Source organism: Phacochoerus africanus, chromosome 2, assembly GCF_016906955.1.
Source record: "Phacochoerus africanus isolate WHEZ1 chromosome 2, ROS_Pafr_v1, whole genome shotgun sequence".
Lineage (NCBI taxonomy): Eukaryota > Metazoa > Chordata > Mammalia > Artiodactyla > Suidae > Phacochoerus > Phacochoerus africanus.
This window is the reverse complement of record NC_062545.1, coordinates 13,644,831-13,716,919: the sequence shown is the minus strand read 5'-3', so window position 1 is coordinate 13,716,919 and position 72,089 is coordinate 13,644,831. Positions and strand designations below refer to the sequence as shown.

General features: G+C 39.6%; 1 protein-coding gene across 1 annotated transcript; it reads left to right on the top strand.

The window, feature by feature from the left end:
* The first annotated feature begins 45,243 nt into the window (after positions 1-45,243).
* On the top strand, positions 45,244-60,912 carry MYCT1 (MYC target 1). The gene is made up of 2 exons (XM_047769919.1): positions 45,244-45,427; positions 58,915-60,912. Exons 1-2 carry the CDS (start codon positions 45,376-45,378, stop codon positions 59,394-59,396), a joined length of 534 nt encoding a protein of 177 aa, XP_047625875.1. The 5' UTR covers positions 45,244-45,375; the 3' UTR covers positions 59,397-60,912.
* The last annotated feature ends 11,177 nt before the right edge of the window (positions 60,913-72,089 follow it).

Here is a 72,089-nt window from a genome sequence, read left to right as displayed (position 1 = left end):
AAGGGAACACCGTCTCTGCTTTGCTTTGCAACAGGCTGATTGGCCTAAATCACCAGTTTCTGAGAACAGCAAAATATAACCCTGGGGCCACCACAGATTGAGGTGGACAGCAACCCGATTTCCTCCTCCACGGAGCCCGTGGCCTGTCCCCTCACTGGTCTGCTCTTCATCCTGTCTCAGTTGACACAGAATCCTAGGCCTGTACACCACGGCAGCCAGGCCCCCAATACCTCCTTTCGGCTTTAGTAGGAGGTGGCGAAGAGCAGGCAAATATTGCCCAGTGGTTTCACCTCAGCTTTAGACCAATGCCTGGATGGTCGTGTTCCACGTATTTGTAGAACAGCTCACAGTGCCCACATGAACTCAGCAGATATGAGTTCATATGTCTATCCTTTCTCTTATGTAACTGTGTTAACATTATGGCAACATTTTATCACGATTAAAATATGGTCCGGTTACCAAAAGTAGCAGCCCAGAGGTGCATCTTTACAGGGATGAGCACAAGTGCGATTCCACAAAGGGGTCTCTGGAAGTTCCCCTGTGGTGCAGCGGGTTAAAGATCCAGCATTGCCACAGCTGTGCTGCAGGTTGCAACTGCAGTGCAGGTTTGATCACTGACCGGGGAACTTCCACATGCAGAAAAATAAAGGGGGGGGTGGTTCTTTTTCTACTTCCTTCCATTAGCCTTAAGTCTGTTCAGAACAAACTTCTATGCACAGTGGGGGGAAACTCGAAACGAAACGACCCTTGCTTTTTGAAGGTAAAGGGGCTTCGCATCCTCGAGGTCTTGACGCCCTCAGTGAGGGTCTGGTCGGGTTAGGCAGCCCCTTACTAGGCAGTTGTCTTCCTAGGTGGTTGTCCTTCCAGTCCACTAATGAGAGAGGAAGGACAGACAGGGAAGGAGGGGCTTCCCTCTCCCGGCAAGGAAGCCTCAGGAGGATTTGGGGTTCAAAGAACGAGGATTCAACCAAATCCTCCCAAATGCCCCTTTTGCAGTTCTCAATAAGGATCCTACCCTTCACATGAGAGGCCTAGCAAGGCTTTGAATTCATCTTAATTATAAATTTACAAGCTGCAGGCTGATGTTTGGAACTGCGAAGGTGAAAGTCCTAGATGATCGCTGGGTCTCTGGCCACGCCTTGATCCAAGACTTGTCACCTGAACCAATGAGCCTGTCATTTTCTTGGATTTATTGTCTTCATTGTCAGAAGTAGCGGACACACCCCATAGTTCTTCTAGTTTTCTTTCCTACCGTAAGATGCCACTTCAATAGCCAAACTGGTGTCTCCAGCAGGCCCTTAATTTCAGGTGTTGATTTCTTGGCCACTACATGCCATGTCTCTTCAGAATTCCATTGTACATTGGAATCGTATCATCACTATATGTGACCCCAACCAGTTCAACTAACCCAGACGAGATTCTCATCTTTGAAGATCTGAACCCAGTCTTCACATGAGATATTGTGTCAGGATTCACTAAAGAAAAATACAAACAATGTGAGGGTTTGAAAGAGGATGTAGGTGTTCATAGTTGTGCTAGATAGGTGACCATTCAGTATGGCTGCCTTTAGCTTTCAGGTAACACCGTTGCAGGTGCAGTTCAGAACTCAGCAACTCACTGATGCCACCTAGAGGTCAAGACAGTGCACCAAATGGCCGGCCACGTCACAGCTGCCTCAGCTCTGACTCCCTGTGATGCTTAGGACTATGTCATTGCTTCTGGAGGGACAACTTTTCCATGTCCCATTTGCCTTCCAAATATCATCTAAGGAGTTCCCATCGTGGTGCAGCAGAAACGAATCTGACTAGGAACCATGAAGTTGCAAGTTCGATCCCTGGCCTCACTCAGCAGGTTAAGGATCTGGCGTTGCCATGAGCTGGGGTGCAGGTCGCAGACATGGCTCTGGTCTGGCATTGCTGTGGCTGTGGTGTAGGCCGGTAGCTACAGCTCCGATTACACCCCTAGCCTGGGAACCTCCATATGTGGCAGATGAGGCCCTAAAAAAACAAAAGACAAAAACCAAACCAAACCAAAACAAAACAACTATCGTCTAAGAGCATTGGAAGAATGCAAATTTCATCCACCTCCACACCCTAGGAGAGTGAGCCTGAGAAATGTAATCCCCAGACTTCCCTGAGATATAGGAGAGAGCAGAGAACTGACTGTTGGTGAAAATTGTTTGCCAACCCACGATATTCAGTTTAAACACAGACTTGGGGTGAAAAGGATAAGGCAAGCTTATATTTAAGTTAAAACCCATAGAAATTCCAGTTTAAAACACTGAATCTTCTTATTTCTATTTTTATTTTTTTTCTTTTGAGGGTTGCACTTGTGGCATATGGAAGTTCCCAGGCTAGGGGTCAAATCAGAGCTATAGCTGCCAGCCTATGCCACAGTCACAGCAATGCCAGAACCAAGCTGCATCTGCAGCCTACACCACAGCTCACAGCAATGCCAGATCCCCAACCCACTGAGCAAGTTCAGGGATCGAACCCTCATTTTCATGAATAACAGATTCTTTTCCACTGTGCCACAATGGAAAGACCCATCACTGAGTCTTTTTAATCTATTTTAACTCTCATATTGGTATAATCTTAGATTTTAAAAGTTAGGATTTTAAGACTGTTTTTGTTTGTTTGTTTGTTTTTCTTTTGTCCTTTTAGGGCCGCACCTACGGCATGTAGAGGTTCCCAGGCTAGAGGGCTAATCAGAGCTATAGCTGCCGGCCTATACCACAGCCACAGCAATGCCGGATCCTTAATCCACTGAGCGAGGCCTGGGATCGAACCCACAACTTCATGGTTCCTAGTCGGATTCATTTCCACTGCACCACAACGGGAACTCCAAGACTGTATTTTAAAAGAATACCAAAAAATGGCATTGCTGTTGAATTTTAAGATGACATTATTAACTACCTAGTGTAATCTTGTCACTTTCTTCCCCACAATTCCTTCAGAAGCAGTTCCTGTTCTTCTTAAACCAGTATTATCTCTCCCCTACTTTAGTCGTCTACTTTAGTGGTCTGCTCCCATTATCATGGTCTTGACCTTGTCATTGTAAATGATGGCAATTTATTTGGTAATGATAATCTCAATTGTTAATACTCCACTCTGACTACTTCCCCTTTTTGTTTCAAACCCACTCCTTCTTTTGCTTCAATTCCAATAATCCCTCACCTGAACAGAACCTTATATATACTGATAGGGCCACAGCCAGCTTTTAAGATGCTTCAATTCCTTCTTTTGGATACTCTCATAATAGACCATTTTTGAAGAAGTAAAATGATCACTGTTTGCAGATGATACAATACTATAGATAAATATCCTAAAGACACTACCAAAAAATTACTAGAACCCAGCAGTAAATTCAGTAAAGTTTTAGGATACAAAATTAATGTGCAGAAATCTGTTGTGTGTCTAGGCACCACCAACAAACTATTAGAGAAATTAAGGAAAGCATCCCATTTACCACTGCATCAAAAAGAATAAATACCTGGGAATAATTCTAAGCAAGAAGATAAAAGACCTATACTCAGAAAACTATAAGACACTGATAAAAGAAACTGAAGGTGACACCAACAGATAGAAAGATATACTCTGATCATAGATTGGAAGAATTAATATTTTTACAATGACCATACTACCCAAGGCAACCCACAGATTCCATGCAATTCCTATCAAAATGGCAATGGCATTTTTAACAGAACTAGAACAAATATTTCTACAATTTGTATGACAATACAAAAGACCCTGAAGAGCTAAAACAGTCTTGAAGAACAAAACTAGAGCTATCACACTCCTTGATTTCAAACTCTATTACAAAACTACAGTAATCAAAACAATGGTACTGAAACAAAAATAAACACATATGTTAATGAAACAATATAGAGAGCCTAGAAACAAATGCACACTTGTGTGTTCAGTTTATCTGTGAGAAAAGAGGCAGCCATAGACAACTGGGAAAAGACAGCCTCTTCAATAAATGGTTTGGGGAAAACTTTTGATGCAAAAGAGTCAAACTGGGCTACTTTCTCTCAGAATGTACGAAAATAAAGACTTAAATGTAAGACCTGAAACCATAAAACTCTTGAGGGAAAACACAAGCAGTAAGCTCTTTGACATTGGCCTTAGCAATATTTGGGGGGCGGTGTCTTCTCAGGCAAGAGAAACAAAAGCAAAAATAGACAAATGGGGCTATATCAAACTAAAAAGCTTTCGCACAGAGAAGGAAACGAAATTAAAAGGCTGTCTACTGAATGGGAGGAGATATGTGCTGTATTCTTTACAAAAGATAAGCTATGGAAGCAACTTAGTGCCTGTGGATAGATTAATGGGTAAAAAAGATGTGGTACCTACACACACACACACACACACACACACACACACACACACACACACACTCAATTGGCTGAACCACATACCATGTTAAATTCAACTCTGCCTATTGGTGCCTGTACTCACAGTGCTGAGCTTGGCTGAAGAGAAATCCAATCATGTTCTCTGGGCTTTGCATTCATGCTCACTCAATCAAACGCCCCAAATACTCTGTTTCTCTAACCAATACACTCTCCCACTTCCCTGAACAAATTTCATACATTTCTCTTTCCACAAATTTCCAACATTTTCCCCCATATCTACATTTTCAACTGCCAACCTTTCTTCCTATTTCTCTGGAACTTTTTAAGCAATCCAAAGAGAATTTCCATAAGCTTCCACCTGCCTCTGTACTTTGTGCATCTGTGCTATATATAATATTCAAATGTGTCTTCTATTGCTACAAATGAACTCTTCAAGCTCCTCACTAAGGCTAAGTCCTCCACTTATGTGCTCAATCTATCCTTCCTGATGACAGTATTTTTCTCTTTCCAGACTCATTCATTTCTTTTCTTTTTACTAGTTCATTCCCATTAGTATGGAAACATGCTGCTACTTATCTCATATTAAAAAAAAAAAAAAAAAAAACCTTCTCTTGATCACCATCCAAACTCCAAATGCTGACCATTTCTTTCCTTCTTTTTAAGCAAACTCCTTGAAAGAGTTTGTTGTACTCAGTGTGGACAATTTCTCTCCTACTGGCTTTGACCTCACAGCACTTTTCTTATCTAGGTTACCAAGGACCTCTTTGCTAAATTAAATGCTCCTGATCGTGTCCCTATCTTGACTTATTAGAACAACTTGACAATTTTAGGGCCACACCTGTGCCATATGGAAGTTCCTAGGCTAGGGAAGGAATCAGAGCTACAGCTGCTGGCCTACACTGCAGCTACAGCAACTGGGGATCCAAGCCACAGCTGCGACCTACACCTTAGGCTAGGTCAATGCCAGATCCTTAATCCATGAAGCAAGGTGAGGGAGCGAACCTCATTTTCATGGATACTAGTTGCGTAGGTTACCGCTGAGCCACAATGGGAACTCTCTTAAATTGCTTTTATGACTTGCTTTCTCAACCCACCACATACTTCCATTGCCTTAGCAGTTCTGGTTTCTCCTTCTTGGTCTTTGCTACTTCCTTCTCCCCTCCTCAACCTCTAAACTTTGGAGGACCACAAGCTCCAAACAAGGAGCTTCTTTATTTCCCAGCTGCACTAATTCTTAAGTAATCGTATTCAGTTTCATACTAAGTATCATGCATATGCTATGAACTCTCAAACTGAAATCTTTAGCTCAGATCTCTCACCCGAACTCCAGATTTTAATATCCAAGAATCTACTCAAGATTTCCACTGGGAAGTTTAAAAGGTATCCCCGACAAAAAGTGTCCAAAACTCAATTTGTGCTCTTTCCTTCCAAACCTGCTCCTCTTTCTGCCTTCCTCACATCAGTGAATAAAAACTCCATCCTTCTCCTGCTAATGCCTTGGTGTCACACTTAACAATTCCTTTTCTCATTTCTCACCTTCTGTGAGAAGTCACAGAGATCCTTTCTGAAAAATAAATAGATGAAAAAAATTTTTGGCTATATGCGCAACAGGCAGAAGTTCCCAGGCCAGGGATGGTACTTGTGTCACAGCAGTGAAAAGCCCAGATCCTTAACCCATTAGGCCATCAGGGAACTCCTAGAATGTTTTTGTTCTTAGGAAATATGCTCTGAAATATTTAAGTAGTAGTAGAGCACAGTATATCCAGTATACTCTCAAATGGCTCAGAACGAAAGAATATGAGGAAAGATGAAGAATATATATAGAAAGTGAGGCAAGATGTAAATAATCAATGAATCTGGCTGAACGCTAGATGGGAGTTATGTGCACTATTCTTGAAACTTTTCTCTAGGTTATAAAAACTATACCTGAAACCCATTACTCATCCGCTCCAACAGCTACTAGCTGGACCATCCTCTTTGGTTACAGTTATTCTTACTGTAACAGCCAGATACATCTAATTGCAACATAAATCAAGGGCTTTCACAGCTTTAAGCCAAACCCTCCAATAGCATTCCATCTTACTTAGAGTGAAGACTGAGGTCCCTTTTTGATCTGTAAGGCCCTGTGTGATTGGCCCCGATGACCCACTAGCTCTGTGGTCTCAACCTCAGCTCTCCCCTTCACCCCCTGCACAGCAGCTACATGCACTTTCTCCCTGATGTTGCTCTGGGTGACTAGGCAAGTTCCTACCCCAGGGTCCTTTCTGTGGAAAAAATCAACTCTGAAAATTACTCACAGCGCTTATTCCCTAACTTTTTTCAGGTCTTTTATCAAATATCACCATGTAAGTTTTTTTAGATGCCCTATATAAGACTTTTAAATATCCTCACTCTACCTCAAATTTTCTGTCCTTCTTTCCATGTTATTTTTTCCTCCAGCTCTTGACACCAACGTTGTGTATTTCCTTTCTAACTTCTTTTCTCTCTACCTCTAGAATGTAAGCTTCACAAAGCCAGATGTTTCTGTGTGTTTGTTAACTCTTACATTCCTAGCTCTTAAAATAAACACATGAAAAATATTCAGGGACTAGTTGTTGAATAAATGAATGAATAATGTATCAATCTCATTGTATCTTATGAAATTCTACAAATCAGCAATTACACTGTTAATTTATTATCAAACCCATTGGAAAATGGTTACTGAAGTCTCCAGGATGTCTGATGCCTCAGTGGGCCATCAGCACAGGAGAATCCCATGTTTCATGACATAAACGGGTAGACAATGACGTTTTGCTTTCTTTTCAACCCTTTATTCTATCTTTTCTTCTTGGCTCACAATTTTGTAACTACGCCAAAGCACTTCTGTCCCTGTACTTTTGGCTCTGTTTGGATATATAGATTTATGCCTGAAATGGCTCCTGGTAAGTAGACATCTTTGAAATCCCCTGATAACTTCATTTATATTTTGTACTCTTTTCATATTTCCCTTGGGTTTGTGCCCCATCTAGGCCTACTAGAGATTGTTCTTTGTCTAATATTAATATCATCTATCCTTTCTCTGTCCTCATTTCTCCCTTTTTCAAAAGGTATTAACATTTCCTGCAAACTTGAAAAATTAATTTCATAGGCCACCACCATTGTGCCTCACTTTGGATAATGACTTTCCTAAATACTGTCTTGAACTAAGCTTTTGTTTACAAGATAACCGTGCCAGTAATGACATCAGGCTGTGGATGAGTTTGCAGTGGGAAAAGATCATGTGGATTGAAGACCTTCTTAATTGGGTTCCTACAAAGAGTGTTCCAGAACGGCTAACTGAATTCATTGGAACACACAGTTTCATTGGCCACTTGGAAATACTTCAAAGAGCCTCTGAGGAAAAAAAAAGAGAGAGAGAGAGAAATAGTTATTTGTGAATTTCTCCTTCCTAGTTCATTTCACTACCCATACCTAGTTCCAGCTGAAAAATCTGATGATGAGAAATCATCAAAACCAGTTTCTCTGTGAACATGTTTCAGGTCAGATGCATTATGGGGTAAGCAGCAGAAAAGCCAGCTAAAACTGGCAAAAACCCTAAAGAAGATTTAGTAGTTCATGGAAGTCTGAGAAATAGGTTTCAGGATTCATCCAAAGTTTCCATCAAGGGCTTGGTTTCTTCCTTTTCCTCTCTGTTCTGCCACCCACATGTTGGCCTCACTATTAGGCTGATCCCTTGTTGGTTGTAGACTAGATTTAGCAAAAATTAGGCTACATACTTCTTGGTTCACCCACTGGAAAAGAAAGTACTTACATCTAAAATTTCCAGGCAAAGTTTCTAAAACTTACCCCAACTAGACTAGCTTAGGTTATGTATCCAACATCCTTATCCCAACCAATTTCTGTGGCCAAGAAGAATTAAATGTTCTAATTTAGCCAATAGGACCCATCCTGAGTATTAAACATGACCTGATATTTTCCCAAAGCCAATGGTTCAGTGGGTTAAGGATCCAGCATTGTTACTGTAGCAGCTCTGGTTGATGCTGTGGTATGAGTTTGATCCCTGGCTCAGAAAAGGAGATAATAAATGATATACACACAAATATAAACCATACTGGATAATGATAGACACTATGGAGAAAAATATAAAACAAAAGATAAAAGTTGTGTCCAGTAAATGGATGAAATTTTATTCTGGTCAGGAAAGACAGCACTGAGAATATATAACTTCTGAGAAAAGTCCTAAAGGAAGTAAATCAAAAAGTGATAGGATATCTGGGAAAGGCATCTCAGGGAGAGCAGATAGTAAGTGCAAAGGCCCTGAGGTTGAAAACTTGTCGTTCTATTTGAATAATAAGAAGGAAGCTGGAGCAGCTGGAGTGCAGTGAGTAATGGGAAGAGCCACAGGAGATAAGGTCAGAGGAAAAGTGATCAGTAGCAGAGGGCAGATCCTTTAGTCCTGATTAGTCATCACAAGAGACTTTGCTGTTACTCTGGGTGATACTGGAATTCACTGGAGAGTCATGAGGGTAAAAATGACTTGTATTTGAGGAAAACTCTGGCTGCTATGTTGAGAATAGCCTGAATAATCAAAGACAAAAGCAGAAAAACCAACTAGGAGGGCATTGCAATAGAACAGGTAAGAGCTGATTGTAGTCTGGACCAGGGTAGTAATAATGCTGGTGATGAAAAGTGGTTCAATTTTGAATGTCTTCCGAAGTGAGAAATTTTAAGAGTTATCGAAAGACTGGATTCAGCACATGAGAGAAAATTCACTAGGACGTTAAGACCAGTGGGGTGTTGCCAGAGGAGTCCGTGAAAACATGTGAGTTCCAACAGGTCTAAAATTGGAAGTGGGCCATTCTCCTGGAGCAATTCACAAATGAAATTCTGGGCCAAGTGGGATGGATAGCATAATAGAGTTTCTAAACCCGGGTTGAGATCTTGAGGGAATCAAGGGTATTGGGGAGTAACTTGATCATTGTGGAACAAGGAAGCAACTCATTGGTTCCAAAAGAGATCTAGTTATGGAGAATCAACACATCACTAGGACACTCATTCTAGTCAACATCATAACCAATTTGATGCTTAGTTATTGAGCTATTAACCTAATGCTCTTTGTATTGTCTCTGCTAAGCCAGGGCTGATCTGAGAGATGAGAGGCTGGGATAAATCAAAGTGGAGAGTAAAGAAGATTAACATGACTGAAAGCCAAGTAAGTTAAGACTCTGAGGCTTATCTCTCTTAAAGACTCAAGTGCTAACAGGACCTGAAGGTCAATAGTACAGAAGGCATTTTTGTCCTTCTGAGGCTTCCACAGCCTCTGCTTCTCCAATGACTTCCTTCTTCTTCTTCTTCTTCTTCTTCTTCTTTTTTCTTTCACTTTTTTTGCTTTTTGGGGCCGCATGTGCGGCATATAGAGGTTCCAAGGCTGGGGGTGAAGTTGGAGCTGTAGCTACTGACCTATGCCAGAGCCACAGCAACCCAGATCCAAGCCATGTCTGCCACCTACATCACAGCTCATGGTAATGCTGGATCCCTAAACCACTGAGTGAGGCCAGGGATAAAACCCTCATCCTCATGAATACTAGTCGGGTTCATTATTGCTGAGCTACAGTGAGAACTCCTCCAATGACTTTCTGATGGTGCACGGATTCTGGTCACTATGTTTATTCTGGAAGGGGCTCCCTGGGACTTCTCTGAGTGGGGTTCCTCTGACTCCCATTATTGAGGCTAGAGAAAAGAAATGCATTCTTAGATAGAGAAGCACCAACTGTGAAAGCCATGGACATTAAAAAAAAATTATTTGGCATGTGCAAAAAGGTGAGGAGTCATAATTTGTTGAAGCATGGGATGGAAAAAGGTAAATCCAAGAAGAATGCTTTTAAAGACCAGCTGAGAAATCCCTGTGGGGAGTCAATAACTCTTTGTGAAGAGAGTAACTCTACGAGTGCTGCAGTTTAAAAGCTTCATCTGCCTTCAGTGTAAAGGTATGTTTGTTCATCTTCTGAGGCTGCATAACAAAACTGCACAGAACTGCATTTTCTCATAGAACATGTGGCTGGAAATCCAAGATTAAGGTGCCAGCAGTGCTGGTTCCTACCAAAACCTCTTTCCTTGGTTTGCAGACAGATGTTTTCCTGCTGTGTCCTCACAGGCACATATCCTCTTTTTTTTTTTTTTTTTTTTGCGATTTCTTGGGCTGCTCTCGCAGCATGTGGGGGTTCCCAGGCTAGGGGTCTAATCGGAGCTGTAGCTACCAGCCTACGCCAGAGCCACAGCAACGCCAGATCTGAGCCGAGTCTGCAACCTACACCACAGCTCATGGCAATGCCAGATCCTTAACCCACTGAGCAAGGCCAGGGATCGAACCTGCAACCTCATGGTTCCTAGTCAGATTCATTAACCACTAAGCCCTATCCTCTTTCTAAGGGAACTAATTATTTTGGCTTAGGGACCCACTCTTATGTCCTCGTTTAACCTTTATTACCTCTTTAAAGGTCATTTCTCCAAATGTACTCCTGTTGTTTAGCGCTTCAATGTATGAATTTTGGGGGGACACAATTCAGTCCATAACAGAAGGGTATAAAAACAGGCAAGAATGTCATTGTAAGTTTTTAGGTGGGAGGAGATTGAGATCTGAAACAAGGTAATCACAGTGGAAGGGAAAAGAAGATGGATATGAAAGACATTTCAGAGGCAAAAACTGCAAGGACTGAGCAGTTGGTTGAACATAGAGGCCAAGAGAGCAGAATCAATGATAAATTATAAGTACTGAGCCTGAGTGACAAGAAGAATCATACTGTCCTTAAACAAAAATAGGGCCTCTTGATATGTTTATTTGCTTCTTTTATTTGGCCTTCATTTTTTTTCTGCAGAAACCACTTTCATTCCATTATCTGTCTTTAATTACATCTCCTCCAATTTACTGTAGCCGCAGAAATTCTGACATTCTCCACGAGGTTCATCTTCTTTAAGACAACACCAGGGAACAAATCTTTCGTGTCACTTCTTCAGTGCCCTTTTCTGTCCCTTTTCCTACATTTTCAGCCAGTGCAGTTGTGTCTTTTGATTGCTCTGTCTACTAGTTCATCTGGTTTTCTTGGTTAACCTTCTCCCCTCCCATCTCTGCTGTCATTTCTTATTGGGTCCCAGTTAGTGCCCTTAAGAACCATTATGCCCAAGCTATTGCTTGATAGTATACATGTAAAGAGATCATTTTGAGGGAGGAAAACATAATGCAAAGAAAGAAGCATTCCTTTACAAACTGCGAAAAGTGATTTTGGAACTAAATTTTCCAGTGATACTCACTCAGCTATGAATATGTGAATATACTCTCAGGACTGAGGGAACCTAGATAGAATATTATAAGAAGGCTTAGGTAAATTTGGGGGTGGTTATTAGAAAATAGATTATAATGAAAATTGTGTTGTTTGAGGGTATATTCCTAAACTTTTTTTTTTTTTTTGTCTTTTTAGGGCCATACCGGCAGCATATGGAAGTTCCCAGGCTAGTGGTCGAATCAGAGCTGTAGCTGCCAGCCTACCCCACAGTCACAGCAGTGCAATGGACCTGAGCCTCTTCTGTGACCTGCACCACAGCTCATGGCAATGGTGGATCTTTAACCCACTGAGCAAGGTCAAGAATGGAACCTGCATCCTCGTGATTACTAGTCAGACTCATTGCCCCTGAACCACAGCGCGAACTCCCTATTCCTAAACTTTGAAATGTATGAAATAGCAATGTTTTCAAATGCTATATCTTAATAATCTAGGAATCTCCCTAAAAATGCATTCTTGGAGACTCCAATCTCCTACATTCTGATTTTCTAGGTCTGAAGTGGAAATCAGTACTTTAAATCAACTCAAGAAGTCCAGACACCCAGCCAGGTTCAGAACCAGTTTCAGAGAGGACCCCAGTGGTTAACACAACAGCCAAATACTGGCAATGCTGGCTTTGACCTGACAAGGTTAGAAACTACTGTAATTTCTCCTAACAAAAAAATGACTGATGATTCTGTTGACTTTGCTCTTTGAAGTTGACAAAATGGAACACTTTTTATGTAACTCCCGGAAAGAAATATCATGCTAATAGAGTAAAAATGAGATCCCTGCCTCCAAACAAAAACGAAACAAAAAAAATTAAAAACTATTGCCTTTGGGTAAAAATACCTTCTTGCTGTATTTAGAAAATTCTGATCATAGTAGACATACAGAAGCATTCACTTGTTTACATACTGTTTGTCAGGCGCTGAAGATGAAAAAGTAATAAATACGCTTCAACTGCATTTCTAAGACAGTCTAACTTCTACCCCTATTAATTAGAAATTAATGCTGGAGCTCCCATTGTGGGTCAGTGGGTTAAGAACCTAACACAGTGTTCCATGAGAATGGGTTCGATCCCTGGCCTTGCTCAGTGGGTAAAGGACCCAGCATTGCCATGAGCTGCAGTGTAGGTCTAAGATGCAGCTTGGATCTGGCATTGCTGTGGCTGTGGTGTAGGCCAGCAGCTGCAGCTCTGATTCGACCCATAGCCTGGGAACTTCCATATGTATGGCTCTAAAAAGACAAAAAAAAAATGAAATTAATAAATCCTACAAATAACTTTAGCTTCTTTATTGCACAAAAATACATGCCCACCTATTAACACTTCAAATTAAAAATTAAGCAGGCAAATGAATATTACTGTGCTTAAAGAAAATTTGCTGTGTCAAACATCCATAGAGAGCAAGACATATAATTTCTATGAGACTCCACATGATTCAGCCAAGATATTTGACTCCACTGAATGTGTAGATAACCACCCAAATCCCCTTACAATATAAAAATATATTTACCTCCTGCTTAATGTCCACTGTTATTGAAAACAAAACAGAAAGAAAACTCAATGCTCAGAAGTATTGCTTCCTTTTATTTTTCCTTCTCCAGAGCCATCAAGGTGAAACACTTACAGCTATATTTGATTTCTGTTTAACTCCATATCTTTAAATAACATGCTGTATTGCTGATTCTTATTTATTTATTTATTTTGGTCCTTTGTCTTTTTGTCATTTTAGGGCCATACCCATGGTATATGGAAGTTCCCAGACTAGGGGTTGAATAGGAGCTATAGCTGCCCGCCTACACCACAGCCACAGCAATGCCAGATCCGAGCCGCGTCTGCGACCTACACCACAGCTCACGGCAATGCTGGATCCTTAACCCACTGGGTGAGGCCAGGGATCGAACCCTAGTCCTCATGGATACTAGTTGGGTTCGTTAACCACTGAACCACAATGGGAACTGCTAATTCTTGATTTTGATATTTTAGGCATTATCTGTTGACTTCTCACCATGGAAGACAAGCATTTAAGTCTATTCCAATACTCCTTCCTACCTCCCCTGCACAACATACACTTCCTGTCCTCCATGTGCCCAACAGATTTTCATCAAAATTCTAGCTTGATAAATATCCTGTATTTACAGTATCACGGCCAGGTGAGGGAAATCCGCACAGCCGAACCAGTTACACCGTGACTGCTCCTCATTCCCTGTACAGTTCCTTGTTTTTCCTGGAGTTAACCATTTCCTTGTTCTTTGTTCATGCATTTTTCATGAACTTTTTACAGTCTCAACACCCAGGTTCCCCTGCCAATAGCCTAAATCCCCTCTCAAAATGGACAAATGAATCAGATATCCGATCAGCTCTTGCACCTTTGTGGGGGAAATGACAATTTAGTCATATTCCTCCAAAACCTGAAATGTTAGCCAGGCTCACGGTTTTCATTAAAGGGACTTGGGAATAAAAGTGGGGAAAGAAACCTTAGGAAACACAGCTGCTACAGCCATCAGCTCTAAGTGGTTTCCCTCTGCTGGCAGCTCAGCTGGAAAGACGTTTCCCTGGTGGGGTGACCTCAACCCTCATTCCTGAAAAATTGGAGCTCTCAGTGCTCTTGTCTTTAATGCATTGCTGTAGTGTCCACTTAGCATTACCAGGCAAGGAAACATACAAGACATCCAGGTAAATCCCCTAGGATCCAATCATAATTCTTCATGTCTCATTGAATAGTAGTAACCCAATTGCTCCTGGCACTGGGACAGTCACAGTGCTCAGGAGAGAAACCCTCTTTGCTCCTGTTTCCCAAGCACGAGGAGCCATGATGGCCAGTGGACAGTATTAATTTCCAGTTCTTTGGAATCATAACCATGTTTCCTGGTGGACTCATTCTTCTTCTAGGCCATAGGATCTTCAAACCCACAGTCTATATAAGGTTGGGAGGACTTTAAGCAAAAATTCTTCCAATGGTGGAGTTTCTGCTGTGGCTCAGCCAAAATGAATCTGACTAGCATCCATGAGGACACAGGTTTGATCCCTGGCCTCGCTCAGTGATCAAGGATCCGGTGTTGCCGTGAGCTGTGGTGTGGGTTGCACATGTGCCTCGGATCCCACGTTGCTGTGGCTGTGGCATAAGCTGGTGGCTGCAACTCCCACTGGACCCCCAGCCTGGGAACCTCCATATGCCATGTGGGTGAGGCCCTCAAAAGACCAAAAAAAAAAAAAAAAATTCTTCCAGTGGTGACTAGATACATATAACACCTGGGTGAAAGTGCATAACCCAGATTGTGCAGTCACCTGTCGTGTTAGTTTCCTAGAGCTTCAGTAACAAAGGGGGGCTTAAAACAACAGAAATTTATTCTCTCTCAGTCTGGAGGCTAGAAGTTCCAAGTTAAGGCGTTACCAGGGCCATAATCCCCCTGAAAGCTTTAGGGAAGAATCTGTTCCATGCCCTTCTCTTAGCTTCAGGGGTTGCTGACACTCCTTGGCGTTCCTTGGCTATAGACTCATCGCTCCAGTTTCTGCCTCTGTTGTCACATAGTGTTCTCGCAGTGGGTCTGTCTTTGTGTCTCTTCTCTTTCACCATGTCCTTATATTAGTTAAGACCCTCATCTTAACTAATTACATATACTATGTCCCTCTTTCTAAATAAGAGCATATTCTGAGGTTGCCAGGAATTTGGGGAAACACTATTCCACCTTGTACACCTCTGGTTCCATAGTCAGATGTTTAGTTTCTGTTAAGACCAAGAAAACTCTTTTCCAATCAAGAGTGGTTGTTAGTAGGAGCTCTCTTGCGGTGCAGTGGGTTAAGGATCCAGCATGGTCACTGCAGCCACTCTAGTTGCTACTGTGGCACAGTTTCAGTCCCTGGCCTGGGAACTTCCGCATGCTACAGCCACACATCTTTCACTCTGGAAGAGATATTCTGATATGCCTCCTATCACTGGATCTCTAGAAACTTAACCAGTCAGGCAGGTTCTGGAACATCTGGAAAGTTTGTCTGCCATGAATAATATTACTAGGGAATTTAAGGTGCTCCCTGTTTCCTGTTCACTAAGTCCAATTAGAATAATGTCAATAATGGAGTTCCTGTCGTGGCACAGTGGTTAACGAATCTGACTAGGAACCATGAGGTTGCGGGTTCGGTCCCTGCCCTTGCTCAGTGGGTTAAGGATCTGGCGTTGCCGTGAGCTGTGGTGTAGGTTGCAGATTCGGCTCAGATCTGGCGTTGCTGTGGCTCTGGCGTAGGCTGGTAGCTACAGCTCCGATTAGACCCCTAGCCTGGGAACCTCCATATGCCACAGGAGTGGTCCTAGAAAAGGCAAAAAAGACAAAAAAAAAAGGAAGAATAATGTCAATAATGTAATTGATCAGTGTAAAGTTCTGTGGACTCTTGGTTGGAATGATTGCTGCTCCCCCGGACTATCTTATGAAAGTGGGAGAATAGATACAATCCTTTAAAAGGATACTCTGGCCTCTGGCATATAAATGCAAATTTCTTCTAATTTTCCTTGAAAATAGGAGCAACCACCAGGCCAGTAACTTCATACTAAGTACCAAGGGCTGTTTTTATTTGCTCCAGGAGAGACAGCGCATCTGGAAATGCATCTGTCATTGGTTTCACTACTTGAATAAAGTCACTATAATCTACTATTCTTCTCTCTAACCCATCTGGCCTTTGCTCAGCTAAAACATTTCAACGCTAAATGAGGCCATGGTAAGAGTCACCAGCCTTGCCCCTTCACGTCTCCGATGCCACCGTCTTGACAATCTCCAGGTGTGCGGTGTTGCATATTAGTTACTGTCTTGGAGAAAGGGGAGTAATTTAATTCCAGGGGCTTCCAGTCTGCCTTTTCCTCCAGAATGGACTTAAGTCCATATATCAAGGAACCAGTTTAGAGATCAATCAGGTACTAATTATAATCTGTTTCCCTTGGACATTTTGGAACTAGGAAAATAACTACAGGATAACATTGGGGTTTAAATATGTTCTTAGGAAAGGTCTTAAAACTATACAGAAGGGAGAGAACTATATTCATAATTATAGTATATTCATTCTGTCCTGGACGACAGATTTGGACAAGACTGTCACAGACTCTACAAGCCCCTGCTCTGATAGTGGACCCGGTATTATGTGGTTTCCCCAAATCAGGACAGAATCCTATCACTTCTGGAAGAACTGGCTATTTCCTTTTTTCCAGTACTCCTGTAAAATAGCTTCAGTCTCTGACGAAGCCTCTGGGGAAGGTTCAGAGTTTTTACTGATGGCCACTTACAAGGCCCTTTCTTCAAGAAGTCCATCTACCCCCTCAGACTAAAGACCCAGAGTTTGCAAAGTCATTTGGGTATAACATTTAAGTAAGAGGCCGTGAATCACCATGTTGGCCATTTGAATTCTGTTTCCGCCAAATGCACCTAAAATTTTTCTCCTACTGAAAAGTGTTCTTCCTGTTTGTGATGTCCTTAAGAATTTTGGAATTGATGGTCTTCCAGATTTGGGTGTCATGAAAGAGAAATCTGATGAAATTTTAGTCTTAGTTTGTGTTTCCTTTCTTTCTAGGTGTCATTTTCTCTTTCAAATAGCATTTGAAACCATTTCTTTTTCCTTAATATTCTGAAAATTCAGTAGGATGAATGTGTCTAGTTGTGGCAAGATTTTTTTTTTTTTTTGTCTTTTTGTCTTTTCTAGGGCCACTCCCGCAGCATGCGGAGGTTCCCAGGCTAGGGGTCGAATCGGAGCTGTAGCTGCTGGCCTACAGCAACTCGGGATCCGAGCCGCGTCTGTGACCTACACCACAGCTCACGGCAATGCCAGATCCTTAACCCACTGAGCGAGGCCAGGGATCAAACCCGCAACCTCATGGTTCCTAGTCAGATTCGTTAACCACTGAGCCACGACGGGAACTCTGATTTTTTTTAACTAATTGTGTTTTTCTTATGGTGGAGACATTCTCTTCTTTTTATTTAAAATGTTCATGTCTGCTTAGTTTTGTGTTGTTTCCTGTCCACCCCCCCCCCGGGGGGGGATATTTATTGAATATTGGACCTTCTAAATGGCCTTCACATCTCTTATCTCTGCTCTTGTTTTTTTTATATCTCTTTTTATTATACATTCTGGAAGATTATATGACAAGTTTGGGTCTTATCATTTTTATTTCAGCAATCCTAATTTTAATCTTTAAGTATTTCTTTCATAAGAAAGAATGAACTGCATATAAATGATACTTTTTATAGCATTCTTTTTTTATTTATGGATGGATCATTTCTTAAATCTCTCTCAGAATATTAATCTGGCTTCCCAAAGTATCTGTCTCCTCTGAGCACAGTTTTTGCTTGTTTACTTATGTTCATTGTTTTTTATACCGACAGTTCTTCTCACAGAGCTGTCAATCTTTGGGTATCGGCTTGTATTTAAGAAAGAGGACAGGAGAGCTGGTGTGTTTTCTTTCTGTGGTCTATAAATGTCCTTGATTCTTGCTACCATTTTTCCTGATTCATAATTCTGACCTGGAGTTCCATGTGGGAAGGATGGCTGCGTGTTACCTAAGAGGCATCGCTCTTGCTGAGGTATTTTCCACTTGCAAATAGCTCAATTACCAGATTGGGGAGAATTTTGCCCTCTGGCAGGGTCATTGACCCTGGAAGCCTTAGTGTTTTTCATAAAGCTCATTAAATTCTTCAGGGAGGAGTTCCCACCGTGGCCCAGCGGTTACTACTAGTACCCATGAGAAAGTGGGTTTGATCCCTGGCCTTGCTCAGTGGGTTAAGTCTCCAGCGTTGCCGTGAGCTGTGGTGTAGGTCACAGACACTGCGCGGATCCCGTGTTGCTGTGGCTGTTGTGTAGGCTGGCAGATGCAGCTCCAGTTTGACCCCTAGCCTGGGAACCTCCATACACCACAGGTGCAGTCCTAAAAAGAAAAAAAAAAATTTAGGACGAGTCATAAATTTTGCTTCTCCTTTCTTCTTCCCATGCCTCCCCCTCCCCGCTCCCAGGTTAGTGCTGGGCAAACTGGCAACACAGTTAGGCTCCCTGTGTTGGCACACAAGGTGGAGAAGCGGTCTAGGAGTGCCTCCTAGTATCTTTGTTCTATATACAGATCTTTAATGAACCCTCCCCTTTTCTTTCTCTCTTTCTCTCTCTTTCTTTCTTTCTTTCTTTCTTTCTTTCTTTCTTTCTTTCTTTCTTTCTTTCTTTCTTTCTTTCTTTCTTTCTTTCTTTCTTTCTCTCTCTCTCTCTTTCTCTCTTTCTCTCTTTCTCTCTTCCTTTCTTCCTTCCTTCCTTCCTTCCTTGCTTCCTTCTTTCTTTCTTTTGTTTTTTGTTGTTGTTTTTTAGGGCCACACCCAAGGCATATAGAGGTTCCTAGGCTTGGGGTCAAATCAGAGCTATAGAGGTCCCGTCGTGGCACAGTGGAAACCAATCCAACTAGGAACCACGAGGTTTCGGGTTCGATTCCTGGCCGTGCTCAGTGGGTTAAGGATCCGGCCGTTGCCATGAGCTATGGTGTAGGTCACAGACGCGGCTCAGATCTGGTGTTGCTGTGGCTGTGGTGTAGGCCAGTGGCTATAGCTCCTATTAGACCCCTAGCGTGGGACCCTCCATATGCCAGGGGTGTGACCCTAAAAAGACAAAAACACCAAAAAAAGAAAAAGAAAAGAAAAAAGTCAGAGCTATAGCTGCCAGTCTTCACCACAGCTCTCAGCAACACCGGATCCACTGAGCAAGGCCCGGATCGAACCTGCTGTCCTCATGGATGCGAGTCAGCTTCGTTTCCGCTGCGCCACGCCGGGAACTCCTGAACTTCCCCTTTTCTGCACTACTTCCCATTCCTACTCTGCTAACTTTTCTGACTTTGAGGCAGGAATCCCTCTTGGGTACCTCCTTCAGAGAAATGATTCACGTGAGGTCTTCTGTGTCGTGACTGTCTTTGCTGACGTCATCCATCAACAGTCGCCCTTCCATCCTCCAGAAATGTGCTACAGTCCTTATTCGAAGGCTACTCTCTCATCATCTGTCTCATTTGGGCGTTATGCCTTTTTCCTGCTTCCATTTTTTTTTTTTTTTAATTTCATGGGCGTGTCAGATGGATGAGAGGCAAATGAGTGTGTTTGCTGTCTTGAACCAGATGCTTCTTTTCTTGTTATACTAACAAGCCATTATGTGTGGCTTTATATAGTTTGTCATGAAAAATTGTAAATCAAGAAAGAAGTAGAGAGAATGTCTGTATACCCATCACTTCATTTTAATAAGCTTCAAGGGGTTCTCTTGCGGTGCATTGGGTTAAGGATCTGGTGTTGTCACTGATATGGCTCCGGTCACTGCTGTGATACATGTCTAATCCCTGGCCTAGGAACTTCCACATGCCAAGGGTGCAACAAAAAAAAAAAAAGAAAGAGAGATTTTATTTAATCCAAGCTTTTAAGTATGTTTTCCTTTGATGAAGTATTTTAAGGCGAATCTTAGGTATCAAATTATTTCATCCTTATATACTTCAGTATGCATCTCTTAAAAATTTTTTTTTTGTCTTTTTGGCATTTTTTGGGCTGCTCCCACGGCATATGGAGGTTCCCAGGCTAGGGGTTGAATCGGAGCTTCAGCCACCAGCCTATGCCAGAGCAACGCAGGATCCGAGCATTGCAGCCGCGTCTGCAACCTACACCACAGCTCATAGCAACGCCAGATCGTTAACCCACTGAGCAAGGGCAGGGATCGAACCCGAAACCTCATGGTTCCTAGTCGGATTCGATAACCACTGCGCCACGACGGGAACTCCTAAAAATGGTATTTTTTCACATGACTGTAGTATTATTTTCGGTGACAAAATGAACAATTCTTTGATGCATATAATTTTCAATCTATAATTAAGTGTTCATAATTCATCATGAAATCTTTTTTATAGTAATTTTCTTTTCTTTTTCTTTTTTTTAACTCAGGATTCAAATATGGTCCACACGATGCATTTAATCGTTGAATCGCTTGAGTGTATTTATATCTGGAGAAATTGCCCTGCTTCCTACCTCTTTATTTCTCCTGCCATTGTTTTCTTACTGAAACTGGGTCAGTTGTCTTGCATAATGCCTGACATTCTGGATTTAAATCTTTTGCTTCTTCGTAAGTATCATAGTTCATGCAAATGGAAGTTAGGGCCAAAATTTTGATTACATTCTGGCATACTTTCATGTTAAGAATTTTTCTTCATGGAGTTCCCATTGTGGCTCAATGGTAGTGAGCCCAAGCCCAGCTAGTATCCATCCATGAGGACATGTGTTCAATCCCTGGCCTCACTCAGTGGGTTAAGGATCCGGTGTTGCCATGAGCTGCAGTGTCGTCACAGACGTGGCTCGGATCTGGTATTGCTGTGGCTGTGGTGTGGGCTGGTGGCTACAGCTCCAACTCAACCCTAACCTGGGAACTTCCACATACCATAGGTTCGGCCCTAAAAAAGAAAGAAAAAAAAAAAAGAAAGAAAGAGAGAAATTTTCATCTGTGCTGTTGAGGGCTTGACTTTACCTCATAGAAGGAAATGAATAATGTCTGGCTGTTCTTTTTGTGAAATTAAAATTGATTTGGTGGGCTCAGGTGACAAAAAACCTCATACGTATATGGTAATGTTCCCTTTTATTTCTTTTTAAAAAATTTTATTGGGATATAGTTGCTTTACAAAGTTATGTTAGTTTCAGGTGTAGAGCAAAGTAAATCAGTTATATAAATATATCTGTTCCTTTTCAGATTCTTTTCCCGTATAGGCTATTCCACAGTATCGAGTATTTTTGAGTCAAGTTCCCTGTGCTATACAGTAGGTCCTTGTTACTCGTCTATTTTATATATCGAAGTGTGTATATATCAACCCTAACTTCCTAAGTTATCCCTCCCATCCTCACATGTTTCCCCTTTGGTAAACATAGGTTTGGTTTTGAAATCTTTGAGTCCATTTTTGTTTTGTAAATCCTATTAGATCATTTTTTCAGATTCCACATAGTAGTGGTTTCGTATGACATTAGTCTCTCTCTGTCTGTAATGTTTTGTTTTAACCTATCTTTTGACAGGTGTACTGAACAGTGACCTTCACGTTATTATATCATTAAACATTGCAAAGCTGGGATTAAAAAAAAGAAAAAAAAAGCTTGACTGTTTCTTCTACATTTAGTAATTGGAGGTCTGGAAGAAAGCCTTTGCTTCCAAAATTATATTTACTCAGACGCACAGTTTATTCAGGAAAGACAGAACAAATATTTAGTTCTTTTTTCTCAGTTTCCAATTTTCAGAATAAGAACTTTTTGTGTTTTAAGGTCCAGTGGTACTTATTGTTTCTGTAAAAACCATTGTTCTCTTGATTTCTGAAACTATCATGTAGATTTTTTCCTCTGGCAGAATCATTATTTAAGAGAGTATTAAAATTGTCACATGGTATGGTACGTTGATTTCTCACATGCTGTTTATTCTAGTTTTATTACTTATTCATTAAGTTTTTAAAAACCTGATTGGAATAAGATAAACCACATATTTAAAGTGTTCATTTTGATCAATGTTAACATAAATCTGTGTAACGATTTCTTTACAATTAAGATAAAAAAATATTTCCATTACCTTCCCCAAATTCCTTGTGCCCCTTTATAATCCATCCTCCTCCCCCTAGGCAACCACTGTTCTACTCTTAGTCATTATGAATTTAGTTTGCATTTTCTAGAATTTATAGAAATAGAATTCTATTCATATGGTATGTATCCTTTAATTGCCTGGCTTTTTTTTTTTTTTTACAAAGCATTGTGGTTTGGATTCATATTGGTGCTTGTATCAGTAATTTATTCCTTTTTACTGTTGAGCATCATGCTGTTATATGCACATGTCACAATTTGTTTATCCATTCATCCACTAATAGACATCTGGGTTGTTTCCACTTTGAGCATTTGAGCAATTACAAATAAAGCTGCTGTGAATATTCTTGAATAAGTCTTTGGGTGGATGCATATTTCCTATACTCTTGGGTAATACGAATAGATTTTTTTTTTTTGGTCATTTTGTAGGTATATGTTTAACTTTTTTTTTTTGTCTTTTTGCTATTTCTTTGGGCCGCTCCCGCGGCATATGGAGGTTCCCAGGCTGGGGGTCGAATCGAAGCTGTAGCCACCAGCCTACGCCAGAGCCACAGCAACACGGGATCCGAGCCGCATCTGCAACCTCCACCACAGTTCACGGCAACGCCGGATCGTTAACCCACTGAGCAAGGGCAGGGACCGAACCCGCAACCTCGTGGTTCATAGTCGGATTCGTTAACCACTGCGCCACGACGGGAACTCCATGTTTAACTTTTTAAGGAAACTGTCAGTCAGTAAAATCTAGCTTTTTTACCCAATCAGTGGATCTCAGCCTTTTAATTGGCATGTTCAGAGCTTTGCTGTCTAATACAGTAGCTCCTAGCTACATGTTGCTTAAAGCATTTGAAATGTGCCTAATCTGAATTGCTGTGTGCTTTAAGTGTAAAATACATACTTATTTCAAAGGTAGTCTGAAAAATATAATTTTTTTTCCTTTTTACAGCCACACCTGCAGTATTAAAGTCCCCAGGCTAGGGGTCTAATTGGATCTACAGCTGAGGCCTACACCACAGCTTGCAGCAATGCCAGATCCTTAACCCACTGGGTAAGGCCAGGGATCAAACTCACATCTCCATACAGGCAATGTTGGGTCCTTAACCTGCTGAGCCACAATGGGAACTCCCTATAATACATTTAATTAATATTTTTATATTGATTTCATGTTGAAATGATAATATTTGGGGTAATTTTGTGGGTTTCTTTTCATTTGTTTAATGCAGCTGCTAAATTTTCTTTAATGGCCAGAGTGGCTTACAGTCCATTTTTACTGGTAATATTAAATTAGAGCATTAACATTTTGAAAAGTATTTTTAAAGAATATATTTTAGTAGATGGTACATATATAATTATTAACAAACTGAGAGCCATTCTAAATGTTTCCATGGCAAGTCAGGGTAGAAATGAACAAGTTACAGTAAATATAGAGTGAACTAACTGAAACATTCAACATTAATAGCATAGGAAAATAATTATGGCCATATAGAAGGGTTCTGTTTATAGGGCAAGAATGCATATGTCCAGGCCTCACTCTTCAGAAGAAACCTAAGATTGCGTATTTCCATCCAGCTAAGCAAAAGTTTTATAAACCAGAACATGCTGATGATTTGTAGGTGTTTCCAGAGCGTGAATGCATAGTCAACCCCATAGAACTACATTTCATGCTAAAATAAAACCGTGTCTACTATAAATTGCTCTTACAAGAAGATTTCATCATGGCTGCACTTCATAAATAAAAACGGACTCTTTCTTAATTACGATCTGTCTTCACTTAATCTCTGTCTGCAGAGCCCTGGAGACCCCACCCAGTCAACATGGTGACACCTGCTTGGCTGGAAACTTCTGCACTTGTCCTTATGGCTTTGTAGGACCAAGGTGTGAAACAAGTAAGCAAAGCTCTCTTGCAGTCTATTATAATAAAATTGCTCCTTTGAGTGGCTGGTTTAGAGCATGAACCATGGAATGCAATTATTTATATAGTTGGGATTTAAGTCTGCCATTTTATTATTTATTTTCTATTTGTCCCCTCTGTTTCTTATTTCTCTGGTTAGTGTTTGCCATAGTCCTCCAGTGATTTCTTTAAAGGGAGTATTTTCCAGAATTTTATGTTGTAATTAGCAGAAGAGATCGGCTGCAGTGAGCTTACATTTTCATAACAGAACTGAAATTATTATGATTACATTTAAAAAGAGAAATTGCCAATTTTATTTCTATTTATTTTAATTATGGCATTACTTACCCTACCTAATACAACACTCTATCTTCATGTAGTGGTTGAATGGGGGACCCCCCCCCAAAAAAAAAACAGCCCGAAAAATATGTTACCTGGGTCTTCTGAAGGTGACCTTATTTGGAAAAAAAGGCTTTTTACAAATGTAAAAGTTTAGGACCTGGGAGTTCCCTTGTGGCTCAGTGGGTTAAAGACCCAGGGTTGTATCTGCTAAGGCTCAGGTTCAGTCCCTGGCCTGGGAACTTCCGTGTGCTAAAGGTATGGACAATTTTTTAAAACAAAGAAAAGGTTAAAAAAAAAAAGAGAGAGAAGGATTCCCAGCAATGTTTCTGGGGATAGAACTCTTCAAAGAGTCATGGATTTTTACTGGTTAGAGGTATTGTTGGATGACCTTCAAGATATGCAATACTACTCTAAATGAGCCTATAATATACACAGCATTAATAAAAGTAAAGATAGCTGGATCACAAATTGTAAAAATATACAATTTTGATCTACCTAGTTGTGTTTTTTTTTCCAACCTGTAAAATTTTCTTCTTCTTCCTCCCATTATTAATGCCTGACTGGTTTTTTGGACTCTCCACAAAAGGAGAGCTTCTCTTAGAGACTGGAAAATAAATTTACATCTAGTACAATAGAACAAAGCTTAGTCAGTGATTTCCCTTTTTATCCAGTACCTTCACTTTATAGTTTGCAAAATTCCTCTTAGATTTTGGAAGTTGCTTGAGTCTCAGTCCCACAATTTTGGCTTTTTTTTTTTAGTCTTCTTATATATTTTAATAAGTTTAGAAAGAATTTTGGTCTTTGGACTGTTTGGTCCTTTTCTAGTTCCTGAGCCTGAATATTACTGCATTTATTTTCAATAATCAGCATGTTTGTCCTATTACCACTGGGAGCTGTAATGTGTTTCTCATTTCCATGAAGAGCAAATTTTTCATTTTTGTTATGTCTTCTTCTTTATCAGAGGTTGAGCTAAAAGCAACCACAGCATCAACTGGAATTAAATCTTTATATTTCAACCACTTATAGTAGACTTCCATGGTAGTAAGAATTATTTATTCTGCTTAATAGATGGCAAATGTCTCACATTTTTTTGAATGTGTCAGACCCAGGCATAATTTTAAATGATTAGTGATATATCCACATTAAGTATAACCTAATTCGCTTAAAAACAAGCACTTGAATGTCTAAAAAATAGAGCAAATAACTTTGAAATATTTTTATACAGAAGTTCAACTTGAGAAGACAATCTACTTTTCATAGCTAAGGAAGCGAAAAACTTGAATTTCCTTTCAGGAAAAAGAAAACATACTTGAAAAAATTTTAGATACATAAATAGGAGTTCCCACTGTGGCTCAGGGGAAGCGAACCTGACTAGTATCCATGAGGACGCCGGTCCTGTCCGATCCCTGGCCTCACTCAGTGGGTTACGGGTCCAGCACTGCTGCGAGCTGTGGTATAGGTCACAGACACGGCTGGGATCCTGCTTTGCTGTGGTGTAAGCCAGCAGCTGTAGCTCTGATTTGACCCTCAGTCCAGGACCTTCCATATGTTGCACCTGCAGCCCTAAGAAACAAAACAAACAAAAATACATGAATCCATTTTAAGGCTAAAATTTCAAATGTAAACTACAACTAATTTGGATATGATTATTCTCTTTCATGTTCATAAATCTTGCTGTATATATTGCTTAAAATAGGAAGAGGATAAGGAGGACCAGGGCATGAAACTGATGTCTTCCTATGGGCCTCCAGATCCGAGATTTTTATAGCCCTGGAGCACTGGGCTTTTTAGCTATCTGGTCATCAATAAAACCTATGAATCTGACAATGCCTATACTGCCTAGTGATCAGATTCATAGCAAAAAAATAAAAAATAAATAAAAATTTTAATTTAAAAAAAAAAAAGATTCTGGAGTTCCCGTCGTGGCAGGGTGGTTAACGAATCTGACTAGGAACCATGAGGTTGCAGGTTCGATCCCTGGCCTTGCTCAGTGGGTTAAGGATCCAGCGTTGCCATGAGCTGTGGTATAGGTCGCAGACGCGGCTCAGATCCCGCATTGCTGTGGCTGTGGCGTAGGCCGGTGGCTACAGCTCCGATTAGACGCCTAGCCTGGGAACCTCCATATGCTGTGGGAAGCAGACCTGGAAAAGGCAAAAAAACAAAACAAAACAAAACAAAAAGATTCGTAGCATGCCTAATGCAATGACTAACACAATAAAGGATTTTATGCCGTGGAGCTGTTGTAGGCTGAACACAAGCAGTCTCCAGTCTTTCAGCGCCAGCAAATTTAAGGGCAGAGAGATGCGGTTCTGTATTGCCATCTTCTGGTGAGTTTCATCTACTCCTGGCAGTACCTAAGATTAGATGGTGGACAAGGTTTCACAGTGGACCCTTGAACTGGCTGGCTTTCCTAAACGAATGTCCTTACCAAGGTGTAAGTATTTATTACATTAATAATGTAAATTGTGCCTGAAATAGAATTTCCTGGTTTTAGACATAGACTGTTTTTAAGTTTCCAAAAGCTGGGATTATGATTCTCTTGTTCATCATTGCATCCCTGGCACCTAACACGACTTATGGTACAATATGGGTATTCAGCATAGGTATATATGTTGAATAATAGTAACAATAGGTTTTGGTATTGTCTTTATATAGTCTTGACTTTACTTTTCAGAATCAAATGGGAATTGATTCCTTTGTCTGAGGCCTCAGGGCTATCTCAAACTTTTCTAAGCTCTTCCCTCTTTTTTTTGTTTTTGTTTTTGTTTTTGTTTCTTTGATCCAATATTGTTCTGTTACTTCTGGGTGTCACAAAGCCCCAGTTTTCCACCAAAGAAGGAATTTGTTTCCTCTCCCAAACATCCTATCCCCTCCAACGTGCTGGTTCACTTCAAGCATTTGATATTTTCCCCGTGGAATATGTGGGCAAAGCCTGAGATCCCTGCCTGGTTCGGAAATTTTATCTTGTTGACTTCTTTATTCTCTCCTATGGCAGGTGTGTCCGTAGTGACAACCTGTGGCAGTTCTGTTCCCCACGACCAGGTCATCCTTCACGTAGGCGCCTCTGGCGGTTGGACCGCGTGTCTTTTCTAGGAAGCCTCTTGATGATGCACAATTGCAGAGAAGGCATGTTTCTTGTCAGAGCCAGCCTTCTCACTCTGCATACTCTATACCAAATCTAGAAGGGTTACGTATCAACAGCCCACCCAATCAGTGCCTTTGGGTGGCACAAAAGGGTGGCTCATCGGTTTAGCAGTGACTTGTTTGAGGTTGTGAAACATACCAGGAGCCGATGTTCTTCAGTAGTTTTGCCTTTTTTTCCCCCCAAACCTTTTATATATATATTTGCCTCCCTAACACAAGAAAAATGGTTTTATAGGAAAGCTGTTTCCTCACAGTCTTATAGTAAGAAATGATTTTTTCCTTCCTTATTCGATTATGCCATTAGGCTTCCCACTCTTTTTTGCTGCATTTCCAGGAGGAACTTCCTCTGAAATTAGTTTTTTTCTTCTACCCTGTATATCTGTACCCTTCTTCTTCTTCTATCATCTCTCCCTTTTCCCCCTCATACCAGTTCATTTTCCCATTATCCTCTTCCTGACTCACTGATTCCTTGGTGCTGATGTATTTTCCTGTTCTGCGTTGGTCATTTCCTCCCTGTCCTGTGAGTACTGCCGTGATCGCATTTTTGGTGTGGAGTTTCTGAAATGAACTGAGGCGCTTATAAGACACTTTTTCTAGTGGAGAAAACCTCACACTTTATTCAAAAGTATGATTTTTGTGTATAATGATTAACATCTTTATTCTCCTCCATTTGTTAATTGACAAAAATGATAACTACCATAATTGATAGCTGAATACCTCCTATCTGCCAGACCCTGTAGGAATCACTTTCTTCGTATTACTTCTAACATTTATAAACTTCTTGTGAGATAAGTGTTATGTTACACAAATAAAGGTACAAAGGCTCAGAAACTAAAATTAATATGTCCAAGGTCACTTAGCAGAGGTAGGATTAAAACCCAGAATTATTTGAGACCAAATTTTATGTTCTGCTCATGATGTTATAGAACCTTTTAAAACCAGGTTTAGGAGTTCCCATGTGGCTCAGTGGATTAAGAACCCAACTAGGCTCCATGAGGATGTGCGTCCAATCCCGGGTCTCCCTCAGTGGGTTAAGGATCCAGCACTGCTGCAAGCTGTGGTATAGGTTGCAGATGTGGCTCAGATCCATTGCCGCCATGGCTGTGGGGTAGGCCGGCAGCTGCAGCTCCGATTCAACCCCTGGCCTGGGACCATCTAAATGACATGGGTGTGGCCCTAAAAATCAAAACAACAGCAATAACAGCCAAACTAGGTTTAGCAGAAACCTAGATAGTAGAAGCATATTTTTACTCTCTCATCACTACTTTATAAAACTTGAATAACCACAAAGACATTTAAAAATAATCCAGATTTCATGGAATCCTTTTCCGAATCTGGTCATTACACAACAGCACGTTCGATAAAGCTCTCTGCAGTGATGGAAATCCGTGCTCCCCCTTATGGCAGCCACTAGCCACACGCAGTTTGATTAGTGTAACTGATAAGCTGACTTTCTGTTTTAATTTAGTCTTAATTAACTTTATTTTTATTTATTTTTTATTTTTTTTATTTTTTGTCTTTTTCTGGGGCCGCTCCCTCGGCATATGGAGGTTCCCAGGCCAGGGGTCTAATCAGAGCTGTAGCCACCAGCCTACACCACAGCTCACGGCCACGCCGGATCCTTAACCCACTGAGTGAGGCCAGGGATCAAACCCGCAACCTCATGGTTCCTAGTTGGATTCGTTAACCACTGCGCCACGATGGGAACTCCAACTTTAGTTTTAAATAGTCAAGTGTGGCTACCACGTTATCCAGGGTGACTGGAGAATGTAACAGGTGTTCCTTCGATAGCTTCCTATTGTCCAGCATTGCTTGCCACTTTCTGGTCTTTCTGTTCCATTTGGTCACTTTGAAACAGCTGTGAGATCATAAAATAAATTATTTGAGTCTTGATTATGATCATGGTAAAGAACGTTAGTGGAAATTATTTTTAAATGTTAATTTTTTAGAGCAATATTATGGCATCAGGGTACATCTCTGTGCTCGCTTAGCTTCTTTTTGATGAATGTTAAAAACATAACACTTTGGCCTTTAATTGGGACTTAATTAGCTTCAATGTGTAATGTAAACACTTTCTTTTAACACCACTACTTCACAGCCTGGGCTTTTGTGGGGGTTTTTTTCTTCACACCATAGCATCTTTTCTTGCTCTCTGTATGCTTTGTACTCATGCATTTTGTATTTAAGACGCAGAGGGTGGGAGTTCCCGTCCTGGCTCAGTGGTTAATGAAACTGATTAGGAACCATAAAGTTGTGGGTTGGATCCCTGGCCTTGCTCAGTGGGTCAAGGATCTGGCGTTGCCATGAGCTGTGGTGTAGGTCACAGACAAGGCTTGGATCCTGAGTTACTCTGGCGTAGGCCACAGCTATAACTCCGATTAGACCCCTGGCCTGGGAACCTCCATATGCCACAGGTGTGGCCCTAGAAAAGACAAAAAGACAAAAAAAAAAAAAATTGCAGAGGTTATAGCCTCTGCATGGTGGGAATCATCCCTATGTCAATAATTTATGTGCCAAAACATTAAAAAAAAAAACTTCAAAATAAATTGGGGATAAGACGTCATTCACACAATTTTTAAAAAGAAGTTCTCCACAAAATATATCTAACAAATTAAAACATACAATAAAAATCTGTTTGAAATACATTAAAACAAAATTACATAACAATGTGTGCCCACATAATGCATACCTACCTTATTTTTAAAATATCATGTATTGTTTGATGCATTTGCTGTAAAATTAACTGCCATTTTACCAATAATAATCCCCTTAAGATTTCTTTAGTAATGAATGCCCATGTTTTATTAAAAAGAGATTATAATTGTCTTTTAAGGGGTATAGCTATTGCCTACATGGAATACATCTAAAATTATTTTCATAAGGGCCAAAAATAGGGTTATAGTAATGAACAAACCGGAGTTGTTTGCAGGAAAATTTTCTACTTTGGCGTATCTAACGTAATCTCAGTGACAAAATGAAAGCGCGGGGCCCTGAGAACGTTGGATGTGCAGGCATTTGTTGTCCACTGATGTAAACTGTGCATGAAAATAATCACTCCCAGGGGATTCAATCCCACTGATTGCACAGAGATTTTCAAGGACATTCCTCTACTGTCTCCTCCCCTGGAATTCTTCTCTTAGGGTGTGAACCAAGTGAGAGGAAATGAGCCTTCAATAAAACTTAAAAACAACTGCTCCTGGGCTAGCTTGCTTTTTGTTTTCAAAATTTTAGTGACCTGCAGGGGATAGGGAAAAAGCTGGTGGGAGCTAAAGTCAGAAAAAAAAAAAAAGAAAGAAACATTATTTGGAGTATAATATTTTTCTTAATATGATAATGCCATTTCAAAGTGTAGACAGCATTTTATTTATAACCAAAAAGTCCATAAGTGCATTTGGCAGAAAACAGTGTTGACGCTATTTTACATCTGGACAATTCATTTGAGGTGCTTGGCCATCAGCTTCTGTGTGGCATGAATTCCCTGTGAGAGAGAGAGTTTTTTCCACCTATGGGCTAACACAAACCATCTTTCTCCTCTGTGAAGTATGCTTCTTCAAGGTAAAAAATAATTATAAAATCATGCTACTGTTCCATGTAAAAAATGACAGCAAATTATGTTCAAGACGTAATAGTCACTGAAAAATACCACTATCGTCTTTCTGGTCTTCTTTTCCATTTCTACTAGTAATTTATTTTTTCATTTTACGTAAATATAATTTCCACTAAAATATGTATTCAGATTTTAATAGACTTATTTTAATGCTGTTGAAGTCCACTACTACTGTTGCATTTTAACTTTATTATCTTCTCAATTAATAGCCTGACATTCAAAAAATAAGATCCCATTCTAATAAGAAGTCACTATAATTAGGAAGTTTTCACCATAATATCAGCTAAAGTAAGAGCTAGAGTAGAGAATTTCTAAATCAAGTTATTTTATTTTATTTTTTATTTATTTATTTTTTGGATAGGCAAGAAATAGATTTATTCAGATAGGACACTTGTGAGAGATGCAAGCGGGCAGGCATGAAAGCTCTGCCCCGAGAATCCGGTGGGCTACAGTTTCTATCATCCAAGGGGAGTGGGGGTTGGAAAAGCCCACCCCTTCCTTTCTGGGAGTAGTAGTTCCTTCCTAGTGTCCGTAAGGTGTGTATTCAAATCTGCAGAAGGGTGGTCCTCAAACTCTTGCCCTTGGTCTGAAGATGAATGCAGGCCAAATCCCATTCCCCACCCAACGACCTGAGGCAGTTCTCAAGGCTCCACTCAGGAAGCAAACCTGCCTTGTCCTGATGGCCTTTTGAGCAATTTATTTACTTACAGCGATCTCCCAAAGTCCCCTAAGCTTCCCTCATTATCTATGGTCCTTTATCGGGACTTCTAAAAAATACCTGTGTCTACTCCATCCCTGTCCCTCCCCCCTCCAGGCGTTTTACCCCCTTATGCTTAAAGGGGATATTGGGCACGACTGTTCAGTAACTACTTCCGGCTGCGATGGGGCGGAGGCCCGCCTAGGGAAGCAGCAAAACACCTGGCTAACTGTCCCTTTTCGGTTGGGAGGGCTGTGAGCCAATGTCGCTCTGGTTAACACTATTTTTCCAACCACCTTAGAGATTAAACAGCATATGTGGTGAAACCAGTAGCACCAGAAAGACCAGAACTTCCATGAGCACCTTTGGGTCCAAGAGCACCCATGGTACCAATGGGGCCAGGGGGACCAGCATCACCTTTAGCACCAGGTTGGCGATTAGTACCAGGGGTACCAGCGAGGCCGGCAGGGCCAGGAGGGTCAGGCTCACCACGTTTGCTGGGGAAACTTCTTTCACCTCTTGCTCCAGAGGGGCCGGGAGCGCCAAGGTCTCCAGGTCTCATCGGGTTTGCCTAGAGTGGGACTAGTAAGTCCAGGGGGTCCCTGACCTCTAGCTTCTCCATCTTTGCCAGCAGGACCAACAGTGCCAGGGGGTCTGGGAACACTTCGCTCTCCAGCAGCACCCAGTCCACAGCAGTCACCAGGGGGTCCAGGCAGGCCAGCAGGTCCGGGTTCACCTTGGTCTCCTCTCTCGTCTTCTCCAGCAGGGCCAGGGGGGCCTTGTAATTCGATGTATTTTATAAGACGTTAAGAATAGGGTGTGTGTAGGCAGACACTGATTATAGTTACCATATACTTATCTCAGGATCTAAGCACTTTACATGAGTCCTTTCATTAAATCACTTGTCAGTTCTGGGCTGAGTATCATTATCATCTCAATTAACACTTGAAGAAATTTAAGTTCAGAGACCTGGGAAAGAATGAAAGAAATCCAGTAGGCAAAGAGCCAAGGAGGTAAAACACCTGCTACACATGAGAGGCAGGAAGAAACTCAATTTCTAATCTATCAACTTAGGAATGATTTGAAAGAGAAAACTGAAGCTCTCTTGCTTTCGGAGGGTTCCGTTGTGCAGTCCTTTTGGCCTCAGACAAATGATTATCATGTAAAATAAGCTTTTATGGCAACTAGAGGTTCTCATATTAAGCGACGTCAGGAAGAAAAAGACAAATATTCTATGATATCACTTATACGTGGAATCTAAAATAAGGCACAAAGAAACCTATCTACAGAACAGAAACAGACTCGCAGACATGGGGAACAGATGTGGTTGCCAAGTGGCAGGCGGAGAGAGTGGGATGGACTGGGAGTTTGGCTTTAGTAGATGCCAACTATTACATTTAGAATGGGTGGGCCATGAAATCCTGCTGTATAACACAGGGAACTGTGTCCATTCTCTTGGGATAAACCACGATGGGGGAGGATGATATGAGAAAAAGAATGTATGACCGGGTCACTTTGCTGTACAGCAGAAAATGGCACAGCAGTGTAAATCATGTATTATTTAAAGTATATATTAAATATACTCGAAAATACTTAAAGTATATATTAGATATATAAAGTATATATTAAATATACTTTAATAATGAAAAAAGAAAGTATAAATAAAGTCAAAAGAAAAGGCAAATGATAAAAAATAAGCTTTTAGGGCAAACAATTTAGGTATATAGACTTTGGGTTAAATTGTTGGATCTTATTTTACAGGTTAGGAAAAAAAGCTGACTGTTTAAATGATTAGGGCAACGTCACACAGTGATTCCTTTAATACCTGAATATTAACAAGAAACCCTAGACCAGGGCCTGGGGCCCGGAGGATGAGATTATGGCAGGAGAAAAGCAAAGAACATATTTACCTCCCTCTGTAGAGCCATTTTCAGTGTTCCACCTGTTTGAGAGCTGGAATCAACCTCCTGGTTGTAACTTTAGCAATGGCCTCGATGTCCCGGCAGACAAGAACAGAAAGAATTTGGGCAGATGATCCTTTGACTCTTGGTCCCAGTGGACAGTAAGGTCACTGAGTTCCGAGTGACCAAGAGAAAACCCGAACCAGGGCAGAAGGGGCAAAGTGTGGGGGCTTGGCTGAGAAGATAAGCCTTAATCATCAACACCACACCCCATTCCCACCCGCAGTCTTTAGCCCTGCTCTCCGTTTTGTTTCTCAGATTTGTTCAAAGATAAATGGAGGCGTATCCACATTTTTAAGAGTTTATTTGAAGAAAAATCCAATAGAATTGGGCAGGGCCCAAACAGAAAAGGTTAGCAGTCCTCTATCCCACCCCTAAGAGCTGGTGGAAAGAATGTTACAGAGAAGAGGTGGAAACCATGCAAGGAAATTACTCCATTGTCTACACTTAAGCATTTACCTTATTTGGAAAAGCACAGCTGGCTGTTTGTGATTGGCTGTCCTTAGGTTTTAATTTCTTAGCCTTGAGACAGTTCAAGCTTAGATTTGGGTTAATTTATGTAAGTTACTATGGCATTAAAGCCCCCTCAGTCTGATGGCATCCTAATTAGACTAACAGATTTCACATTATTATTATGAACCAAACCTTGCATTTTTAATTTGCCAAAACTCACAGAGCCTACCACAGTTTGTAAAGTCATGGATTTTATTTAAGTTAACAAAAGTTTGCATAACCTATCACACTTTGTGATGTCATGTTCCTATAAGTTCCCTTAAATAACTCTTACCATAACCATACATGCCTGATATTAGAATTTCCCTTTTACAGTTAGGGCCTTTGCTTGACCATGAGTAGATGAGATTGTAAGCAGATAGGGTAGCGGTGCCCCAGAGAAAGAGAACCAGGCGTGGCTTTTGTGACAGAAGAGAAGGCATTTTTGGCCTAAACCACTTTGTGACCTAAGCCTGGCCTTAGATTATTGACAGGTCTCAATAACTACTGATCTTAAGGTGAACGAAAGACTGCGAAAGACTGCAAAGACTGCGTGACTGTTATCAGCAAGAGAAGTAACCATAGATAATATATCACTTGCAAAGACTCCCAGGTCAGTGGTCAAGGTTACCCTGAAGCACTCAACCACCAGAGCAACTAGAGCCTAAGGGATGATGGCGTTGACCTTTTCTGACTTTTGTGACTTCAATCCGCTAAAGCGTGGACTCCGTGGACCACTCAAGCTCCTTCATGAATATGCATGTACCTTGGCCTAAAACTTCCCCAGTTTTGCTGTTTGGGGAGACACTGCTCTGGGAACAATCTTCAGTGTTCTTCTTGCTTGTTACAAGTAAGAAATCCATCCTTCTTCTCTTTAGCTTGGTTGTGTCTTTTCGCTTGCCACCCACCAAGAAGTAAACCCAGTTTTGGGGAAACAGGATGGCTCTAGCTCTATGAAATCATGTAAATGCTCGAGTTGACAAGCCTTTCTCTGGAACATGGACTCCCAGATGGGGCGCTCTAGTTTTCCGCAGAAACTTCATAGACTCTCTTTAGAAGAAAAGTCACTTTCTGCAGCAGGGAGGAGTGGGGAGGGGCGATGGAGGAGTGGGATTTGGGAGGTAGTGTGGAGGATACCCGGTTATCTGGCTCTCAGGTGTTCTTCTTAGCTTGGGGACTTGGCGGCAAATGGACAGTGGACTGAACAATGAACATACGGTCACTCAACTTACTTTCATTGCCACGTCTCTCATACTTATGCTCAAGCCAGGCACTTTCACTTCCCAAGATTCTTTGAGGTTTGACGAGATATGCTTAATTCCTAGAGATCTCATCCCATGTCTTCTGTCCTATTTCATTAGTCACCATGCCAAAGCTCATTTCAATCATTCACAAAGTCTTGAAATTCCTTTTCCTAAATCCAGTTGTGTATTCCTCCTTGTCGTGAATAGGTATACCCTTTATTATTATTATTTTTTAAGTTTTCATTTTCGGATCATTGTAGATTCACATGCCACTGTAAGAAATCATAAAGAGAGATCCCTTGTACCCTTTACCAAGTATCGTCCAATGGAAACATCTTGAGAAACTATGGTACAATATCACAACCAGGATACTGACATAGGTACTATCCATCGATTTTATTTATATTTCTCTAGTTTTATATGCAGTCTTGTGTGTGTGTGTGTGTGTTTATTTATTTCTTTGCAGTTCCCTCAGGAATCATCTAGGTTGAGTATAGCAAGGATTTGTTCCCCCTTTTTTTCTGGATTCTAGCAAAATGAGAATTTGAATATCAACTGATCACATGTAGGTTTAGAAAACCATGGAGAATAGAGAAATTTTATTTTTTAAAAGAAAGAGGTGTTCTCTTCATGGGTCAGCAGTTAACAAACCCAACTAGGAACCATGAGGTTGCAGGTTCGATCTCTGGTCTCGCTCAGTAGGTTAAAGATTTGGCATTGCCATGAGCTGTGGTGTAGGTCGCAGATGTGGCTTGGATCCCGTGTCGCTGTGGCTGCCAGTAGCTGTAGCTCTGATTCAACCCCTAGCCTTATAACTTGCACATGCTGTGGGTACAGTCCTAAAAAGCAAAAAAATTAAAATAAAAAAATAAAATCAGAAAAGGAAGAAATTGGTAAAAATTTAAGATAAATATTTGCCACCAATCCTAATGAGTTTTTGAATGATTAATTTGGGTGGCGGTCTGCTCAAGAATAAACACTGATTGGAGTTCCCGTCCTGGCTCAGTGGTTAACGAATCTGACTAGGAACCATGAGGTTTCGGGTTCGATCCCAGGTCTCGCTCAGTGGGTTAAGGATCTGGCATTGCCGTGAGCTGTGGTGTAGGTCAAAGACACGGCTTGGATCCCGCACTGCTGTGGCTGTGGTATAGACAGGCAGCTACAGCTTCGTTTCGACTCCTAGCCTGGGAACCTCCATATGCCGCGGGAGCGGCCCTAAGATAGGCAAAAAGACAAAAAAAAAGAATAAACACTGATCAATGTAAGAGCCTATATTATTGAAATAAAAGCAGTCATGCCATGTTAAATCAGTTTTTTCTTTTTTTCTTTTTTCTTTTTATGGCTAAACCAGAAGCATGTGGAAGTTCCCAGGCGGGGGGTCAAATTGGAGCTATAACTGCTGGCCTCTGCCACAGCCCCACAGCAACGTTGGATCCTTAACCCACTGATCGAGGCCAGGGATTGAACCGGCATCCTCATGGACATTGTATCAGGTTCTTAACCCACAAAACCACAATAGGAACTCTAGTTTTCTTTATTAAAATATGTCTAGCCCATAGGACTCTCACTATTAACAATGATCGTATCAACCAAAGAGAAATATTCCTCTGGCTGAGATAAAATCAGTGACTTCTCACTGATTTTGGTCCCCACCAGGTTAGGTCTCATGTGACCGGCATGCAGAGATCTGCACGTGATATTCAGGTGAAAATACGGGTAGGTGATCTGTAGCTGCATGGCAGCTCAAGATGTGGATCTTTTTCTTGGGTTTGTTTTTTTTTTTTTTTGTTTTTTTGTTTTTTTTGCTTTTTAGGGCCGCACTCGCGGCATATAGAAGTTCCCAGTCAAGGGGTCGAATCAGAGCTACAGCTGCCAACTGACTCCCCAGCCACAGCAATGTGGGATCTGAACTGCACCTGTGACCTACACCACAGCTCATGGCAATACTGTGTCCTGTCCTTAACTCTCTGAGCGATGCCAGGGATGGAACCCGTGTCCCCATGGATCCTAATCGGATTCACTTCCACTGCACCACCGTGGGGACTCCCTGGGTTCACATTCTTGATTGTGTCCTTCGTCTCCTGGTCCTGGGTGACTGCTCCAGCGTCTTCCATATCATCTGCTTTCCAGCAAGAGGAGAGGAAAAACAGGGAAAGAAAGGGCACTTGTCCTTAACGCTAAGGCAGGGTTAGGAAGTGACCCTTCTCACTTTCATCCACTCCTGATTGGTCGGCACTTACTTACCTGCAGGCACCCACGTATGTAAATAAGATCCTGGGACTTTTCGCCTTTAGCTGGAAAGCTATCTTGAGAGTTTAAAATTCTTTTCCTGAGGAAAAAAAAAGAAAAATATTTACTGAAGAATCAGCAAGCGATTGAATCTTATTAACTAGTGCTTCACGTTTACTCTTTGAAGATAATTACACGTCACACATTAAAATCTATCAAAAAATAACTTTCTGTAAACATTTTAAATATAGAGCAAAGTAAAAGTCCTCAAGATTCTTTTTTATATCTGTTTTCTCCACGAACGTCTCCACATTTTGATTCTTTCTTCTGTGTATTTTCATGTAAATTACATACATACAATATGCATTTGTATCTAGCCTGCTTCTGTTAACCAAACTATGACCATCTTTCTTTAGCAACTTGATTTTTTATTTTTATTTTTTATTTATTTATTTTTTTTTTAATTTTTTGTCTTTTGTCCTTTTTAGGGCCTCACCTGTGGCATACGGAGGTACCCAGGCTAGGGGTCGAATCGGAGCTACAGCTGCCAGCCTACGCCACAGCCACAGGAACACCAGATTGGAGCCACATCTTTGACCTACACCACAGCTCACGGCAATGCCAGATCCTTAACCCACTGAGCAAGGCCAGGGATCGAACCTGCAACCTTATGGTTCCTAGTCGGATTTGTTTCTCTTGCACCATGACGGGAACTACCCTGATTTTTTAAAATCTATCTATATTTCTTAGAAATTATCTTATTTCATTTTATAAAGATTTATCTAAATCTAATAAATAGATGTGTAGTATTCCATAGCATGGGATTATTTAATTGACTTATTAAAGGCATTTAGGCAGTTCCCAATATTTTTGAACAAAAATATTGCATTTTATGGTCACAATCTATGCTGCAGGGAACAGTGAATCTATTTCTAAGAAAAGGATCTTTAAAGAGAAGTTCCTGTGTCTACAGATATATTCATTCATGCTTCGTATACATTTACTCCTCCATGAGAATTTTACAATCAGCTGGTCAAATCCAATAAAAATCTTGTTAGTAAGATCTTTTTAAGTGGATATTACAAATAAATCTTTGGTATATTATAGAATAGACCAGAAGAAACTGATGTATTTGTTATGTAGTCTTCTTATTCCAAGAATGTGGTATTTCTTTCCAAATATTTATTTTCTTTTACGTACAAATTAGATTATATAGTTTTCTTGATGTAGGTACTATATACTTCCTGTTGAGTGTATCTTTAAGTATTTTATAATTTTTCTCAAGATGACTGTATTCTATGACATTTCCATTGTTTATTTAAGGTTTATAAGAAAATTATTTACTGTTAGTGTGTAGGTGTTTTTTTCAGTAAAATGACCAAACGCTCGTGTTGCTTTTCATAGTTTAACAGTTAATTCTCTTAGCTGATATCTGCTACTGAAAAATCATAATCCTGTATTCCAGTCGAAGAGTCTTAGATTCAGATAGGCTAGACCCTGTCAAATAAAGAGGAGTCTTTGTCTCCTTATGGAATCTGTAATACCACAGCAAAAATTATGTACTAGCAATTTCCTTCAATCCTCCCATATAGTGACTTATGGCTGGATAATCCATCCAGGGTATAGGAAGAGTTATTGAATTTTGCACCTGATACATAACATTCCATTATATACTGCAATATTTTTGGAAATAAAAAAGCAAAACTATAATTATTTGCAAATTATTAGAAATAGTGAGACTTACAAAAAGTTGCTGGATCAATATACAAATATGCAAATACAGAACCAATTAGATTTCTATACCAGTTTGTCGATTGTATTTTCGTCTTCTTTCTGACTTTCTTTTGATGGATGTAAATTCTTTATTCCATCTTAAACTTTTCTTTTAGATTTGTGTTTTTGGTGTTTTATTTAACAGATACTACTTTGTTGTCTAAAAGTATCTATCTGGAACTCTTATTTTTGTAAGGTACAAATTTAGGGTTCATTTTTTCCCCCATATGTTTATTCAGTTGTACAACAGTGCAGTTTTTCTGAAAAAACCACCTTTCTCCACAGATCAGCAATCATTGCTCTGAAATATATCAAGGTTCTGTTTATCCTGGATCTATTTCTGGATTCTCTATTCTACATAATTAGTCTGCTTTTCTAAGTCAAAACTACACTCTACTGGGAGTTCCTTGGTTGTTGGATTTGGTATTGTCACCACTGTGGATCAGGATCCATCCCTGACCCAGGAACTTCCACATGACACAGGTGCATGAAAAATAAATAAATAAATACTACGCTGTTCTGAATATGATACATTATGTTGTTTGCTTTTTTTTTGTCCTTTTAGGCCACACCTATAGCATATGGAAGTTCCCAGATTGGCGGGTGGGGGGTTGAATCCAAGCTGCAGCTGCCCGCCGATACCACGGCCACAGCAACGCTAGATCTGAGCCACATCTGTGACCTATACCACAGTTCACAGCAACGCTGGATCCTTAACCCACTGAGTGAGGCCAGGATCAAATCCGCATCCTCATGGATACTAGTTGCGTTCTTAACCTGCTGAACCACAGTGGGAACTCAGACCATGAATATGTTACATCATATTCCATTTAAAAAGTTTTCATCAAGTCCTTCAACAAAATGTCATTATTTTCCATATGAATCTTACACATTTTTGTTATATTTTTCTTCTTTTCTGTGTTTCGTTTTTATTAAAAACGTCTTTCTTGGAGTTCCCGTCGTGGCGCAGTGGTTAACGAATCCGACTGGGAACCATGAGGTTGCGGGTTCGGTCCCTGCCCTTGCTCAGTGGGTTAACGATCCGGCATTGCCGTGAGCTGTGGTGTAGGTTGCAGACGTGGCTCTGATCCCGCCTTGCTGTGGCTCTGGCGTAGCCCTGTGGCTACAGCTCCGATTCGACCCCTGGCCTGGGAACCTCCATATGCCTTGGGAGCGGCCCAAGAAATAGCAAAAAGACAAAAAAAGAAAAAAAAAAGAATCCGGCGTTGCCGTGAGCTGTGGTGCGGGTCGCAGTTGCAGCTCGGATCCCTCATTGCTGTGGCTCTGGTGCAGACCAGTGGCTACAGTTCTGATTAGACCCCTAGCCTGGGAATCTCCATATGCCCTAGGAGCGGCCCTAGAAAAGGGAAAAAGAAAAAAAAAAAAAGTCTTTCTTTTGTACATTTTATATTGTTTGTGGTAATGTAGACAATCATACAATCTACAAAAGATGACAGTTTCATTTCTACCTTTCCAATCCTTTTGTGTATATTCATCACTTTATCTTATTTTACAGACAAGCCTGTGTATTCCCATGTTGAATGGAAATGATGATAGTGGTCAAATTTGTCTTGTTTCTAAAGAGAATATTTCAAAGGAACTGTAAAGGAAATGCTGTTATTTCCTTATGTTTATAGTTTTTGCTGAATTTATTTTTAAATCATGCTATATTTCAGATTAAGTTTCATTCTTTTCTTCAGACTATAATTAATTATGAATATTATTATTTCCTTTCTGAACAATTAAGGCATCTGAATATTTTAGCTCATTCTGTACATTTAACTTCTATGCCGTATTCCTACAGGCCTATCGCACCGTCTTGATTTTTTTTAAGTAACAATTTAGCATTTATTGTTATCATTTTCATAATATAAATATTTGGATTGATCCCCATACTTGCCAGATTTTGACATCAAATTTTCTCTCTAGAATAACCTTTATTCTTTCTGACCTTAATTCTTTGGTAATCCTAAGGATAATAAAATAACTCAATGTTTGTTTTCCTGAAAATGTCTATATTTTACTTTTATCTTTGAAAAATATTCCCTGTATACTCAGTGGCCCAGGTAGACATGTTATTTTTTTTCCTCTCAGAAGGTTGAAGACATTATTCTATCGTCGCTGGCCTCTACTGGGATGTCCAAAATACTTTTGAAACAGAATTAGATTCATTAAACTATAACTTGCTGTTGTAATAAATAGTAAATTTAACTAATATACTGTTCAAGTCACCTGCTGCTGCTGATCGAGCGCATGTTAATTGTTTTTGTAAATTGCATTCCCTCCAAGCTTCATGTAGCTTAGACCATATATCACAAGATTCCTTTAACCATCCCCTCGATGGAAAACAATTCTGATGTACGGGTCACAACAGTCATTTGCTGGTTTTTCAGCAACTTGGAACTAGTTCCCGCCCAGTCAAACTGGTCTAGACCACTGATGATTCAACTGGAGTTGCATGAATGTCCAATGGATGAGCTTTCCATGTCAGAGGGCCAAAAACTTCACCCTCAGATCCTGCTGGCGCTGCCGTTTTGTGAACATGCATCTTATAAAGAAGCATGTGACTTAGATATGTTTGTTCAGAGTGGCAATGACCTCACTCTTTCCTGCCTCCAATCACCTTTCCCCGCATCTCTGACCACTATTATCCTTCACTCATCAATATACTCAGCTCTCACCCTCAGGGAGGTGGAGTTGAGATTTATTCTCCCATATATTTTTCTCTGCTGCAAATCTCAGCATTTGGCTCACTACATCTCAAGTAAACAAACTCGGCTCGGTAACACTTTCATCGTCAGATCCCTTGGAATTACTTCATTCCCTTACTTAATAAATATTTGTTATGAGCCTGTAGTGTTATTATTAATAAAGTAGCAAGTGTTACTAAGAGCACTGTATCTTAAGAGCCACAGGATTTACAGATATGAACAAAATCAATAAAGTTCCTGTCCTCATGGAACTTAACTTCTGGTGGAAGAGACCAAAAACAACCAGAAAAGCAAAAGCATGTGTGGCATATTATCAAGGAATGGTAAGTGCTCTGGAGAAATAACACAGAGTCAGGGGAGAGAGCGGTTCAACTGGAGACACTTTAGACTAGGTGGGTAGGGATAGTCCCGCCAGGAAGCAGAGGCTCGAATCAAGCAAGGGAGGGAGCCCTGTGACTATCTCTAAGAGGAAAGAACAAACCTCTAATTTTAAATTTTTAAAAAAATTTTTCGGTCCACACACACAGCATATGAAAGTTTCCAGGCCAGGGATCTAATCAACCTATGCTGCAGGTGCAACAACTGCCAGATCCTTTAACCCACTGCGCTGGGCCAGGGATCGAACCTGTGCCTCTGCAGCTACCCAAGCTGCTGCAGTCAGATTCTTAACCCATGGTGCCACAGTGGGAACTCCCCGAGTGTATTTCATGACTAGTGGAGAATCCAGATCTAAAATCCTAACTTGCGGAATAATCGACAGCAGAACAGACCTAACTTTTTGTAAAGATAAAACCAACTTCCTGTTTTGGCATTACAAGTCATGGGGCTCAAAAATCGCAGAGACAGAGTTGCTCGCTTCTGTGGAGCTCTGCCAGGAAAAATACGAATCCTTTACCAAGCAAATTACATGCACAGATAAGAATGTATGCTACCAACAAGCGGTGCACAGAAAAGAAAAAATATCCCTATGTCACAAAGCGATAGAAAACAAATTATTTTCGGGGTTTTGCCTGGGTTCTGAACATCTGCAAAAGTAAAAACTGGAGAAAATCTAGACGCTTATGCATGAAACAATGAAAGGAAGTCTCAGCCTGTATCCTAGTCCCGAGATAGCCTGAGCTTTGCTTTTTTTTTTTTTTTTTTTTGCTCAGAAGGCATTTCGAACAAACCAGACTCACCCTCTCCACTCACCTGGCTTGTTGTTTTAGGTCAAATGCACTCTATGTACCATTATAAAAATGTATCCATTTTTGAAATTAGTATTTCTTGAACCAGGTAGCCTAAAATACAAAATATATGCTTAAAAATATTTGTAACAATTGATGAATTCCACTCTGTTTCTGTAAGAATTTAGAAGTGTTACAACATATTTTACTCTAGATTATGTTTTTGCAGAAAATAAGATGGTCTTTCAATTCTCCGTTCTTATAAATTTTGTCAAAAATACCGAAAAGTAAATGTAACGATTAAAATATGAGCCCTTTGTTTTTCTTAAGCACGGAGATGAGTATGTTATTTCCTCGATTGCATGGAAATAGGTCTTAGCAAGAATATTACAGAGATAAGCTTTCATACTTGCTCAGCAAAGTCTCTAGAATTTTCTGTAACATTCATTCTCTTTTCTAGGCATCTGTATTTTAATTTTCCATACTTTTTCAGTGAATGTAAGTATATCAAAATTGAAAAAATGAATAGAAACAACCTAATTTTTCGAGCATTCGGATTGCAAAAATTTCTGGGTGGGAAACTTTAGGCTCAGGTTTTGAAGATTTTGCTAGAGCGCCTCAGACCATATTCACGAAGACTGCTGCTTCACACGAAATCGTCCTGTGTTCGTAGTGAATGCACATTGCTGACAGTTAATGCTCGAGTTAGAGACTGAGGAAACCGGATTCTCGAGTGCAGTTTAGTGCATTTATTAAGTCTGGTTTGGCCTTGCCACGCCCACTTCCAATGGCTTCCCAGGGCTCAGAGGATCCAGTCTTATTCTCCTGAGCTAATAAGTCTTGCGGACAAAGAGTCCTGAAATTTTAGCTAGCCTCCATTTCCCGAAAATTCTCCTGTAATTCTTGCCCACTTCCCCCTCACACCCAGAAGAGCCACAGTGTGAATTGTAATGATTCTGCTCCTTTGTTTGCGTGGTCCTTTCTAGCTTATTACTCTTTCTCCACTTGTAAACTTACTTTCACACTCTCCGATGCATCACCAAAAGCATCACTTCTTTTCCATGAATAAAAAATGACTGTGATCATTGCATTCTTTGTTATAGTGCTTAACCTTCTGTCCTAATTGAATGTTTGCGTTTATGCTTCCCCAGGTGGTTTTGCATGGGACCCTCCAGTGTAGAAGCAGGTTTTTCTCATATTTACATACATCTTTTAACAAAAAGTTCCATATAAATTACGTGTTAGATAAATATTTGAGAAATAAAGAAATAACTTTTCAAAATGAATATGCCAAATAGAACCAGAGACGTTAGAGTATTAATAAGTAACTGAGATTTATAAAGAACAGATGTTAGATAAAATTAATTGTCCTGGAAGAGAATTTGGATTTCTGAAGAATTTTTAACCCCTCTCTTACTACATAAATATTGTTTTCAAACATTGCAAAGTAGCCTATTTCCTGTCCTACATAGATTTAGCCCAAAGTGTTGTAGTTGAGTTTGGAATTTTCCTCTGCATGTCGGTAGGAGATGAGGAAAGAACAAGAAAAGGACCCTCTTGTCCCCAACGCAGTTTGGAGGTGGCGAAAGGAGGGTACTTAGCAGTTTAGCTGAGGAAATGACGAGAAGGAAATTGTTTTGTGTCTCAGGAACCATGTGGAATTCCAAGATAAGAAAAACAGTTGCTAATTTGAGTATAAAAGCAGGAAACATGATCCACTTACTTCCTTTTATGCAAACACAAGTATATGAGGGGTAGTGTGAAAATTATTTTTCTCTTGCTGAATCACAAAGACGTAGAATCAAAGAGCTTCTTTTGGACATACTGATTTTCCTCTCTTTCTTCTTTTCTTCTCTCTCTTCTCTTCCTTGTGGATATTATGGCTAATAACACAACAAGTTTAGGGAGTCCATGGCCAGAAAACTTTTGGGGTAAGATTTTCTTTAACTGTTTTAATTTTAAATGAGCATGCGGAGAAATGTTAAAACATTGGAAGTCTCTAAGGCATTGTGTTTACTGTAAATTGATTACCTAAAGTTTTCATAGATTTATTACCGAAAAGTTGTTCATATACAAAGCCTTGTAAAGTGCGCTGCTAGGAAGTCATTCAAGAAGAATCTGGGCAATAAGTTTAGATTTGGGATGTTACAAACGAGGAGAATAAAAATGAGAGAAAGAAAGGGGGAAATCATTGCTGTTTGGAACATGACGATGTGGATTTTGTTGGAAAATTAAGTTTTATTTGTCTTAAGGTTATATAATGTATATCTTCTTTAATGAAAATAAGAATTTCTATAGAGATTATTTTAACTTACATTGTCGATGTTATACCCTTTAATTTCCAAAGTGATTCTAAATAACAAATCTGTAACTGAAGGAGAGTGATGACATAGAGAAATTAAGAAATCATATTATAAAATTAGATGAAAAACCATAGATAATGTTAAGTGGAAATAACATTACAGAGAAAGCTTATGATGGAGGGGGAAAAAAAAGGAAAAATACAAAAGGACTTTTTGGCTGCATTCAGACACAGCTGCTAGCCAAACATGAGCAGCAGGATGGAGCTGGGGTTAAAAGTACCAGGCTTTCAAAGCTGGAAGTACAGCAAACCAGGGCTGAGACATAAAATGGACACGGATGCTTGGGTTCAGAGACATTTTAAAAATAAATGGGGCAAGTTGAGTTAAATCCAGAAAACAAAAAAATTAAGCAGAAAATGAAGTTTATGAAGAGATGGATAACCCTGTTTCTTGGTCCAGAACAAGTTTTTAATCTTCTCAGAGAATAATTGGGGAGATTCTATTGTGATTTCAAGGGATATTTTGGAAACCATCAGGTGAAAAGTGAGCAGCATGCTGCTTGCCCCAACACTTACTTACCTGGCTGCCCACCATCACGAAAATTTGCATGGAGGGAATCAACTAATTCTTTTTTTAGCATAAACTATTTATGCTTACTTCAAGCCTGAAAATGAGGGATATGAGTAAATATTCTAATATAAAGATTAAAAAATTGAGAGAAAGAAATCGAATTCAGCTTGCTTATTGTAAAGAATGGTTTTGGTAATAAGTTATTCTACAGAGACACCAATAGACAATGCATCTTTGAATTGTGCGGGTTTTAATTATAATGTTTCTTACAATATAGTTTGCTCTCCTCCCTTGAAGAGAAAGTGAAATGTGCTAAATACAAGCTGAAAAATAACTAGAGTATGTTTATACTATATTCATCATTGCAAAAATAAGTTAACTATATAAATTATTGAAGAGGAGAGTGATTCTTACTGCAAACAATAATCTGTAAAAGCCAAATTTATCTTTTTCAGACTACTCAAATTTAAATTTCAGGTTTACTTAATGATTTAATGAAAAAATCATTATCCACTGATTAAAACTGGATAATGATCATAAAATAAACCCCAGTTAATAACAGAATATTTAATTGGAGTCTATTTACCAATCCTGAAATTTTTTAAAATATAGAAATCTGTATTTAAGAAGGAATTTGAATTCCTGTTCCAAACATAGTTCCCAGCGTTTCTTTATCTTACTGTGTGAATACAAAGGAAAATAGACGGAAATAATGAAAACCAGGTAGGGGAGTGTTACCTTGATAAGCATTAACAAAGCCAAAGAAATACGTTGAACAGATATAATGTTACAATATTTGATGACGTGGACAAAATATGTAAAAGATCACATTATTTCTCCTGGGGTTAAAAAAATTAGGTGTAAAGTGCAAAGATGTGAATGTGAATATATGAAATGTAAAAAGTTCCTAAATAGAAACGTTGATCTTTTAAACTTTTTTTTCCTTTTTGTAACTGCATTGATATCTTGATCATTGTCTCCACAAAAATATTATTTGACAATCTTGTAAAGTGCAGTGTAATGCCTTGTCTATTGCTTCCAAAATCAATTGTTTGCTTGGCATTTTGAATTCACAGAATAGAGAAAGAAGAGTTTGGAAAAGTAAAATTTGGGCATTGAGCCATGTAAATTTCCTAGGCTTATACTTGGGCTGCCGAAAACATTCAACTTTAATGCCTGCTGAAAAACAGGGTAATGATGCCAGGCTGTTATCAATACTGAAAGTGTTCATTTCCTTGGTCATCACCCACTAACACTTCGTAAATGTCATGCAAACATCACAGTAATTAGGGCAAGGGTGGGCAGTGAAATTGGCCCGAGAGTGCCAGCACAGCTAAAGACCACCTTGCATTTCTCACTGTTGCTTTCTGTAATGCGTTTTTCTCCCCTAAAACATCCCCTGTGAATGCAACAGGAAACGTAACCCGTGGAAGTTTGCAGCCCTCTGCTTTAATGAGGTAGCAGACAACTGTCATTAAATTTGGTGACTCTCTTGGTATGCAAAGTCCTAAAGAAGACAACTTGGTTATACTTCTTGCCTTAGCATGTGTTTTTTTCTCTTTTGGCTAGCACTGGGAAAAATTGGAAAAGTTATTGGTTTAGGAACTTGCATTCTTTCACCTCATTTAATCATCTCCCAAATCGTGATGTCTGTCCTCAAGAAGATTATCCTCTTGAGGAGATTATGGATCCATACATATGCAAATATGCGCCTGTATTAATATGAAATAATACGTGATAATATGTAGTGAAAAGGCAATGGCTGTTATGAGTTAGAAAAACAAATATGGCAGAAATGATCCCTAAATTATTCTTAGAAAAAAATGAGACTATACCTGTCCCCATTAATAAGACAAGGTTCAAATAGGGAGATAATTCTAGGAAGAACATTTTATTCATTTTTCATACATTAATGTGTTATTCATTCATCCATTTTTCTATCTAGTACATTCGTTTACTCAGAAGCATTGACTGACCACTCCTTAAATATCAGACAATGTTCGCTAGGTGTTAGGGAGGTAAATAAGGCGTAAAGGGAGAATTTTAAAAAATTCAGGGGAAACTTTATGAACAAAGATGCAGAAGTCAAAACACACAAGCTGTATTTGTGGAAAGATGCATGACCAGGCAGATTTGTGTAGTTTTTCAATGTCACCGTAAAAGTTTGACCTGATTTAACATAATTATTTTCAATTTAGTTACTTCAAGTCTCCCCACTTCCCTCTTCCTTAGGACTTTTCTCTAAACGTGGAAAGAAGAAGGGGCAGGGGTGGGGGCAATACACTATCAAGGGTATTGGAAGGAGAGGGCTATTGGCCTTTGATCCAGTCCTGATCTCTGCTGACTCTACTGATGTGCATTTCTTCCCTCTTTAGGGGCATTGCCCTTTCTTCTTGCCTCCACTGCCAAGGGCTCTTTTCATAAAATCTGACTCATATGGTCTGTGCAGCATAGACTAATGGCATGATTTTTCCTTTCTTTAGGTCCTTTCCGGTCTACTGGCCCTTATTCAGGCACAGAACAATACTGAATGCTCTTCCATGACCCTGTAGCTGTGGGAGCCTCTCGAGTTTGGGTTGTATATTAGGGGCCCTAGACCTGGATACACTAATGTCCACACCTCTCAGTCCTACTCTGCTTTTCAAGGACCCAGAGGGGTTGTCATCTTTCCCATCTGGATCCCAAGAAGCTGGGAATGGATACCAATTTCCCTGGGATTCTCTAAATAATCTGTAGCTCCATATAGGCAAAGATGGATTCTCCAGAACCCTTACTGGTCACATACTTTATAGCCCTTCTTCTCTCTCCAAAGCTTCTCTGTACATTGTTTTTGAAAATTCACTTGTTATGGATTGAATATTTATGCCCCCATCCCCCATGTTCATATGTTGAAGCCTTAACCCCCAATGCAATATTATTTGGAAATAGGCCCTTTGAGGGATTTGGGCTAAATTAGAGGCTGGAGCTCCCATGTTGGGAACTCCCAAGAAACTGACTCTTAAAAAACTTCCTATTAAACATATTCTTTTTTTAATATTATCCTCCATGATGTTTTAACCCAAGAGATTGGATATAGCATCCTGTTCCTTTGGAACATAACTGAACTTACCTTCTAGTCTAATGATACTATTGAATAATTACATTCAGAGTATGACTTATGCCTTATGCCTCTGGTCAAATCTCCTTCCATACCTCCCAGATTTTTCCTCATTTTCCCAAAACTAGTAAGCCTAATTTCCAGTAATCTAGAAAGAAAAAAGAAAATTAAGAGGGGCAGGCAGGAGAGGTGGGATGGGAAGAAATTTAGATAGGGTGGCCAAGGTAGTCTTCAATGAGAAGGTGGCATCTGAGCAAAGACCTGAAGCTAAACTTGCAGATGCCTGAGGAGAGTTTCAGGAATAGGTTACAATCAGCACAGGGCCCTAAGACAGGAGCACATCTGATGTGTTCAAGGAACGGCCGAGAAGGCATTGTGGATGGAGACAAAGGAGCCAGCGGAAGAGGAGAAGTGAGCACGACTCATCTGGAGCTGGAACTTTCAGACCATTTGGGGGAGTTACACTGAGTCTGGAAGAAAAGGAGGGTTTAGAATAGTAGAATGACATGATTTGACTAACACTTTCAAATGGTCATTCGGGCTACTGTATTGAGAATTGAGTGTAGTGGGGGAGGGGAGCAAGGAGAGAAGCAAGAACCAGATAGAAGGCCATAGACATGGTCCAGATCCCAGATGATGGTAACTCGGATCAGGTAGGTGGCAGAGTAGATAATGAGAAGTTGAATTCTGGGCATATTCTGAAAACAGCCCAAGAGCATTTTCTGGGACATTAGATACGTGTAGAAAATAGTCTTTGCTTAAATTATTGTAATTAATCTAGTTTTCTGAAGTTTAAATATTGTTCTTCTAAAAACATTTGTTGCCAAGATCCCTCATTGTCTGAACCATCCTCCTGTATACTCTGAGGTCTCACGAACAGCATAGCCTACCTCAGTCATAGCTAACCTTAATGATTTTTATAATTGCAGGGGTTTTGTGAATTGATCAGTGCTCTGTTGTTAAAGATACAAGTCACTTTTCAGATATCAGAACAATTCAACTCAAAGCCACTAGATGGTGACCTCTGCTAAATTTTAATAAAAAGGCCAGTATTTTAGGTATGATTAGATTTAGTGAAACTAAGATTCAATAGTAGAATCAGAATTGGAAGGCACTACAGTGGTCGTTATTAGGCCAGGAATGGTCAAATGACTCAGGAAAGTTATATAAACATTAGTAATGATAGCACTTGTTCATTGAGGGCTTATGGGCCAGCCCCTTGCTAGTTGTGTAGACACAGGTTACAGAATAGAATAACAACACTCAATTTATATGCCATGCCTTACTAATGTTAGAGTTTGTTCCTTTTGCCTTTGAAGGGAGTTCTACATTTTTAAAAGCAACCATTCGATCTCTTTAGTTGCATTGTATCATAATAACATGAAGTAAAATAATGGCTCATTCTCCTCCCCTAAGAGGGTTGAGATAGAAGAGGGCAACCTGTCCTCAAAAAAAAAAAAAAAAAGGGCATATCTGTGCCAATGCATTTTTCAGGCACATTTTCTTTTACAGTAGGTTTTTTTTTTTAAAAAAAAAGGCTCCCAAAATTTATTGTCAAAAGTCTGCCAAAATGGCATAACATGTATGAAAATGTAAAGCTGTAGAGCCAATACACATTATTTTCATTATATGTTTTCTGGATTCAGCAATTTGGGTCAGAGAAATCATCAATGCTAGTTAAGTAGAAAGAAGCCCTGCAGAGCCACTCAGAAACAGGCTATACCATAATTATGACTCCACATGTCTTTCTTATTGCCCTTTTGCATTTCTATACTTATTTTTTGCAGCTTGGATTTAAGGGAGTTTAACAAGATAGGTAAGATTTTTAGCATACATTTCTACAAGCCTTAGAGATTCTTAAGTCATTATCATTTATAACTATTAAAAAAAGCTGCAAGCATATCAAGGGCATAAGAATTAGTGTAAGATTTCTAAGTTAGGTATTTGACTGACAATATGGGTTAGGAAGTCATTTTCATGGTATTTGCACTCAGCCAAACAATAAAAATTGGCAAATCTATATCACAAGTAGTGGGATACACTTTTTTATGTCATTTGATAACTTCTGTAGCTCTGTCTTGTCCTACTTTATATTCATTCAAAATTTAAATAGTTTATTGTCAGTGTATATATACTGTTCTCATGATTCTCATGTACATTTAAAATGTATTACTTAATCCTTTGATCAGATTTCTATATGATTTTATCATCCTCTATTTATGATGGTAATATGATGTTTTGAGTCATAATTATCATACCATTTTCCCCAATCTGTGGCACTGAAAATAGGTCTACATGGTCAAACAGAGATCTTATTAAGCCATAGAGAACACGTATTTAAAAATAGACTTACTGTCAAATCACTCTCCTGGAAATATTGTTGTAGTGGTAGTGCTACCAAAAATAATCTTTTTGCTCACAAAACTGAAATTTGTCATTTAAGAAGATTTTGGTGGTTGAATATATTCTTGAACATCTTCTTTACTGGAGTTTAGATATTACCCTTCTTTTCTTATACCAGAACAATAATCTATTTTGGAAATCCAACAGTCATCTGACATAGTAATATATCTTATTCCATATTTTTGGGGTATCTTGGCTAATTTTCTCAATGACTTCAATAGACAAGACATTATTTCCCCTTAATTCTGCATTTTAAGAGTTTCTAATTTTTTTTCCTTGAAATGAACTTTATGTCCCTTTTTACTACAGATTAACCTCTTGGCACATTTTATTTGTCAGAAGAGACTGGAGTGGAGAGGTCAGGGGGTCTGGCCTTGTATAGGAACTCCTGTAACTTTTAAATGCTTTCATAAGGGTACCTGAATCTATTTTAAGATTCTAGTTTTTAATCTCCATATAGTTGAAATAAAGTAAATATGTCTCTTGAATTTCATCTATTATACCTGCTTATATCCTGAGATATTAGGATGCCTCAAGCAGACCTTCGTGGCTGCACAGGTTTATACACAAAAGCGAGGGATGTGCTTTGCAAACTTGAGTATTTGTCTTCTCACTTTCTGTCATAAGTGAGTGAAATTCATAGTCCTCTGACCAGTGCTACTTGTCAATACTCAATTTTAAAATAAATCAAGTGTTAGTTCTATGACAAACTTTAGGCCGCTTCAATATCAATTAAATTAGGAGTTTGAGCTGAAGCATTTTTAAGAGTCTGATTTAGTTGAAATCTTAAATTCCTGATTCCATATCTGAAGTTGTTGATATTTAAAATTCTCCAGGGGAGGCTATTTTTTTAAATTGCTCAATTAATTTTATTACATTTACAGTTGTACAATGATCACCACAACCCAATTTTATAGCATTTTCTTCCCAAACCCTCAGCCCATCCCCCACCCCACCCCCACATGTCTCATTTGGAAACCATACATTTTTCAAAGTCTGTGAGTCAGTATTTGTTCTGCAAAGAAGTTCATTGTGTCTGTTTTTTAGATTCCACATGTAAGTGAGAGCATTTGATGTGGGCATCTCACCATCTGACTGAGTTCACTTAGCATGATAATTTCTAGGTCTATCCAGGTTGCTGCAAATGCCGTGATTTCTTTCCTTTTACAGTGGAGGCGATTGATCCAGGGAAATAAAACTGTAGAATACATAAATACCACTTTACTCATTTTTCCCAAGTGTTTCTGTTCATAACAGGCTACCAAATCCGGTATTAAACCAGTAAAATTTATATTTTTTACACCACGTCAAAGAAATAAAGCATTTCCCTAATTGGGATTGTTTGACAATTAAGTGATATAATACACTTAACATAGTGCCCGAGGCCTGTAAACTAAATTAATTGAATTAGAAATGTTTCTCACTCTTTATCAAAAGAATGAAATAAAAATAGGAGCACATTTTGTAAGCTATCCTCCTCCAAACATCAAAATTTTCTTATTCACAGTATTAGTGAAAACTTTCTAGCTTGGAATAATAGGAGAGCAAATTTAGAAGGAGCTTACAGTTCACCAACTAGGTCTATCTTCCTACTCAAAAACAACAACATTTGGATGCACCATAATACATCTTTCATTCAGCTATTCTAAACAGGAAGACAAAATTGCTGAGGGAGTTTATTAATATTCTTTAATTAAAGAATCACAGTGATTAACTCATGGATTCTCTGGAGTATAAACTACCCAGCGAAGAAATTCTCCCCGGGACAGCTGACCACTTAATAATGTACAACAATGAATTATTCAAATTATATGAGATGTGTCTCACAAAAAACAAAATTTCCAAAACTCACCCGAATAAGGTAAAATTCAGTATCTTTCTTAACCAAAGGACCAAATTTAGTAAAATGACCGGACTCACGTACTTATTTGGAAAGAAGACAAAGGTCTTGGTTTTATGAAGTAGTTGAGTAGTTCCTGACTTTTGTTTAGTTCTTTTCTAAGAGCAATTAAAACATTTTTAAAGCGAAATCCAGAATTGAGGTAGCCATTATAAGCACTGCAAAACTTAGAGGAAATTTAGTGGTAATGATTACAATACAAATTAGAATTTGGTCTAGCCAATCAATTCTCTGATAAACTATTACTGCATAAAAGGGCAAGGGCAACTACCATGACGTAAGCAAATACTAAAAATTCTAAAACTTATAATTCGATCTGGTTATTAACTTACTGCTAGAAAGCAACTATCATTTAGCTCTAAGACTCCGTGTATCACCACTACCCCCCTCAATGTCTTTATTTCTAGAACATTAGACGGTATGCTATTAGGAAATAATGCTTACGTTCTTTTCTTTTTTTTCTTTTTTCTGTCTTTTTTAGGGCTGCACCTGCGGCCTTTGGAGGTTCCCAGACTAGGGGTCGAATCGGAGCTGTGAGCTGCCAGCCTACACCACAGCTGCACCAGATCCTTAACCCACTGATCGAGGCCAGGGATGGAACCTGCATCCTCATGGATGCTAGTTAGATTCATTTCCACTGAGCCACGACGGGAACTCCAGGGAACTCCAGTCGTGTTTACATTCTTTTGATGTTGAGTCTCTCCTGACCAGATTATTTCTCTCCTATTCTTACTATGACTTCCTGGATTAAGCCATTATTATCACATGTTTGAATCACTGTTTCACTGTCCTCCCAGCTCTGTGCTTTCAATCCACCACAGATATTGCAACCAGCTCCATCTCCAGTCTTCCTGATGGTACCTTTGCTCAGGCCTCTTTGCCCGAAGCAGAGAGGAAATCCTGGCCTTACATCATCTGACCCCAACCTGTTGGTTAAGTGGTCAATGACTCACTCAGGATCAGACCTAAAGGACATTCTTCTTTTTCTCAAAATCTTCTAGAATGTTAACCCCCTTAGAGCAGAGGCTTTATTTTCCTCCTGTGCTCTCTGTACTTAGCAATGCTTGGTATCTAGTGGGTGTTTTGTATGTTAAGGAATGAGTAGATAAGTATTGCTGGGGGCATCTGCTTGCTAATTTCCTCTCCCTAAAATTCTCCTCTCACTCTGGTTCAGTACTGCTGATCTTTCTTGTCTCCTCTGACCAGCCTAATTAGCCCTTTTTTGTTTCCTTGGTGTTTACTTCTGCCACTGGCTAAATTCTGGTTTTCCTGGACGTCTATTCTTCCTCTCTCTCTTCTTAAATAGTAGCTTTATTGAGATATAATTTGCATGGCATAAAGTTCAATCTTTTATTTTATTTAATTTTTTTCTTTTTTCTTTCTTTTTTTTTTTTTGGTTTTTAGGGCCACACCCACGGCATGTGGAGGTTCCCAGGCTAGGGGTCAAATTGGAACTATGGCCGTCGGCCTCCACCGCAGTCAGAGCAACACGGGATCTGAGCGGCACGGGATCTGCGACCTACACCACAGCTCACATCAACGCCGGATCCTTAACCCACTGAGTGAGGCCAGGGATCAAACCCGTTTCCTCATGGATACTAGTCAGATTCATTTCCCCTGAGCCAAGACGGGAACTCCCGGAAGTCTATTTTCATCTCAATTCTATAAACACATTCCTTTACTTTTAGCCTAAGTGCTTTCTGTGGATGGTTGAACTCTCTGGTAGCATGAAGATTCCCAATTTTGCTACTCTTTAAGCTCTATATTTATTTAACTCTGAGTTCCAAATAAATATTCCCAGGGACGCTCAAATTCAACGCCTTCCTCATATCAGCTTCAGTCCCAGACCCACAGTCTCATATTTCCTCCGTTTGGATGAATGATACCACCTGTCCACCCCCCACCTGCCCATGCTAGACCCTGGGAGTCCCTCTAGAATCAACCTTTCCTCTGTGTAGCAAGTGTAGTGTTTTTACTAGTTGACTCTGTGTGTGTGTGTGTGTGTGTGTGTGTGTGTGTGTGTGTGTGGTTGGGTTGGTTTTTACCAGCTGACTTTTCTTTTACTTGGTTTTTATTGGTTGACTTTTCTTTTGGTCAGTTTTTACTGGTTGACTTTTATTGAGGGTGGAGGTGGAGAGAGAGATATGTCCTTTGTTTTAAATTTTCTTTTGTTTTGAAGGATCCTAAAGTTTCATCTCAATCTTGCCTCTTTTCTCCTTTTGTCATTTCCAAAAAGTAACTGCCGTTCTTTTTTTTTTTCAAAGAGCTTTTTTGAGATACATTTCACTGACCCTATAATTCACCCACTTAAAGTGTACACTTCAATGGTTTTGTTATAATCACAGAACCGTGTGGCTAGAACCACAATCTGATTTAAGAACATTTTTGTCCTTTCAAAAGAAGTCCTATCCCTGTTGGGGGTCCTTCCCATTCCTTTCCACCACACCCCCTTGCCCTATATAATCACTAATCTTCTTTCTATCTATATAGTTTGTGTGTTCAGGACATTTCATGTAAATAGAATCATGAAATACCTGATCTCTTGTGATTAGATTCTTAACCTTCTTCTTCCTCCTACAAAGGATTACTCTCCAAGACCGCCTCTTCCCATTCCTTTTTTTTTTTTTTGTCTTTTTGCCTTTTCTAGGGCCACACCTATGGCATGTAGAGGTTCTCAGGCTAGGGGTCTAATCAGAGCTGTAGCTGCCGACTTAACACCACAGCTCACAGCAACGCCGGATCCTTAACCCACTGAGCAAGGCCAGGGATTGAAACTGCAACCTCATGATTCCTAGTCGGATTCGTTAGCCACTGCACCACGATGGGAACTCCTGCCTCTTCCCATTCCTATATACGCTTGTGTGAGTCCCTTTCCCATGGACCAGAACACCTTTTCATTATTTTCACAGTATTTCCAGAATTTCCTGTCTTCTCCATGTTAGCTTGTGGTAGAAGCATGGGAGGTAATTCACTGGTTTCTATTTCCCATTGTTTATTTTTCAGGGAACTCGAAGTTTGGAATTTTATCTTCTAATCATACTGAAGGCATGGTTTTGTATATTTTTCTTTGGTCACCTTGTTCTCAGTTGTTTTTTGGAGGAAATCTTGGAAAATTCTGATTTACACAGCTTCATTGCCTTGGCAGCCCAGAATTCCTATAATTTCTTCTTTGAGTTCTAAATATTGGGGGCACTGACAGTTACAAGTTAATTTGGAATTTTACTTTATTACCAATAAAGTTAATTTTAGGTTCTGACTGTATTTATTGCTTTTTCCAGATAAAGACTAATTCTATGAAATCCCAGTCTCAAGAGATTTCTCTTTAAGGCTATGACTCAATATTATTTTGATCAGACACATTTTGGAAGAACAATACTGGGTCTAGGAGATCTGCCATAAATCATCTTGTATTTCAGAAGTCATCTCCTATTATACAGAATTTATTGCTTAGATTTGACATAAGCAGTTGGTTTAGTGGATTTCGATATAGGCTTTTGTGAAGATAATAGTGAAAACAGGATATAACAAATATAGACTTTCCACAGGAGATAAATGTGACACTCTAAGGTAGAAGGGCACTAAAATATATTCTAAAATTAAGGAGCCATTATTATTATCTTTGTATTTATAAGTATCAGTTTGTTTTGTTATTTCTGCATTATAGATTTTATATGTACTATCATAGATTACAACAATGAACTGGAAAGAACTTCGGCAATGATAAACTCTAACTCCTTCATTTGAAGAAAGTAATAAAACGAGTGAATCTAAACAAATTTTATAAAAACCACATAGTATGTTACAAATAGAGCTGAGTTTGGAATCATGAACCAGGTAGCTTTTGCTCTGTAACAATCTACCCCAAAACGTAATGGCTCAACCATTTACTTATCTCACAGTTTTGTGGATTGGCAATTTGGGCTGAGATCATCGTGATGGATTTTCTGCTGTTCTTCTTTCCTGGACCACACTCCACTGGTCCAGGATATACAGGCCCTGGATGTCCAGGATATACAGAATACAGAACCCATTGTATTTAAAATTCAAAGCATATTGAATTTTCCAAACAGAAATTTGAAACTTGTATCCAGGTATTAGGAAAAATAGGTTGAAACAGAATTTGGGAGAAAATGGGAGGCTTTGGGATAGTAGGAGAATCAATGTAGCTGTGGGTTAGATCACAGAAGAGATGGTGAGGAAATGTGGTGGTGAGAAGGCTGGAGGGGTCTTCTAATATCCAGCATGTCTTCCCATTCAGTGCCCGGGCTCTGCTAACCACTTTTATTGAAGAATATGTTTTTAGTTCATAAGAAGCAATAAGGTAGAATTTCCATTTGGGAAAGGCATTTTTTTTCCTCCTTAAAACAGGAAATCTGAGCAAATACAAGTGCTGTGAATTGGAGGATACCGTCATATAGCAAAAATTCTATGGAGATTCAGGAGACAGGAATTTCATGATCACAACAAGGACACGATAATAGCCTGGGGGACCAGTAAAGAGCCCAGGAGTCTGCAGAGGTCATGTCATCAATGAGTCAAAGATATAGGTACAGGTGATGGTGCAGGAGTGAAGGAAACATGACATAAATCAGTCAGCCCCCCCAGATGATTCTAGCCTAGCACTTCCTCTCTGAGAGTGAGAACAGGAAGTGAGGCATCATGCAGCCTGCAGATGGGAGACCTTGGTGGGCTGATGAAAGCAGACAGAGGAAAAGACAAAGTCAATATGACCAGGCATTCCATACCACTTTTTGGCACATCTGTTACTATCATAACTCCAAAGGAAATAATCTTTGGCCTATACTTACAACCCTATAAAAACTTATGAGCTAAAGAATAGCCTTTTTTGCCCCCAAAAAAAAAGACTTTTTATTACTTATTTCTTTAAAATAATAAAATAGCATAAGCAATGTATGCTACAGCTAAAAAATTGTGATTTTGTATCCTTTATTCCTTTGCTTTGATCAATGGAAGCATGTCTGCTTCATTTATTCATTTCCATCACCTAGCACCATCTTCTACTTCCTAATCCAAAGTCTGTTTAAGTTAGTCATGCATCCCATAGTAATCATGTTTATTTTGCCTGTGTATTTAGAGGAACACCTATTTACAAATCAAGACACCTATTTGTTTTCTTTGTTTCAGAGGATCTTATAATGTCCTTCACAGTGTCCATGGCAATTGCACTTGTGATTGGAGGATTTATTTGGGCTTTATTTGTTTGTTTGTCTCGAAGAAGAGCCAGTGCCCCCATCTCACAGTGGAGTTCAAGCCGGCGATCTAGATCTTCCTACTCCCATGGCCTCAACAGAACTGGATTTTACCGCCACAGCGGCTGTGAACGTCGAAGCAACCTCAGCCTGGCCAGCCTCACTTTCCAGCGCCAAGCATCCATGGAACAAGCAAATTCCTTTCCCAGAAAATCAAGCTTCAGGGGGTCAACGTTCCATCCCTTCCTGCAAAGTCCACCCCTTCCCGTGGAAACTGAGAGTCAGCTGGTGACTCTTCCTTCTTCCAGTACCTCTGCCACCATCAACCCGTGCCACAGTCTAGGCCGTCCTGATTTTCACTGGTCCAATAATAGCCTTCGGATTGGTCTTTCAGCCCCACCCCCCACCTGCCTATGAGTCAATCATAAAGGCATTCCCGGATTCCTGAGGAGTGTGCTTTCTTTTTTAATTTCTTTCTCTTGTCTTATTGAAAGGAAAGCACAGAATTTTGAGAACACAGCCGAAGCGACTCATGAGTTTCCAAGCGGAAACGCGCACATGCAAGTTGGACATGACGATGTAAAATACCTTTTCTTTGAACACTTTTTTTTCCTTTATCTCACAAAACAATAATATTTTACCAAATAGTTATATATTTATGTATTTTGTATTCAACATGAGGACTATTATAGATGGTGATTCTAAACTAAGAATCAGCTGGATACAGTATATATATTTTAGACTAAATAAAAACTAGATATTTGTGGTTTACAATCCTCATTCACTGCCCACTGTGACTCTACAGGAGGAAGAAATTACGGTGTTAACTTCTTAAATTTTTTTTTTTTATCCTAAGGAATTTTAATTTTACTTTCTTTAGAAAGACAAGTAAATCATTGTACAGCCTTGGATTTTTAATGGATTATATGGACACAAAACTATAGAACACAGGAGTTTTTGTTTTTGATTTTTCTAATGGCTGCAACCTGTGGCATTTGGAAGTTCCTGGGTCAGGGATTAAATCCAAGCCACAGCTGTGGCAACACCAGATCGTTAACCCACTGTGCTGGGCTGGGGATGGAACACACGCCTCTATAGCAACCCAGCCAGAGCCACTGTGGTAGGATTCTTAACCCACTGCATAGCAGCTGAAGCATCTCATAGGAGATTTTAAAGTTCCTTGCTTCCACTTATTTATGAGAATTGAGGGAATCTAGCAAGAGGGAAAGCGCATTGCCTAGGGCTCTTCTGTAACTTCATAAATAAGGAAGGGTCTGTGGGGAGAGAGTCTGTCACCCAAATGGATGTTACAACCATTCTCCTTCATGAATTGACCCATTGGTCACCATCTTTTGCTCCTCTATGACTTCCAACCTCAGATTCTGCGAAGAGTCTTTGCATAGTGGTTAGACCTTTTCAAATGGTCCTTGATGCAGTTATTTAAGGAGTCCACCTTTACGGGTGGCCACTGTCTTAAAGGAAGGTCCATCTCCCCATGGGGATACCAGAGAGCATCCGTGGCCAGAGGTCCATGGCTGTCCTTTTTCATTTAAGGACATGACTTCACAGGATTATTACTCAAAACACCTGTGATTCATTTCTGATATGGTGAATATTTAGCTTATGTTGCTATTTGTTTCTCTGAACACTGGGATATTCGGGGAGGAAAAACCTACTCTCATTTTAGTTTTTGCCATGCAGCAGTCTCAGCTAATAGTGTCTGAAAGTGGCTCGAGAATGTCATACTTTTTGCATAATAAGGTATTCCAAATAGTATTTTCCTTCTTGTTTTATATAGCTTACATTTTCCATTGTTCCTCAAGGACAATTATTCTTAATGATGTCTACAGTATATGTCTGTAGATAGATGCTCTCTAAGGCAATAGACCTGAGAAAAGAAGGGAAGATGAAAGAAAGGAAAGAAACCAAGAAAGAAAAAAGAAAAAAAAGGCTCTTAGGATAACAAGTTGTTTGTATGTTGTTTTTGGACATACTTAGCAGTTATCAAATAGCCATATAAGATTTCAAGAGACCATTATTTTAGGAATGAGGGTATCTTTTGCTTGTATGTTATCCCTAATGCTGAAATTGAGAAGTAAGAAAGGTGTATGGTTTTATCTAGAATTTATCTTGGAAGTAAACACTGTTTCATATTTCTCAAATGAAGAAAAGGACAGCAGAAATTCTCTGGTGTATTTAACCATCTAGCAGAATTGTCTTCTCATGTTATGAAACAATCAAAATTAGTATCTTGTAAATACTGTGCAATGTATGAAATGTGAACTGCGAGCAAAAACTGGAGAACATTTAAAGCTGTATTTGTTTTATTTGAAATATTTAGTGGATTACAAAATAAAATTAACTGATGTCAATTTTGATTCAGAGTTTATTGATTGAATAACCTGAGACTATTTCCTATCTACTTGGTATTTTAACTCAATCTAGACCATTCCTTATAAACTGTTCCAGAGACACAAATTTTATTTTATCTAATAAGGTATAACAGCAAAAGGGTAGCGTCACAAAGAGAGGAAACAGACTTTTCAATGAATTAATACAGATGTAAAATAACCAAGTTATTTGTTTAAAGCATTCATTTAGATTCTTAACTCCCTAGATAAACAATTCCAGAATTATTTAACTTTTTAGAAAATAAATTTGTATGATGTATGATTGACATATAACATTATGTTAGGTTAAGTGTACAAAACAAAGAGTGGATATATGTACAAACTGTAAAACAATCACCACAGCTCAGTCTAGTTAATATCCATAACCACACATAGTTACCTGTGATGAGAACTTCTAAGATCTACTCTCTTAGCAGCTTTTAAATATACGCTACAGTACTATTAGCCCTGGTCACCATGCTGTACATTACATCTTCTGGGCTTATTTATTTTACATCTGCAAGTTTATACCATTTTGACCACTTTCTGACCATCCCTCACTTTCCCCCATCCCTTCAGGGAATCTATTCTATGATATTTGTAGAGAGTCCTATAGGTTCACTTGGAATTTTGCCTAATACATTCATCCTTGAAGCAATTAAAGAAAAAAAAAAAAAAAAACCCTACTAACACATGTAAAACACAAGAAGAAAAAAAAAAAACCCAAAGTGTACCCACTTTTAGTACAAGTAGTGGCTGATGAAAAAAAAAATCAAGCCAGACATTTCCATTAATTAGCTACCGGGAGATGGGGGCAAAAGAGGGCTAGTTTGCTTATCTTTTATGGTGCGAAAATGCAGGGCTCACTCTTTTGTCTGCCAAGACCTCTGCTATTCTGAAAACCATGTTCCTTTCCCTGACTACCTACCCACAGGATTATGCCAGGAATGATCACTGCATCAAATGTAACCGCATTGATTCGTCGGTCTAGGAGAAGGCATCTGACCAGATAAATAGAGTGGTCCTTTGCAAAGGGTGGCATGATAGGGAAACGGAGAGAGGCCAATATCTCTCAGATGATTAAAATCGTAAGAAGTAAATTCAAAAGCTTTTTCTCTGCCATATGGTAGGAAAGAAATTAAACTTATCCACAGAGAGAAGTGGAAAAAAAAAAAAGGTATGGCCAATGGATCTGAAATTCTTAGTCCCTGTAACTTCTGAAGTTTGGCTGCATACATCCTTTTCCTTCTAAGGCAGGTGTTATGATATCTTCTTCTTTTTTTTTTTTTTTGTCTTTTTAGGGCTACAGACAAGGCATATGGAAGTTCCCAGGCTAGGGGTTGAATTGAAGGTGCAGCTGCTGGCCTATGCCACAGTAATCGTGGGTCCTTAACCCACCGAGTGAGGCCAGGTATCAAACTGGTGTCCTCATGGATACCAGTTGGGTTCATTACCACTGAGCCACAACCTGTGGAACTCTCTGTAATGAAATCTTTCTTGGAGTCCACTGAATACTACAACAGCTTTCTAGAAAATTCTCATTTTTACGTGAACCAAATTGCGTTAGACTACAATAACTTGCCAAAAAGTTTTCTATTTAATATATTCTGCTTTATTTCTGAAGCTGGTAAATTGAGAAATATGGGCATAAGCATATTACGAGAAATTATATTAGCAACTGCTAATAAAATTAAAGTCTCTGTCATAGGAAAGTAGGCATGTAGACAAAAAATAGATTATATAGCAAATGGCAGAAAACAAAGGAAATATTGAAACCTAAAAAGTGAAAGCCTAAGATGTCAGCATTAAAATAAAATCAATTGTATTCTTTATAAGACTAATACAAATGAGATCAATGCATATAAAATAACAGCTTCTATTGGATCAAAAAATTCCAGCTATAAGCAAGTTGTAAATCTTGCCTAAAAATGAAGTGATTCAGAAAAGTTGAAAGTAAAGGTAAAGGCATATTAAAGAATACCTGTTATCAGTAACAGAATACCTGTTATCAATATCAGAAAAAATTGAGGCTGTTCCCTGGTGACCTAGTGGTCAAGGATTTGACATTGTCACTGCTGTGGCTCAGGTTCAATCTCTGGCCCAGGAACTTCTCTGCACCCGGTTCAATCGTGGGTATGGCCAAAAAAAAAAAAAAAAAGAGGTTGAATTCAGAATGAAATATGTGAATAGAGTATTACTTCATATTAAAAACCATAAGCCTATAAGGATATAAATTATCTTGAGTCTTATATACCAAATATCAAAGCATCAGAAATGTCTTCATAAAACAAACTATGGGCACAGCAGATTTAAATAAATATTTGAATGTATGTATGTATGTGAAGACATGTCTTAACTATAAATAGGAAGCCTCAATATTTTAAGATGTTTTATTCCTAAATTAACCTGCACACTCAAAGTTATTCAATCAGAATCCTCCCATATGGTCTTATGTTTTGTTTATCTTCACTTTTTTTTTTTTTTTTGGCTTTTTAGGGCTGTAACCATGGCATATGTAGGTTCCCAGGCTAGGGGTTGAATCAGAGTTACAGCTGCCGGCCTACACCACAGCCATAGCAACTTGGGATCAGAGCCGCATCTGCAACCTACATCACAGCTCACGGGAAGGCCTGATCCTTAACCCAGGGATCAAACCAGCATGCTCATGGATACTAGTTGGATTTGTTCCAGCTGCACCAAGATGGGAAGTCCTTTTTTTTTTTTTTTTTTTTTTTTAATCTGTTTGTCTTTCAACTTAGGTGAAGAAAAAATTCATGTTGGAAATAAAACTTAAGAGACAAAATTATCAAAATTCTGAAAAAGAAGAATAAAGAGAAATAACTTGGCCTATTATATATTAAAAAATATCCTTAAAGCTAAAATAACCATACCAAAAAAAATAAAAGAAAATAATGTAAAAATCAACTGAACAGAATAAATGATACAGAAATAGAACCAAGCATGTATAGCAAATTAGTTGTGATGAGGGTAGAATTTCTAACAAATGAGAAAAATCGATTAACAATGTTTTGGGGAAAGCTGACTGGATAACCAAAGAGAAAAATCTCTCTTTCACTTAATTTAAAGTGAGTTCAAAATGAATACAAAATATAAACATTAAAATGAAATAAAAGTGTACAATAAAAATGAAAAAATATTTTAAAAATATTTATATGAAAATAACTTTTCTAAGTGAGTTTGGATGGTGGGAGATCAGATTTTTTTTTTAATTCTGAAATTCAATTTTTTTAAATGAGTAAATCTTACTTTAAAAATCTGTATTTGAAGCTAACTTTGAGATTTAATTCATGTACGATTAGATGCATAGCATTTTAAGCGTAGAATCGGATCAGTTTTGACATAGGAACATCCCCGTGTGACCAGCACTGTATTCAATAAAGGTGACACTTAGGTCATCACAAAATGTTCTCGCTCTTTCGCATCAATCCTCATTTTATACCCTTGGGTTGAAGCAAAAATGGGTGTGCTTCCTATCATTACAGATTAGGTTTATTTGTCCTGGAGTTCTGTACAAATGAAATCACACAGTATGTGAGGTTTTGTGTCTGGCTCCTTTCCTTCAAGATGAGAATCTGAAATTCATCCACGTTGTTGCAAATTTCAAGGCATCATTTTTAAAATGATGATGCGTATACTAGCCTTTTTATTTGTTAACCTATCGCACCTTTCATTCTCAGTTTTGGGCTACAAGGAGTAAAATTTCTATGAACATTTGTGTACCAATCTTTGCATGGATCTGTAGTATGTTGAGGAATAACCTCCCCCCCCAAAAAAATCTGTAGAACCCATAAATGTTACCTTATTTGGAAAACGGGTTTACACAGATATGATCAAATAAAAATTTTTGAGATGGGGATATTAACCTGAATTATGCACCTAGGTTCTCAATGCCATCACAAGTGTCCTTTAAGAGAGTCAGAGGGGGATGGAATACCCAGGAAAGAGAAGGCAATGTGAAGACCGAGCCGAGGGAGATTTAAAGATGCTGGCCTGGGATAGTGCTGTCACTCCAATGAATGCCAGCAGCCCCAAGTTCTCTTCCAGAACTGGGAAGAGCCAAAGACCACATTCCTTAGAGCTTCTGAAGGGAAAGCAGGCCTGCCAACCCCCGGCGCTAAGATTTTGAGTTTCCGGTCTCCTAATCTGTGACAGAATACCTTTCTGTTGCAGCAAGTTACCATGTTTGTGGTAATTTTTTTTTTTTTTTTTGGCATTTCTTCGGCCGCTCCCGCGGCATATGGAGGTTCCCAGGCTAGGGGTCTAATCGGAGCTGTAGCCACCAGCCTATGCCAGAGGCACAGCAACGCAGGATCCGAGCCGCGTTTGCAACCTCCACCACAGCTCACGGCAACGCCAGATCATTAACCCACTGAGCAAGGGCAGGGACCGAACCCGCAACCTCATGGTTCCTAGTTGGATTCCTTAACCACTGCGCCACCACGGGAACTCCGTGTGGTCTTTTTTTACAGCAGCCAAAATGTAGCCAAGACTGACACTTGGATTTTTCTTAGGTAAATCCCTAGGAATATCATTGCTGGGTTGTGTAAGTATGCATTTAACTGGATAAGAAATTGCTAAGGTCTTTTCCAAAGTGGCTGTACCATTTTGAATTTCCACTAGCAAGGTATGGCGGTTTTACGTGTTCCATATTCGCACCGACACGTGCTAATTTCTGTTTTCATTTATTTGTTTATTTAGTTTCAACCCTTCTAGTAGGTACACAGTGTTATCTCACTGATGTTTTAACTTACGTTCTTCTAATGACTAAAGATTCTAAGCAACTTTTATTGTGGTTATTGGCCATATAGTTTCTTTTGTGAAGTATCTTTTTAGTTACTGTGCCACTTTTAAAAAACTGAGTTGTCTTCTTTTTATTATTTTTTTATTAAAGTATAGTTGATTTACAATGTTGTGCCAATTTCTGCCATATAGCAAAGTGACCCAGTCACACATATATATATATACATTCTTTTTCTCGTATTATCTTCCATCATGTTCTGAATTGTCTTCTTGATATAGAGATTTGAGAATTTTTTTATGTAGTCTATATAAAAGCCCTTTATCAGGTATGTGTATTGAAAAATGTTTTTCCCAGTTTGGGCTTGCCTTTCATGTTATTGATGTGTATTTCAAAGAACACAAGGTCCTAATTTTAAAGAAGTCAATTTTATCATTTTTTGATGTTTTATGATATTTATTCACCCCAAAGTCGGAAAGATTTTTGAACTAATTTGTTGCTGCTGCTAAGTAACAGTGTAGCAATTGCAGCTACCGTAGCCCCCTGAACTCTGAACACCTTCCTCAGCTCAGATCAGTGTGCTATTCTTGGGATTCCTCTCCCTTCCCTGGAATGTGTCCCCAAAAAGGAAATTTGGGATTTCTCACAGGGTTCAGCAGATTGGGGATCTGGCTCTGTTTACAGATGTGGCACAGGTTCGATCCCCAGCCCAGGAAATTCCACATGCCATAGGTGTGGCAAAAAGAAAGGAAAGAAAGAGAGAAAGAGAGAAGAGAGAGAGAAAGAAAGAAAAAAAGAAAGAAAGAAAAAAAATTGATGTGCTGCCTGTTGCCCATTATGCTCAGTTTTTTGTTTTTTTGTTTTTTTTTGTCTTTTTGCCTTTTCTTGGGCAGCTCCCATGGCATATGGAGGTTCCCAGGCTGGGGGGTAAATTGGAGCTGTAGCCACCAGCCTACACCAGAGCCACAGCAACGCGGGATCCGAGCTGCGTCTGAGACCTACACCACAGCTCACGGCAACACCGGATCCTTAACCCACTGAGCAAGGGCAGGGATCAAACCTGCAACCTCATGGCTCCCACTGCGCCATGACGGGAACTCCTATCTCAGTTTTATAGTTTGTGGTCAGAAGGTAAATCTTGTCCCTTTTATTTAGTGTGGCAGGAGGTGGAAGTTTCTGAAAAGCTATTTTTTAAGAATAAAAAAAATGATTAAACATTATCTGAGGGGATGCTATTAAACCCTATTAAAAGAAAAATTATGAACTGTTAGCTGTTGCTATATATCTACATCAGTACATTAACAGACTTTGTGTGCATTAACTGTTCTACTGTTTAATATAGAAAAATAGTATCAATAAAAAATGCAAAATAGATCAGCTAATTTGCAAAATAAAGATATAAAAATGGCCAATATGTCTTTGAAAATTACTTTTATGAAGTGTACTTTGGCCATATGAATGTAAAATATAAATACTCTTTGAGGATTATAAACATTTGCTCTGGGAAGTTTCTTCTAGCTAGCTGTTATAAAATTTCATATTATAAATTATTTCCTCAGGTGCCTGATGATTATTAACCCAAAGCCTCCCCTTAATAGACAACAAACAAAACAACTCCCTCCCCCAGCCAAGCACAGACTCTAGGCTTCTATCAGATCTCATTTTAATATTAAAACAGAAAAGGATTATATCTTCAAAAGAGACAGGGAAAATGCTTTGACACCACATATATCATCTAATTCAAATCGTCAGCCCCTAACTGACATTTATTTGATATAATAAAGTTGTTCATGATGGTAAATAAACAAAATATATAAACAGAAACATCTTCTTTGATGTTCAGTGACCGCCTAACAGCTATTTGGGTCAGAGCTAGTGATACCTAATAAACAAATGCTTTAAAAAAAACAAAACAAAAAAACCTCAGACTAACCCCCCACCCCCAAACCTAAACCCAAACCCAGCTGCACTTCCATGGGATTTAGAATGTACGTCTTGACCTAGAGTTTGCTCAGTCGTCATCTGGCTGATGCAATGAGCTGGGATTTGAACCTGTAGTCAGAGAGGGAGTGAGTGCAAATATAAAGTTGTCACTGTACTCCACACGAAATCACCCCAGATGTCTCAACTCAGATGCTGGCCACATTCTGCAAATGCCCGAAAGGAGAATACAACAAAGGAGGTGTTAAACAGGAGCTGAAGTGAAAGGCAGGAGCTCGAATCAGAGGACACGGAGAAAGAAAAGGTGAAATGGGCAGTATAAATCTGGCCAGGGCAGATAAACCCGGGGGGAGGAGAGAAAGGGAGGCAGATCACCAGACAAAGACAACTGGAGTCAGAAGCCAAAGAAGCCAAAGGCTTCTTTTGAGGCGACTCAGTGACCGTTCCCCTCCTGGCCCTGTGCCCCCAGTGCTGTTTAGTAAAATGGAGAGAATGTCCCTCTTTCAACCACTGCTCCACTGGTGCTTTTAGTGTCATTCCCTGTTGCCCTCTTCATGCTTTTACTGTTTCAAATACCTCTTCTCTCTCCGGTATTATCAATACTTCTACCTTCAATTGAGATCTTTGGAAACAGACTCTGAAATAGTGACTTGTGTACAAAAATGTGGAGCAGGATGTCTCAGGAAAAACATCTGCCAATGAGGGAAGGAAGCAGGCCTGGGCAGAAGGAAATGTGCAAGTGAGTGACTTTCCCAGTAGAGGTCGCAGTGGATCCTGTGGAGGGAGCTAGGATGCCCCTTCAGACTTGTCCCCAGTTGAGGCAAAGTGCTGACAATGGTTAGGATTAGGGTTCAGGTTAGGGTTAGAGTTGAATGAGCTCTGAATGAGGCAATATAAAGACCTGCTCTGGGAGTTTCCATCGTGGCTCAGCAGATACACCCAACTAGTATCCATGAGGACGTGGGTTCGATCCATGGCCTTGCTCACTGGGTTAAGGATCTGGCATTGCCGTGAGCTGTGGTATAGGTCCCAGATAAGGCTCAGATCTGGGGTTGCTGTGGTGTAGGCCAGCAACTAAAGTTCTGATTTGATCCCTAGCCTAGGAACCTCCATATGCTGAGGGTGTGGCTTCAAAAAAATGGAAAAAAAAAAAAAAAAAACCCAAACCAAAAAATAAACCAAAGAACAAAAACCAAAAAACCCTGCCCTGAAAATGAGGCTTCCATGGACCTCGCTGCCAGTCAGGTCAAACTATGACCATTCCCCAGGCCTGAGGCTTTTTGAGGAACTCTGAACTGATATTCTCTCCTGGATAAAATTCTACTCAGGCTCCCCTCTTATCTCTTCTCAACTAGTCTCTGAATTTTAAGCTTCCATTTTCATCTCTCCACGGTCCAGATTTAGCAAGCATTTAGCAATAACGCTCCATTCTCAATATCAGGTTCATCATCCTTCGCCATCCTCCAGGGAAGGTCTGATCACCCTGGCCTTGGCCTGCCTTTGGTAAGAATCTCACTAGGCCAGTTTAGCCAGAACTCCCTCTTAACTGTGATATTTCCTACTAGCCCTTTTCTATCCACTGATCCCACCACCCCAACCCAACCCCACTGCTCCTTGAGTATAAACGGTGAGTTTTCCTTATTGTATTCAGAATTGAGACCAGCTCTGTACTGAGGTCTCTTTTCCCCTATGGTAATAGTTTTCCAAGTAAAATCTATTTTTCGTACTTTAACCACTGTCCAGCTCTGTTTATTCTTTGACAAAATTGACTTTGATTTCTCCAGTGACTGTCAAGCTGTTGGTTTTCATCAATATTGTGGTGGCAAGGCTGCTGATTTTCAAGTTACCATGGAACTGGCAAGAAAGAGCTGGGAATATTCAAGTTAAAAATGCCACATCGCTCCTCATGGCTCAGCAGAAATGAATCTGATTAGGATCCAGGAGGATGCAGGGTTCAATCCCTGGCCTCGATCAGTGGGTTAAGGATCTGGAGTTGTGGTGGCTGTGGTGTAGGCCAGTGGCTATAGCTCTGATACGACTCCTAGCCTGGGAACTTCCATGTGCTGCAGGTACAGCCCTAAAAAGCCAAAAAAGCCAAAAAAAAAAAAAAAAGGCCACATAGCTCCCTGTTCTTACCAAGATTGTGTTGGTTTTTCTTGATTAAAAATGCTCCTTGAGTTGTTGCAAGTCTTTGGCTAATTTCCAGAGTATTGAAAAAGTTATTATTCTGGCCAGTTTCCTCATTGTTTTTTATGAAAGAGAAAATTTTCAGAGGTCCTCATTCTGTCACTCCTGAAGTGCTTCTGCTTATTGGTACCTTGGAATTTAGACAATTGTGCTGTAAACATCTGCTGGCATAAAATGCATAGGTCCTAAAAATCAAAAACAGAGCCTATCATTCCTTCATTGGAATGTTCTAGTGATTTCTCCCGCCTCTGCTCCTCTTATGATATAAAATGACAAGCGGGAGTCAAGACCATCCTTTGGGAGGTGTTGGCTGATTTGAATGGCATATCAATCATGGCACAAGAACCACGGATGGCTTTAATGGCGTATTAACCATCTTCACCCATGAATCTCTTGTGAATGAAAACAGACAATGGAAAGCCTACTGTTGGCTAAAAGACTACCACATCTTTCTCAGTTTCAAAATCTGGACCACATAGTCCAAGACTTTCAGACCTCCAACTCTTGTTAAATCCACAACTTCATTTAACCTATTTCTTCTGGACAAGGGTAGAATTTTATAGTTAAGATCCCTCCCTAAAAAGTCTTTGCTGGAGGCCAGCTCCGGCGGCCAGGGAGTGTACACTTTCCCAAAGGAGAGGGATGCGCATCGGCTTTTGCAATGGAGACAGCCTCTTTGTCCCTTCTTTCAGGGCGCTGGACTGCTCAAACTTTATTGGCATAAGTGGTTGGTTATATAGACAGCTTTTCACTACAGATTACATCGCAGTGTTAAAAGTACATTGGTTAACTATTAGGCTGTGTTTTTTGATCACATGGTACAGTAGCGATACGTCACACTTTAAAATCTCCAACTTAATTAAATTTATTTAATTTAATGAGTACAATTCAAGGATAAGCAGTCACAGCATCTCATGTGGCAAAGAGGAGACCCAGCACAAACCATCTCATGGCCAGCCAGTTCCCACAAGCTGAAAAAGTTACAAACATAAAAAATCCTGTCTTCAGACTAGTGTCTATCTTCAAAGTGTCCTTGGCAGGGAGACAGTTGTGAGAACATACAAATCAACTTAGCCAGCTACCGCTAAAAGTTTCTAAAATCAAGGCCAAAACTCACAGCTGGGTTTCTTCTGATCAAGAATAATATATGTTGAACTTCTATAGACCTCATTAAAATCCTAACTCTAAAGTTCACTGTATAACTAGTTAGTAGATAAACACTATGTTTTTAATTAAGTTGGATTTAAATAGGGAAAAGTCCTTTAGGGTGAAATTCTTATTATATTATTGTTGTAATTTTGTTAAATCACAAATCACCACAGGAAAATAAGAATGGGAAATAAGAACAATAAGTAAATAATCAGGAAAAACTGAGGAAAACTGAGTAACAAGTGAATAACAGAAAAGACCAAGTCATCCATGGAACAATCCCCACTCAGCAACACGAAATGGAAATTATTTTCTGGGAAATTTAGTTTTCCACCTATGTCAGTGGGCAAGCCTTATTGTCTTCTGGGGCCTGTCCTCGGAATTGTGCCGTACAGGCAGGCACCCCCTTGTTTAGGAACCTGCCCTCGGAATTGTACCATTCAGGCAGGCCCCTTTTTCTTATTAGGAGCCTGCCCTTGGAATTGCACTGTTCAGGCAAGCTCCCCTCCTTGGCTTCTTGTATTTTCTCGGCTCCCCGCAGGTCTTGGAATGATAAGATGCTCATGTGTGATAAACACCCAGGTCAAAAGCGTTGCTTGAGATAATTTCTGTCTTTATGTTTAGACCCTTTGGTTCACCGAACGAGGGAAACACAGCCATAAGTGGTAACGATAGGCCATGAGA

Coding starts and splice junctions, on each gene's coding strand:
- MYCT1 (XM_047769919.1), top strand. CDS start 45,376: ATGGCTAATAACACAACAAGTTTAGGGAGTCCATGGCCAGAAAACTTT. Junction 45,428..58,914: donor ATGGCCAGAAAACTTTTGGG/GTAAGATTTTCT, acceptor TCTTTGTTTCAG/AGGATCTTATAATGTCCTTC.